At 46.4% G+C, this 72,089-nt stretch overlaps 2 protein-coding genes across 2 annotated transcripts; one reads left to right on the forward strand and one right to left on the reverse strand.

Moving 5' to 3' along the window:
* The first annotated feature begins 14,388 nt into the window (after positions 1–14,388).
* LOC134043852 (NADH-cytochrome b5 reductase 2-like) lies at positions 14,389–17,733 on the forward strand. The gene is given in 5 exon segments (XM_062492586.1): positions 14,389–14,437; positions 14,532–14,678; positions 15,274–15,346; positions 16,414–16,520; positions 17,506–17,733. Coding segments are annotated over 5 exon segments (570 nt in total). The 5' UTR covers positions 14,389–14,422.
* Positions 17,734–35,536: 17,803 nt separating this feature from the next.
* Positions 35,537–57,907, reverse strand: LOC134043853 (uncharacterized). The gene is made up of 9 exons (XM_062492587.1): positions 57,876–57,907; positions 57,268–57,384; positions 52,331–52,447; positions 52,147–52,223; positions 48,518–49,692; positions 48,195–48,337; positions 37,152–37,301; positions 36,401–36,456; positions 35,537–35,784 (listed from the first exon to the last, which is right to left on the reverse strand). Exons 1-9 carry the CDS (start codon positions 57,905–57,907, stop codon positions 35,537–35,539), a joined length of 2,115 nt encoding a protein of 704 aa, XP_062348571.1.
* Between the last annotated feature and the right edge of the window lie 14,182 nt (positions 57,908–72,089).

The raw sequence follows: 72,089 nt of genomic DNA on the forward strand, positions 1-72,089 counted from the left end.
AAGCTCTGCTGGTTTCTTGGCACAGCTGGCATTCAAGCGGCAGCTCTGCCTGGGCATAACCACACTCCCTGAGGCACTGGGAGGTTATGGCAGTGGGAATTGAGTAGGGAATTTGGGGCTATGGGACCACTGTCAGCTTTGCTAGTTCCCATCAGTTAGCCCCAAATCTGGGCACTGCACAAAGAACAATGTTCGTGCTCCCCTGTCAGCTCAAGCCCCTGGGCTGGGAAGTTTTGGGAGTCAAATGTATGGAATTATACAAGTCACAGCAACTGGCATCACCCACGGAGAGAATCCAAGTCCCAAACAATTCCTCCACAATCCACTCTGGGGGATAACAGCCTGTGCCTGCCAGGAGCTCTGACTCTGCTTTTCCTACCAGCTCCTGAGCAGTACCAGGGCCACCACGAGGGCTTCAAAATCCAGATAAACCCCAAATCTCACACAATGACTAATCCAAATAAAGAACTGCATTACTCAAAACTGTTATGAATTCTGTGACAGCACTGTAATGGACTGCCAGGATCCTCATTAATGCTCTTGTTTTCATTTGTTTTTTATATTTACAGAAGCTGCAAAATGAAAGAATAAAACTTATAAACAAGTCAGAGGACAAGCAGGGCTGCCTTTGGATCGCCCTTCACCTCTGCTCCCACTTTGTGCAAACACAACTTGTGCCAAGGACAGCGAACTCATTAGTGCCTCATCTTCTCCCTCCAAGAGATCCCCTCCCTCTTTCCCTGCAGGTGAACTCCGATCCATTCCTCACCTGCACTGCTCATCCAAGTGTCCATTCTGTGACCCCAGCGAGGTCCCTTTGACTTTCTCCTGCCCCTCTCCAGCCCCAGGCCACTCCTCTGCTCGCTCTCTCCCGTGGGCCTCATCCCGCACGGAGCCTCTCCTCCCTTCCTCGCCGGCTGCTGCCAGGGAAGGAGGACACGCAGAGTCCCGAGGGCTCAGCCCTGCCTGCTAGCCCTGGAGAGCCCTGGCTGCGCTCCCCAGGGCCCTCGCAGAAATTTCCCAGAGAAATTCTCTGCCGGGCTCCCTTCAACTCCCTCAGCAATCCCCTCAGAAATGCCTCCTCACTCTCCTGGACATCCCCTCGGCATTTTCCTACACAAACACCTCTCGTGCCCCATCTCAATGACCCCCGGGCTTTGCGGCTAAATCCACGGCACGACCCGTGCCCGCTGCTCGTGCTTCACTCCACCACAAGCAAGAGCAAATGTTGGCTGGGCTTTCAGAACTGGAAATGACTTGCAAGCAAAAGGAATCACCTTTTTTCCTTCTTTCTCCTGCTGGACTTGCCTCTGGGGATGCGTGCTGAGCTCTCGCTGCCGGGGACTGTCAGGCCTGAATGGCTGGGAGTTCGTCCTCTTCTCCCTGGGCAACCAGAAATTGGCATTCATTACACCACAGAAATGCTTTCTGAAACCTTTCCCCTCCCCTGCCCTTGGCTGCTACATCTTCTCTCTCTGCCTCGGAATTGACAGCTGTATCCCTGATGTCATTTCCCCTGCCTGACTTCTGCGCAGCTCCAAGCTGGGACAAACTGGGATAACTTAAAGGGGGACAGAGGTGAGACTTTGAGCTGGATTTTTCTCAAATTTCTAATTACACCAAAACCTCCTCCAATTCCGCAGTGAGAAGAGCACAAACTCACAGCCATTCCGGGCTGGCAGTCACTGAAGGAAATCTGACACAGTATCAATAAATAAGTAACCTTTCCTGGGAGCAGCCATCACCCCAGTCCTCCAGCCTCAGCAAGTTTCTGCAGTCAATGGACCCTATTTCTAAGGCTTAACCTAAATGTCTGTCAGCTCTTGTTAGAAAGATCCCGGACAATAAATCATATTACAGAATTTAAAAATTGCACAAAGAATAACAGACCCAGGCCAAACCCAACCACCCCCACCGCTGCTCCACCCCTCTCTTGGCAGAAACAGTCGTATCCTTTAGAAATCCTCTCCTTCCCTGCTACTCAGTCCTTCACTGCCCATCCCCAGAGAGGATTTACTCCATCTTGTGTTCCCCACAGCACCTCTCTCCCCAGCACAAATCCCACTTGGCACAGACACAGATGGAGCAGACCTAAGGCAGTGGATCCAGCAGCAGCTGCGATTCCGAGCTCCCCGTTCCCCGCACAGCTCATCCATCCAAGCACTCCTGGCAATCTCACCTCAGCCTGGACTCTGTCCTCAGAGGCAAACACAGCTTAGGTCAGCACCTCATTCCTCTAGCACCATAATTCTTACTGTCCACTGGTTATGAAAAATACCACAGTCACCCAAGAAACCTTTGCGAAGAAAAACCCCATGTTAAAGTCTGAGAAACTACTGCAGTTACTGCTTTCAGGATGACAAAACAACTCTAAGGCTTACATTTCTTTCAAAATGCAATTACCTTTAAGTTCACCAGATATTCACAGGCAGCACAACAAATGCCAAAACCTTCTTGGGCACGGGTACCTCCGCCAAGCTCTTCCATAATGATGAGTGGCTTATCATTACCATTTTGTATGATGTACGTTATCTAGAAAAATATTCAAAGGGTTATAACTCCTATAAATGTGTATTTTTAAAGAGGAATTTTTCATGTTATTCAGATGGAACATAATGCTGAATTTTTTAAAAAATAATCTCTTGAGATACAGCAATTTTACCTCTTCAGAGCTTTCAAACAGCTGTCAATTCTAAACAAGCCAAGACCCACACTACAGCACTCTTCCACTGAACGTATCACTTACCCTCAGGATGGTATCAGCTCGTGAGAGGAAACTGAGAGAGCTTAGGCTCCCACAAATGATAATGTAAAGTCTAAGCAAACCCAAACATGTTGAAAGTACTGTCCAACAAAGCACTGATTTTTACTCACGCTGGAACATATTTCTATCGAAGAGACCCCTGGTTTCCTGTGGTTTATCATAAAAGAGATGAAGGCTCAAGTTTGGACTGTTTTCCAAAGTACACTCTTTCGGTGGAAATACACCAGTACAATTTCTATTAGTTTAACAGTAACAATGGGCCTTGGACCTGGATAACTGTATTGCATCCCTCTTTCATTTCCTTCATGAATCTTGATGCATTTGTTTCCATACCATCATCCATACCTATTCTGGTGAAAAGCTGCTCTGCAATTCGAAAAGAACAAGACTTTGCTGGGACATAAGGACCTACAAAGCAAGTAAAATACAAGTTTGTCTCATCACTATGACATCTGCCCGAATACTGGGAACAAAAATTACTTTTCCTCTTGGCTTTTGTGCACAGCAGAGAATGCATCTTACTTGATAAAGTCTTTATGTTTTACCATTAATTTATAGTAGGATAATTGAAGAAGCTTATCACTGGAACTTGTAAGACATCATATGCCTGAAGCTGTTTGTGCATCTGAAGGCACGCAGAAAAAACAATCAGCTCTAGGATTGTTTCACATTTCTGTGGCCACTGATTTACTAATCCCAAAAAACATTAAGTTTCCCAAAACCAAGATTATGTTGCCTTTATCAGACTTCAAAGCATGGTGATTTTACCCAACAGGAAAGAACAGGAACCTTTTGCCAAAAAGTTCACACCCTGCTTTATTCGCATTAAACTCACGTCTTTGGGAGTAATTCCTCAACAACTTGCAGTTATCAGGGACTGAACCCAGAGATGCACGATGGATACATTTTATTCTCCACTGCTAAGTAGCTTCCTTGTACAGAGCTGGGTCTTTGACTTGTGCTACCAGACTTCAAAGAAAAAAGTAATGAGGAATTCCTGAATATAGGAATGGGTCTGTTGGACTTTACAACTACTTGATTTGCTTTTCTAACTTTAGTACTAGAACCTTGCAGTATTTGTTGCTACTTTTATTTGAAGTGGTTGATCATTTCTCTATTCATCGCACCTGTCTGGAAGCATGTTTCTCTATGTAATTTAGGGATGCTCAAGGTCACGTGTTCCTTTGGCATGACTCACACACGTGTCCATCTGACCAGCACGCTTACACGGGTGAGGACACTCACTACCAATGCAGCCTAAGGTGCTACACTGGGTTATGGTGCTCCAAAGAACTAGGGCATGCAACTCTGCTTCTCTGAAGGTAGGCTGGGAAGGCTTCAGGAGACACAAATGGGGCCCCAGAAGTTTCCAGGGGCAGATCAAAAACCTTACAGTTGCCTCTGTCAGCAACACAAGAGCTGGCAAATTACCTGTTAGCATTTTAGTTAGACATAATGTTACTCTGGAAGCTAAATCGTTCAACTTGATAAATATATTTAACCAGAAAAAAAAAAACTGTGCTGCAGAAGAGGATTAATCTCATCCACTCTAACTCACCAGCCTGTGCCATCATTTGGCAGAGAGCAATCTGTTTCAGGCAGGTCGATTTTCCACTCACGTTCGGTCCTGTAGTAATGACAAAACTGTTGCCCTCTGTCAGGTACGTGTTGTCAGACACAGGTTTTTCCAGAGCTATCTTTTCAAGAATGGGATGCCATCCCTGCTTGATTGCTAAAGCATCGCTAAGTTCTGGACCGACTAAATGAGAAAAAACGAAGTAAAACACTGAGGAGTTAGTGTAGGAACCTTTACATTAATAAACGAGTATGTCTTGAAATAAAGTTGATTCTTCTGGAGCAGAACTCTTGGGAAGAATTACCAGTTGCTTTCAGGTACAGATTCTGATTGCCATGCAAGCCGTCATGATTTATACTACAAAATATATGATTTGTGATACATATGATTTACACTACAAAAAAAAAACCCAAAAACTAAAACTCTTTTTAGAAATTAATGTTCCATGGTTTTGTTCCCTAGTAAGTAGGGCTGGACTCCAGTAATAAAAACGCAAAGAGCTGAAGCATTTTTATAAAGGACAAGGGCCGTGGACCTCTGTTACTTCTACAGTTGTACCCTGTATTTGCATGGTGAACAAGAAAGTAGCATTCCTTCTATTTTTGCTGTATCTTACCATCTTGATTATTTGGCAATGTACCGTGCCTACAAAGATCCACCGGATGCTGTAACTATCTCTATGGATTTCTGTCAGAATACAGTCCAAACACACAATCCTGGACAAGTGGCAGTAATTCAAACCCAACATTTAGGGCACGGCTCAGGCTGCAGCACAAAGTCAGTGCAGACAAATGATCCACGGGAACCGTGGGACTTTCTGCTCCTCCTGCGCTGACATTTATGGCTGAGCAGTTCAGAACAAGAGCTGAGCAGACAGGACTGGAGAATCAACACCAAGCAAAAAACCCTGTGCTTGGCAGTGGCGTGGCATCTCAGTCCAGGCTGTTGGTTTCTTTTCCCTTTCTTCACTGCAATTCACCTGGCACGGAGAGTTCTCAATCCATCCAGTGAGACACATTTCCCTAAACAGACCCTCCGCACAAATGGGAAGTACAGAAAAGCTCCCTGCCACATTCAGAAACCCTTCAACAAAGCACTTGGAAAAGCAAGGGTGGTGTGGGATTACCTAGAGTGCCAGGGGACTGAAGCAAAGGTGGAAAAGCCACACATGGCAAGCAGCTGCCACTGCTTCTCTCTCCGGCCACTACAGCAAGCCCAGCTTGCCCGGAATTTCTGATGCAAATTAAATATTGATTTTAAAAAAACCTAAAAAAATAATTTAAAAATTTACTTTCAACAGGATTCACGTAACGGTATTCTGATTTAATTTTTAGTTGAGGAGCTGTGTCTGTAGGTTGTCCTGGTATAATAAAAACAATATAAGAATTGTTCATTAAAATAAAAGGACTACCAGGAGTTCAATAAAATTACAGAAAATAGAACCGGATTTGAGAGGGCACAAGTCATGCACCTGTAGCCCACAAGAATGTCTTGATTCGATTAGTTTTAGCTGAGCTAGTTAACCATACTTAAGTATCCATTGTTCAATGTGTAAAAAGGATCTGCTGATAAGGCAGAGGTTCATAGGTCAAGATACGTCTGCCAGGAAGAGGAGTCTTCTTCATTCCAACGACCACCGGAGGGCAAAGTACGACCACCTAGCAACAGGCAGCGCCAGCGCAGACACAATTGCAAAAGGGACACGTATACCAGAAACAAGGGGTATAAAGCCCAAAGGACTGAGAGAGGAAAGTGCGCGCCGTTGGTGGAGCGCTAACTCCCGGCCGCCCAGCGCTGCTTTTGCTTGTTACCGCTTGCTTAATAAATTCCACTGGTTGATGTTCAATTGGCTCTGAGTCAGTGTGTGTGACAAACACTTATAACAAATTGGTGCCGTGACTCGGATAAGGGCAACCCGGTGGGAGACCTCCACCAGGGAGGCGCCCCGCTTTTAGCGGCCTTGGTGCTGCGTCCACCCTCCTGGACCCTTACCGACGAACCCTAAATTGGTAACAAGCAAAGGAAAACCGGTAACCCCATAATCTTTGTGCACGAAGCCCCGGGCGAAGACGCAGGAAGCGTAAGTATATTTGGGAATCCACTCGGTTGGGGTTGGGTATCCCAGGACACAGCAAATGAGACGCCCAAGGTGGGCGAAGTGAGTGCGGACCTCTGAGTAGTGCGGTTCCCAAATCCCACGAGGGACTGGGCCACAAAAAGAGGGAAACCTGTGTGTGAGTGTTTGTTGGTGTTCTGGAAGATGGGACAGGGGAAAAGCAAGCCCTCTGATCCCATGGGTAAGGGGACCCCAGTAAAGCTCCCCCAGATACCCCCTGACAGTCCGTTAGGGATGATGATTAAATATTGGAATGATTATCCTTCTAGGAAAGGGAAGGATAAGGTCAAAATTATCCATTATTGTATGGAGGTGTGGGGAGGGAAACAGATCCGTGGAGATAATCTGTTTTGGCCAGTATTCGGAAGTTCCGAAGACTGGATTTGCCAGGCGTTAAATATTTATGTAAACTCTAAAGAACCTTTTTGCCTGGAAAAAAAGCGAATATGCTGCCCTTTGGATAGTGGGAGAAACTAGGACTAGATTGTTTGCCCTAAACACTTGGGGAGGGAAAAAGAAATCTAAACGATCCGAGGAGGTCCCGACTGCTTCCCCCCCACCATACATATCTCCTCCTCTCCCAGTTCCCCCACCTCCCCAGGCACAAGTCCTAGGGTCAGATCATGAGGAAGAATCGGGGAACGAAAATTGGGGAACCACGAGTTAGGATCCGAAGATAACCGAAGGATCACTTGTAGTTAGTCTAGAAGGGATAGAAAAGTCCAACCCTGTATCCATTAAGAGAAGTGGGCCTGGGGATAATCCCTAATCCAAACGCTGGACAACAGGGATGGCCTGCCCAAATACCGGGCATAGACTACGTAAAAGTGCCCCTTAATTCTGGAGATGTTAGAGAATTCAAGAAGGCGATGGGACATTTGCTAGAAAATCCCCTTGGAGTGGTGGAAAGGGTTGATAAATTTCTGAGTCCCAATATATATACATGAGATAAAATGCAGTCTTATCATAGGAATTTTGTTCTCTTCTGAGGAAAGGAGAATGATCAGAACAGCAGAAATGAAGGTGTGGGACAGGGACCACCAGGGAGGTCCCCAAGCTAATGTGAAGTGGCCATTGCAACGCCCCAACTGGGATAAGCAAAATCCACAGCACTGAGCCCATATGGCAGATTTAAGAACTATCCTAGTCCAAGGAATCCAGGAATCTGTCCGTCAGGAACAAAATGTAAATAAAGCCTTCTGTAAAAGCCAAAAGAAGGATGAGGACCCTACTGAATGGATAGAGAGGCTCCGGAGGTCATTTCAACTATGTTCCGGGGTGAACCCCAATACTCCAGAAGGTCAAGTGTTGTTAAAAACCTAATTTGTAGCAAAATCTTGGCCTGGCATCAGGAAAAACTTAAAAAAAATAAAAATTGAAGATTGGCATGATCGTGGTTTAGACGAATTGTTGTGGGAAGCACAGAATGTGTATGTCTGGAGAGAGGAAGAAGGATATAAGAAGCAGGCTAGAGTAATGATGGCAGTAGTACGTGAGGGACAACGGGTAACAACTAATCGATTCTCCTCGAAGGGAGGCCCTCCCAGAACCAGAAATGTGCCTAGAGAAAAGGCGGGTACCCAGGTGACTTGTTATTATTGTAGAAAGAGAGGACATTTTTGGAGAGATTGTTGGAAAAGGATTGCGGATGAGAAAGAATTTAAGGAAGATTAGGGGGGTCAGGGGCTCTATTTGCTGGGGACCCAAGAAAGATCAGAGCCCCTGGTAAAACTGAAAGTAGGTCCCCCACAACAGGAAATTGAGTTTTTAATTGACACTGGAGCAGAAAGGTGAACAGTACAAAACCTCCCTTTAGGATGTAAAATATTAAAAAAAAAAAATAAAAAAAATTCAAAGTTGTGGGGGCGAAGGGAAAACCTTTTAGTGTACCTGTGATTAAAGATGTAGTTTGTGAAAGCAGTTTAAAATCAGGTTTAGGAACCTTCCTGTTGATACCTGAAGCAAATTACAGTCTTTTGGGAAGAGAAAGGTTTAATTAATTCCCAGGGAAAAGGATTAATTCATGAAAATTTAGTAAGGAAAATTTTACAAGCTCTAAAGTGGCCCACTGAAATAGCTGTGGTCCATGTAAAAGGGCACCAGACTGGAGTAAACAATCAAGTAAGGGGAAATAACCTAGTGAATCACGAGGCAAAGACCGCAGCCCTCAGAGTATTAAAAGAAAAGGCCACAGGGGCTAAGAAAAATTGCCCCTTTTTAAAAACAAAAAAACAAAAAAAACTAGTTATCTTACATGCTTTGCTGGGAAAAATTCCAAAATAAATTTAAAAAAATGTGTCTGTTTAAATCCCACTAAGACACGTTGTTATTATCACGGGCCAATTCAAATACTCATATTCACTGAGAGGGAAGAACAAAAATTGGATGAAATGGGGGTAGTGAAGAAGGGAAATAAACGAGAATTGCCAGACGGTCGCGAGGCTCTTCTAAAACCAGTAGCCCGAAGAATTTTAAAAGCCATTCACTCCAAAACTCACTGGGGTACATAAGCCTTGATAGATCAATTTGCTATTAAATATGTCTGTATTGGGATGTGTAACTTAGCCAAACAGGTCACACAACGATGTTTAACCTCTCAAAAGGTGAATAAGAAGCCATGGAGACAATGGGAAGCTGGGGGAAGGGAAGGGATTTAGCGTACAGACCTTTTTCACACATTCAAATTGACTTTACTGATTTGCCTAAGGTAGGGAGATACAAACATTTGTTAGTAATAATTGGTCATTTAGCCCATTTTGTAAAAGCTTTTCCTACCTCTAGAGCAACTACACAAACAGTGGCGAAAATGTTGCTAGAAGATATCATCCCTCGATATGGGTTAATAGAGGTGATAGATTTGGACAGGGGGCCACATTTTACAACTAAAATCACTAAAGAAATTGTTTCAGCCCTGGGGACAAAATGGAAGTATCACACTCCTTGGCACCCACAGAGTTCGGGGAAGGTAGAAAGAATAAATGGAGAAATAAAGAAACAACTAACCAAGCTGATGTATGAAACACAATTATCTTGGGTAAAATGTTTACCTTTAGCTTTGCTAAATATACGCACTCAACCCTGGACTGATGTAGGGATTTCCCCCTTTGAAATGCTTTACGGAATGCCGTATAATATGGATGCCCCAGCAGATCATCCCGAGATAAGTAATCAACAAATTAATCATTACACAATACAGCTGACACAAGCTCGTGATAAACTTAGAAAGGCTGGATTATTGGTACAAAGACCTCCTCTTGATTTAGCAATTCACAATATAAAAGTGGGTGATAAGGTTTTGGTTAAAACATGAAAAGAAAATACGTTAACTCCAACTTGGGAAGGTCCCTATGTTGTGTTACTCACTACAGAAACTGCCATCAGAACCGCGGAAAAAGGCTGGACTCATGCAAGCAGGATAAAAGGACCTATACACCCCTCCTCCGAGGAACCCTGGAAAGTAACCAGTGCTCCAGGAGATCTTAGAGTCACCCTAAAACGGACTTAAATGAACACTGTAAAAGTAGTTCGGGTAAAATGAGACAGTGAAATTAAGTATAACTACTTGATAACTGGATATTTCAAGATACATTGCTCGAACAAGGATTGTGGTTGTTATCCATTTGTATGTTTTGTTTGTAAAATTTGCCAAGAACGGTGGTGGGTCCATTGCTGGAGAGGAACTCCACCTAGCGGTGTTTGTAAGAATTGCTATCAACTAGAAAGGGAGCTTACTGAAAGGATTTTACGTGAAGGGGAAGAGAGTGGAATATTGCCCCAAGGATCTCGAATTTTGTGGAAGGTATTCACAAGGGGGGCTAGGCCAGAAAATTGTTGCTTCCATCCTAATGAACCAGTTCCTTTTATAGCTAAAATCATTAAGGGAAATTGTAGAAAAGCAGTACCTGGGGTCTGGTGTTCTTCACCGCAAGTGAAGGATAAGAACTGGGAATCCTATAAAAAGAGGCACCAAAAACGACATGGCCCTCCTGAAGAATATCCTTGCTGCCGAGAAGATGGTTCCCCTCGCGGCTCGAAGCAACCGAGTCGGCGAGCGAGGCAGAGGGATAAGCAAAGGTGGAGGAGAGAACTCACAGACTGGAACAATTCAGAAATGTTCCGAGAACTGCCTCAAGGATTTTAAATCCCAGAAAACACTCATAGACCCAGGTGAGGGGTGCAAAAATAAAAATTTCACATTAGGACACAAAGGAATTGGGAATAAAAATCCACCAGGACCATACCCTTCTTGGCAGGTTATGAAAATTTTAGCTGTAATATATATACAAATCAGCCAAGTAGATGCTTATGTGAACAAGCATCAACCTTTCAAATGGTCCCTAATTCAATGGAATGATCAACAGGTGTTACAATCAAAGGTTATAACTGGACCCCAAGTTTTACCAGTCAGCTATGTGACCTAGTACTCATAAGCCCTTGTCTAAATAAGTTAGGATTCTATTTTTGTCCTAGTTCAAATCCCGGAAAATCGTATTGTAATTATCCTTCAGAATATTTTTTGTGCCTATTAGGGATGTAAAACAGTCGCTTATGGTTTGACACCGGGTGGCAGCCAAGATAAATTTATCAGTGTAGGATGGGGCCCTCGGGGATGTACTCCTCCAAATATGGATTGGAGCAGAGGAATTGTCTCAGCAGGGAACTGCAATCATCTTTTTTTATCAACAGAACGCAACCAGAGGATGCAGGATGGTTAACAGGTAAAGCCTGGGGAGTGAGGTATAGGGAGCCAGGGTGAGACCGAGGAGGATTAATACTAATAAAGAAAGAAATAGCCCCAAATGACCTGGTAGGTGTAGGTCCTAACCCAGTGGTAAAGGAGCCCCCAAAACTGAAGCCTGACATTGAATCAACAGATAATACCACTAACAATTCAGAGGATAACACTTTTTCCACTGGCCTCCCCACTGATACCCCACTTCCTAGTAGCCCTTTGTGGAATTTGCTTTCTGCAACTTTTAGTGTGCTCAACGTAACCCAGCCTAACCTAACTGAGCATTGTTGGCTATGCTTTAGCATTAAACCACCGTTTTACGAAGCTATTGGCGTAATTTAAAAAGCTAAAAGAATAAATGCAAGTAACCCCAATCAATGTAACTGGAAAGAACCTAGCAGGCCGGGGGTTACTCTGGCCTCGGTAACAGGAAAAGGCCGATGTGGATGCAGCAACTTTGTGGGGTGATAACTAGTGCCAAGAAAAGAGAAGCCCCTGCCAAATGGTTAATACCTACAGAAAATGCAAAATGGATCTGCGATGTAGGAGGACTAACACCATGTATCTCTCTGGACATCTGTAATGAAACATCAGACTATTGTGTACAAGTTGTGGTGTCCCCAAAATTATAATATCACCCAGAGGAATATGTATATCAAGCCCAAAACACCCCAGAATATTTGCAAAAAAAAAAAAAAAAAAAAAAAGAGCCCTTTACAGCCCTAACTGTGGCCACACTTATGTTGGTGGGTACTGCGAGAGCTGGTACAGGAATAGCTTCCCTAGTGAGACAAACAACAGAGTTTAATACATTAAGGATAGTTGTAGATGAAGATTTAGCTAGAATAGAACAATCAATCATGGCCTTAGAAAAATCTGTTCCATCTTTATCTGAGGTAGTATTACAAAACCGAAGGGGGCTAGATTTAATCTTCCTTCAGCAAGGAGGATTGTGCGCAGCACTTAAAGAAGAATGTTGCATTTATGCAGATCATACCGGGCTTGTTAGAGATACAATGGCTAAACTGAGAGAAGGGCTAGAGCAAAGAAGGTGAGAAAGAGAAGCTCAACAGTTCTGGTATGAAACTTAGTTCAACAGTTCTCCTTGGCTTACTACTCTGTTATCTACAGTTGCAGGTCCTTTGTTATTTCTGGTGTTTGGATTAACTTTCGGACCCTGTATCTTTAATAAGCTCATAGAAATTGTCAAAGGGCGATTAGAGGCTGCTCACTTGATGTTAATTAAAGCTAAATACGAACACATCTTAAATGATGAGGAGGTGGAAGAAGAACTTGCACTGAGCTATCAGGAATTAAAAAGATTTAATGAACAAATTATGAAAGAAGAAAAGGAGGGATTATAATAAAAACAACATAAGAATTGTTCATTAAAATAAAAGGACTACCAGGAGTTCAATAAAATAACAGAAAATAGAACCGGATTTGAGAGGGCACAAGTCATGCACCCGTAGCCCACAAGAATGTCTTGATTCGATTAGTTTTAGCTGAGCTAGTTAACCATACTTAAGTATCCATTGTTCAATGTGTAAAAAGGATCTGCTGATAAGGCAGAGGTTCATAGGTCAAGATACGTCTGCCAGGAAGAGGAGTCTTCTTCATTCCAACGACCACCGGAGGGCAAAGTACGACCACCTAGCAACAGGCAGCGCCAGCGCAGACACAATTGCAAAAGGGACACGTATACCAGAAACAAGGGGTATAAAACCCAAAGGACTGAGAGAGGAAAGCGTGTGCCGTTGGTGGAGCGCTAACTCCCGGCCGCCCAGCGCTGCTTTTGCTTGTTACCGCTTGCTTAATAAATTCCACTGGTTGATGTACAATTGGCTCTGAGTCAGTGTGTGTGACAAACACTTATAACACTGGTTAGCTCTGGAATGGTGTCCTGAGGGTGTCCTGCTCTCTCTCTTCTCCTCTGTCTGTGGAGATAACACATTTCATGTCTTTCCTGACTCTCCTCCCACTAGCAGGTCTGCCCAAAAGGACATGGCAACCCCATTCTCATTGGATCCTCTCTGTTTTCTTTTGCCCTCACTTTGTTTCCCTTGCACTTTTCGAGACGTGGCACAAGGGCAGATTTACTCCTCATTTAGGAATCCGTTCCTTGCCGTGCCTTGCATGCACAGAAACACTGTCTTCTTCATCTGAAGTGACCAATTCGACTTTGCTCCCCTTCTTTTTCTTTGCAGCAAGAATTGCTAAGCATGGCAGTGTTGGATCCCAGAAGTGTGGAATTTTTGAGCTTTCTGTGCTTTCTGGCACTGAGTCCCTGGAGAACACTGGTTTTGACCTGAGGCCTTGGGGAAGGCTTCCAAATTTGAGTGATGGAGTTAAAAATTCATGGGTATGTAGTTAAACAGAAGTGTGTAATTTCACATGGTGAAGGGTTTTAAATTTGAAGGGTTTATAATATAGGTATGAGACAAGATGAAGAATTTTAGGTGTTGTCTCTTTGTCTTCTTCCTTCTTCATAATTTCAGGTAGTATTTTCTGGTTGGATAGTGCTGCACTGCAGGTCACAAGAGTTTGGTTATTGGGTCGAAAGTGTAAATAAAATAGGTGTTAGTTCTGTATTGGGCTGTTCAGCTTTGAAAACCCCTGTAACTAGCTAGATTCAGGGCCTCAATTTTGCTCACTTTTAGTTGGTAGCTAAAAGCGTTGCAGAACTCTCTTACTTAAATCTTACTTTAAGTTAAAGATTTAATAAGCAACCAAACCTGAACATGAGAAAATTTGTCTCCTTCGTGTTTTTAATCCTGACTCTGAGCAAAGACATAAGAAAATAAAGACAAGGCACTAGTTAAGTGGTGCAGTTACCACAATCACAGGGCCCAGGGAGGCGGTGGGGACCCTGTCCCTGGAGGAAAGCAAAGGCTGGACATGGAATTCAGTGCCACGGGCTGGTGACTAGGTGCGCTGTCCTGTCACAGGCTGGCCTCGGTGACCTCAGAGGTATTTCCCAACCCCATCGATTCTGTCAAATCAACAATTTGGCTCCCAGGGCAGCCTGACCCGCCCAGGCTGAGGTGGGAGCGAGGATCACCCGAAGCGCCCCGGCCCAGGAGAAACCGGGAAAAGGATCCCAGCCCTGGATCCCGAGGAGGAGCCGGGAGGAGGGACCGGGAGGAGGATCCCAGAGGTGGATCCCGAGGAGGAGTCAGGAGGAGGATCCTGAGGAGGAAGAGTGAGGCGGGCGCTGCGGGCGGCAAGATCGTCATGGAGGCGTTTGCGGTGAGGGACTGGGGCTGTGGTAAGGGACTGGGCCGTGCCTTCACGGGTCGCCGTGCCCTCACGGGCCGCCGTGCCCTTCTCCTTCTCTTCACAGGGAGCGCCTATGGCCATCGCCGTGGCCGTGGTCGCGGCGTCCGCCCTGCTGCTGCTGCTGCTGCGAGGGCCGGCCCGGAGGCCGAGCGGCCTCGTCACCCTGCAGGACCCGCTGGCCAAGTACCCGCTGCGGCTGCTGGACAAGGAGGTGCCCGGGGCTCTGGGGACTTAGGGCTTCGGGGAGGCCGCTGGCCTGCGGGGCTCTTGGCAGTGGGATCGAAACCCCAGAGGCCTCCAAGGATGGCTGTCACCCCGCAGCCACCCCGTGATGCTCCCGGGGTAGAGCAGGGTGTGTAAAAGCGTTTGTGCGAACTGTCGTTTCCTGATGTTTCGCATGCTGAAGTGCTGCTGGCCGTGTTTCTCCTACGGTTCCTGCCCTGGGTGCACCCTGGGTGAGAAGCAAGCGCTGGGCTTCTGCACGCCTTGTGTTCCCTGATCTTTGGCCACAACAATGTGCTCTTCTGGCCCTGCGCACACAATTTCCTGATTTTATCTTTTAAAGATGCTGCAGGGGTTGTGCAGGCAAGCACAGGACACTCCTTGTGAAAGTAAAGAGGAGAAAACTGCTTTCTGAAACTCCTGGTTGTTTCAACTTAATTTTTCAAAGCCTTTTCTGTGTCCTTTCCCAGAATTTGTCTTGCATGCTAACAAAGAGCAGGCTTGCTAAAGCATATTGTGTTGAATAAAGTTTGAAATTCAAAGTAGTGGTGATGCTGACCTTGTTCTAACTTTGTTTTTTTTAGGAAATCAGTCACGATACAAAGAAATTTAGATTCGGGCTACCCTCAACAAATCATGTATTAGGATTACCTGTAGGTAAGTGCTGTAAACACTTAATTACTTATATTTCTGGTTTCTCATAGTTCTTGGACTTCTGACTGTGAATTGAAGGCTCAGAAAAGCAAGGAATTAAAAGCTGCATCTGAATGCTGCTGTCTTGGAGAGAACTATCAGGTTTTCCAGAGGGCTGTATTTCTGATCTTTTGTGCGTGCTTTGCACGGTTGCATGGTGTAGGTTAGGAAAGGAGCAGTGAAACTGGACTGAGCCTGATGGAATTTGTCTCCAGTTGGGATATAAGCAAGAGTGGTGTCTGTCAAAGCTTTTTCATATTTCTTACTTGCATTCTACTTCCATCTGGTCCACTCAGTCTATTGGCAGTTGCCCTCCTGATTTTGGCAAGTTCAGTCACACTTGTAGTGGATAAAGGAGACAACTCTGCTGCCTGGGAAGATGCTGAAATATTCAGACCCTTTTCCATGCATGCACTTACCTTTGAGTTACACACATTTCCATGCAACTTTTTCTGGAGTTCTGTAGCATGAATTTCAGCCCAGGATTTGCCTTATTTCCTGTACTCTGGAATGCTGATAGCACTGAACCTTGGACCTTGAATCAGTGATAATCTGTGCAGGGGAAAGCCTCTGTGTCTGATCTGCAGATGTGGCTCTGTTTGTTCTTCACTGTTTGGCAGCTCCCTGTGCTGTATGCCAGATGTCAGGGACACCCCATTCCATGTGGGCATGTCCTTGCACTCTGCTTGTCTCTCTCCAAACTCTTTTCTGGCTTGTGTGGGGAAGAGCAGTGGAATTAGCTAGACAAATGGTAAACCAACTGAGATGTGCTCTGCAATGCTTGTGTTTATCCATATTCATTCTTAAGAATTTAGGAACAAGATCCTTAAACTATATTACCTCCTGGGAAATTCCTGCTGTGTGCTGAAAAAAGAGAAGAAACTGAATGTTTCATAGAGCATTTATATGGCAAGGATTTTCTCTGTCATTGCATATGTAGCAGGTTACAATACCTGCCTTTCCCTCTTGTCCTCCAGGGATGAAAAACGTAATCAGATTGAAATCAGAAAAACATAATTCTTTCTCCCCAGGCCAGCATGTTTACCTTTCTGCAAAAATTGATGGGAGTCTGGTGATTTGAGCCTATACCCCCATTTCCAGTGATGAGACAAAAGGATATGTTGATTTAATAATAAAGGTAAATTTTGTCTTCCTTTAATATAGATAGGTTGCTAACTGGAAGGAGGGTAACTATTTAATTTTAATGAGATGGTTTGCTTTGATCTAGTCATCAAATTTCATCGTCTTTCATTCAAATGTCATTAAATTTCATTTTCTTCGGATCTCATCTTTTTCAAACAGGGTGACTACATGGCAAGCAACTCATTCCACATTGCCCTTGAATAGTAAGTTGTATCCTGTGCATCTGCTGTGTGGCACTGAGGGATGGCAGAGGAGGAGTAGAGGGAGAAGAGAACCACCTCCCTGGCCATATTTCAGGAATTTCCCTAGTATCTTTTATTTGGCAGTGCATGAATACTGATCTCTCTCCCTCTAGATGCCTATGCTGCTGCTAATGCTTCCTGCCAAGACCTCTAAGCAGAAAACAAGTCAAACAAGGGAAATCCTTTAAGCTAGGGGATCCTAGGACTTCTGGATCTCCTAATCCTTTTCTGTGATAGAGTTTGTCCTTAGGCATAAGTCTAGACTTTTTTATTATTATTTTTTTTTTGCATGCTCTGTTTGTGTTGCAAGGGTGGTGAATGGTAATGAACTGCTTAATCCTTCTTACGTACCTTGAAAGCTGAAAAAGCTGTTGTGTGGCTGAGTGGGAAAGTTTTAGAAGGAAAACATGCAGCAATGCTTCCTTTTTTAGAAGGAGCGGCTACAGAAATGGGATGACATACATAAAGCGATAGTGAAGTAAGGGCAGCAGCACATAATCTGCCTTCCACCCATCCCTGTTTTCCTGGCTGTTTGCAGGGAGCACAGGAACATGTGTCCAACAGCGCATTTTATTGATTTTGTCTGCTTCCTGTTGCAAGACTCAAGAGATAATTGAGAACAAAGAATTGCCTCGATTTGGTGCTGAATGTCAGGCCTTCAGGACTGTGTTCCACAGTTTCTGATACTGTCTGCAGGAAAGTTAGTGGTTCATAATGTGTAAATGATTGTTCTTACAGGTCTACCACAAAAATGTGAACCCCAAGTTTCCAGAGGGTGGGAAGATGTCCCAGTATCTAGATAACATGAAGATTGGAGATACCATTGATTTCAGAGGGCCGAATGGACTGCTGGTCTATAAGGGGACAGGTACTGTGACACAGGTGGGAGAGCAAAAGGGAGGTACTGGTTATTTTCAGAGGTGCTTTATAAAACTTGACAGCTGTAGAGAATCTTTTTTTTTTTAATGATAAATAGGAAAAAAAGCACCTTTTCTAGACTTGACCATGAGCCTATCAGAGTTGATATGATGGGAAAGAGTACTTTGTGTAAGGAATAAATGATGAATGTCTCACTCCTGGGACTATAAATCTGAAAAAAAATGCTATTGCACTGTATGACTGAGAAGTCTGTACTGGAAATAAAATACCTCATCTATACATATGGAGGGAGGTGCTCCAGATGCTTCTTAAGCAAGGGAGATTGTGGCTTAAAATGCCATCTGAGAATCTCAGTGCTGTTACTGAATTACCAGCTGAGAGCAAGCTCCCTTTCATAATCAAACAGGTCTGGGTTGACTGTGAGGAAATAAGCTCAGAGAAGTAATCCTCAGAGGCAAACACGGGCTGATGGGGCACGGCTCTGGCACCCCATTTCCTCTGGCTCCTGCTGACCTGGAAAGCCACAGGAAAACGCAGTCCCCCGGACCTCGCGTCCCTGGATACCAGCAGAGCTGCAGTTTCACCCAGATCCCATATTCCCATGGCACTTCATCCCAGCAGGGATGAAAAGGTGAACCCTGCACGGGCAGGACCAGGAGCCCTCCAGTGCAGACCCCTGGTGCTGAAACCTCTTGGCTCTGGCTCCTCAAACACCACAGCTTTTGGCAAAGATGGGAGGAGTGGAACCATTTCTCTGGTCCTGGAAGAGAAGAAGAAGAAAAGAAAATGAAGTCCCCTGCAGAAGTCAAAGGATCCCAGTTTTCACACTTCTGCTCTGGATTGCTCACTGTGGGGCTTGATCCAAGACAGGTGACACCAATTCAAATATAAAAGTGCCCTTCACCAGCATTTTTGTTCCTAACCCTTTCAGACAGTAAAGGGATGCTCGATTTTCTTATTGCATTCTTTGCTCCATTTTAACAGAACCATTTTCATGCCAGACCCCACTTGTCAGTTACTCAATCCTCCTTTACCCCTGGACTTTTCACAAAGGGACACCCGGGGTGTCCCTTTTTTCACACAAGAAATCCCAAAGAGAAACCCCTCCAAAACCTGACAGAGAAAGGTTTCAAGGCACTCCAGAACACAGACACAGCTGTTCAGGCCTTCTCAGGCCACACCAATCCTGTCCCATCCACCTGAGCTGTGCAGGTGAGCTGTGCAAAGGCTCCCCTTCCTCCCAGGCAATCACTGTCTAAGGATGTCCACAGATGTCCCTCCTGGGCAGCACCTGGAAACAACGTGGGAAAGGCAAAATGAGAATGTTTTCTGTCAGAAAATGAGGAACAAGAATAATCATCATCATCAGAACTTCTGGACAAATTTAGCAACATCACTTTCATATGGTAAATACATGCCATGCCCATCCTTCCAGCCCAGGTGAAAACAGGAAGGAGAACGACAGGAAAAGCACAGTCCCTACTTTGGATGTCTTTCCTAAAGACTCTCTGCACTGTATGCTCTTTGTGTTCATTAAATGAATGGATTGCTGCTAAAAAAAATCTTGGCCCATATTTTCTCAGCCACAGGCAGGACAGGGTGGGCTGCAGCTGCAGAGCCAGGGAGATGCAGGACCTTGGCACGCCAGGGATAAGGGCAGGGGAAGCAGGGGAGGTGCAGGGGAGAGCTGCACAAGTCAAGGAACAGGCATTTTCTTGTCTACATTCATCAGGGCTGGGAACGTGGAAAACACGTGGTGCTGCATGCATCCAGGACACAGTGCCCACGGTTTGGTTGTTTTCCCTCTGCTCTCATAAGCCCTGCCTTCAGCCCCTCTCCAGGGGAGCAGAGAATTCCTCCAGGGTAAGGGTGAGTCCGGGACCACACCCCAGGGATGGGTCAGGTAAAGCAGGGGAGTTGTTTACGGGAACTGACCGCAAAAATCAAACCCAACAAACACTGAAATGGACTCTGTGGAGCAGCAGCACCAAGTGTTGGCAGCAGGCAGAGGCATGAGGTGCACGCAGGACCAACAAGTACCACCTCATCTGGTTCTTCTGCTTACGTGTATTGCAGTCGTGAATCACTTCACACCTGCTCTTCTGAAAAGGCCATTCATTTTCACAGGCATAAACCTGCCCTCCAAAATGACATCTGCAAAGTGGGCACTTGACTTTGGCTTCCTGTACGAAAGGTGCAACCTTACAGAGCCAACCTGCCTGTGGCCTGGCCAGGGATTTTAGACACAAAAATTCCAGATGGTCGAGGATTTCTCCCAGACCAAAGCTGCCCCTTTCTCCAAACCTGGCTGCCATCCGAGTGACAAACGTGCCCTCCAAAATGACATCTGAAAAGTGGGCACTTGACTTGGTCTTGCTGTGCCAAAGTGCCACCTTTCAAAGCCAACTTACCTAACTTCCCTGCGGCCGGTCCTGGACTTTCACCTACAAAAATTCCAGATGGTTGAGGATTTCTCCCAGAACAAGGCTGCCCCTTCCTATAAACCTGGCTGCCATCCAAGTGCCAAAAGTGCCCTCCAAAAAGACATCTGCAAACTGGGCTCTTGACTTTGGCTTACTGGGCAAAAGTGCCACCTATGAGACCCAACTTGCCTGTGTCCTGTCTGGGGATTATACACACAAAAATTCCAGATGGTTGAGGATTTCTCCCAGACCAAAGCTGCCCTTTCCAAATCTGGCTGCCATCCAAGTGCCAAACGTGCCCTCCAAAATGACATCTGCCATGTTGGCTCTGGACTTTGCCTTCCTGTGCAAAAGTGCCATCTTTCAAAGCAAACTTACCTAACTTCCCTGTGGCCGGTCCTGGACTTTTGCCTACAAAAATTCCAGATGGTTGAGGATATCTCCCAGACCAAGGCTTCCCCTTCCTCCAAACCTGGCTGCCATCCGAGTGCCAAAAATGCCCTCCAAAATGACATTTGCAAAGTGGGCACTTGACTTTGGCTTCCTGGGCAAAATTGCCACATTTCAGAGCCAACTTGTCTGTGCCTGTCCAGGGATTTTACATACAAAAATTCCAGATGGCGAAGGATTTCTCCCAGACCAAGGCTGCCCCCCCCTCGAAACCTGGCTGCCAACTGAGTGCCAAACATGCCCTCCAAAATGACACCTGCAAAGTAGGCTCTGCACTTTGGCTTCCTGGGCAAACGTGCTACATATTTGAGCCAACTTGTGTGTGCCGTGTCTAGGGATTTATCCTAAAAGTATTCCAGATGGTCGAATATTTCTCCCATACCAAGGTTGCCCCTTTCTCCAAACCTGGCTGCAATCCGAGTGCCAAACGTGCCCTACAAAATGACATCTGGAAAGTGGGCACTTGACTTTGCCTTCCTGGCCAAAGTGTCACCTTTCGAAGCCAACTTGCCTGTGTCCTGACCGGGGATTTTACACACAGAAATTCCAGATGGTCGAGGATTTCTCCCAGACCAAAGCTGCCCCTTCCTCCAAACCTGGTTGCAATCTGAGTGCCAAACATGCCCTCCAAAATGACATCTGCAAAGGGGGCTCTGGACTTTGGGTTCCTGGGCAAACGTGCTACATATTTGAGCCAACTTGTCTACGACCTGTCCGGGGATTTTACAGAAAAGTATTCCAGATGGTCGAGGATTTCTCCCAGACCAAGGCTGCCCCTTCCTCCAAACCTGGCTTCCATCCAAGTGCCAAATGTGCCCTTCAAAATGACATCCGCCAAGTGGGCTCTTGACTTTGGCTTACTATGCAACAGGGCCACGTTTCAGTGCCAACGTGCCTAACTTGCCTGCGGCCCTTCCTCAAATTTTGCCTGCAAAAATTCCGGATGGTTGAGGATTTCTCCCAGACCAAAGCTGCTCCTTCCTCCAAATCTGGCTGCCATCCAAGTGACAAACGTGCCCTCCAAAATGACATCTGCCATGTTGGCTCTGGACGTTACCTTCCTGTGCAAAAGTGCCACCTTTCAAAGCCAACTTATCTAACATCCCTGCGGCCGGTCCTGGACTTTTGCCTACAAAAATTCCAGATGGTTGAGGATTTCTCCCAGACCAAAGCTGCCCTTTCCTACATACTTGGCTACCATCCAAGTGCCAAATGTGCCCTTCAAAATGACATCTGCCAAGTGGGCACTTGACTTTGCCTTACTATGCAACAGGGCCACGTATCAGAGGCAACTTACCTAACTTGCCTGCGGCCCTACCTTGGATTTTGCCTACAAAAGTTCCAGATGGTCAAGGATTCCTCCCAGACCAAAGCTGCCCCTTCCTCCAAAACTGGCTGCCATCCAAGTGCCAAACGTGCCCTCCAAAATGATATCTGCCATGTTGGCTCTGGACTTTGCCTTCCTGTGCAAAAGTGCCATCTTTCAAAGCCAACTTACCTAACTTGCCTGCGGCCCTTCCTCGGATTTTGCCTGCAAATATTCCAGATGGTTGAGGATATCTCCCAGACCAAAGCTGCCCCTTCCTCCAAACCTGGCTGCCATCCAAGTGCCAAAAGTGCCCTCCAAAATGACATTTGCAAAGTGGGCACTTGACTTTGCCTTCCTGGGCGAAAATGCCACCTATGAGACCCAACTTGCCTGTGCTCTGTCCATTGGTTTTATCTACATAAAATCCAGATGGTCAAGGATTTCTCCCAGACCAAAGCTGCTCCTTCCTCCAAATGTGGCTGCCATCCGAGTGCCAAACATGCCCTCCAAAATGACATCTGCCATATTGGCTCTGGACTTTGCCTTCCTGTGCAAAAGTGCCATCTTTCAAAGCCATCTTGCCTGTGGGCTGTCCGGGGATTTTACATACAAAAATTCCAGATGGTTGAGGATTTCTCCCAGACCAAGGCTTCCCCTTCCTCCAAACCTGACTGCCATTTGAGTGCCAAACGAGCCCTCCAAAATGACATCTGGAAAGTGGGCACTTGACTTTGCTTTCCTGTGCAAAAGTGCCACCTTTCAGAGCCAACTAGCTTGTGGCCCTTCCGGAGATTTTAGCTACAAAAATTCCAGATGGTTGAGGATATCTCCCAGACCAAGGCTGTCCCTTCCTCCAAACCTGGAAGCCAACCTAGTGACAAATGCGCCATCCAAAATGACATCTGCAATGTGGGCTCTGGACAAATGATTCATGGTGACATCAAGTGGCCTAAAAGGGCATGGGATGCATTGTGAACACCACAGAGGTTAAGAGAAGCAAGGAACCATTGTGACCCAGTGGAGGCTATCAATCTAATGATCCATTGTGAAACCAATGGGCCTAAAAGGGCCCGGGATGAATTGTGACACCATGGGGCCCAATAGAAACAAGGAACTATTATGACACCATGGAGACCAACAATCAAATGATTCATTGTGACATCAAGTGGCCTAAAAGGGCATGGGATGCATTGTGACACAAGAGGGGTTAAGAGAAGCAAGGAACCATTGTGACCCAATGGAGGCTAACAATCTAATGATCCATTGTGACACCAATGGGCCTAAAATGGCCACGGATGAATTGTGACAGCATGGGGCCCAAAAGAAGGAAGGAACTATTATGACACCATGGAGGCCAAGAATCAAATGATTCATTATGACATCAAGTGGCCTAAATGGGCATGGGATGCATTGTGACACTACAGAGGTTAAGAGAAACAAGAAAGCACTGTGACCCAATGCAGGCTAACAATCTAATGTTCCCTTGTGACACCAGGGGACCCAAAAGGCCCAGGGATGAATTGTGAAAGCATGGGGCCCAATAGAAGCAAGGAACCATTATGACACCATGGAGGCCAAGAATCAAATGATTCATTGTGACATCAAGTGGCCTATAAGGGCATGGGATGCATTGTGACACCACAGGGGCTAAGAGAAACAAGGAACCATTGTGACCCAATGGAGGCTAACAATCTAATGATCCATTGTGACACAAATGGCCCTAAAAGGGCCAGGGATGAATTGTGGAAGCATGGGGCGCAATAAATTATGGAAACATTATGACACCATAGAGGCAAAGAATCAGATGATTCATTGTAACACCAAGTGGCCTAAAAGGGCATGGGATGCATTGTGACACCACAGGGGCTAAGAGAAGCAAGGAACCATTGTGACCCAATGCAGGCTGATAATCTAATGATCCCTTGTGACACCAGAGATCGTAAACGGGCCAGGGATGAATTGTGAAAGCATGGGGCCCAATAGAAGCAAGGATCTATTATGCCACCATGGAGGCCAAGAATCAAATGATTCATTGTGATATGAAGTGGCCTAAAAGCACATGGGATACGTTGTTACGCCACAGGGGTTAAGAGAAGCAAGGAACCATGGTGACCCAATGGAGGCTAACACTCTAATGATCCCTTGTGACACCAGGGGGCCCAAAAGTGCCAGGGATGAATTGTGAAAGCATGTGGCTGTTGGGGATTGGTTTCTTTCCCTTTACCCTCTGTGGAATTTTCCCCATTGTCATGCTAAGATACGTGTTGACTGGGCCCTGGTGACAAGGGGGAGGGGACGGGAGGGAAGAGGGGAACCCCACGAGATTCAAACAGCCAGAAGAGGAAGCGGAAGGCTGGGCCTCGGCCCATTTCCCCCGTGGAGTTCGGACGAGAAGGACGATCGCTGCCTCTCCTCCATCTCCGCCATCCCAGCATCGGGAAACCACCATCGGACCCTGCCTGGCTGTCTTCTCGCTGTGAGCTACCACCATCCAGCACTCTACTGAGCACCGGGACCGACACCGTGAGCGGAGGGCTCTCCCCATCTCTCTCTCCCCCTGGGACAGCGCTGCCATCACCCCCAGCCCTCCTGCAGCTCTGCGGGACCCGCCCGCCTCCAGCACCGGGAACTGCAGCTCAGGGAAAAGGTGCCTGCAGCCAAAAAACTCTGGGACTGAGTTACTGTTCTGTTTGTGGGTAATTTCATAGCTGTTGTTGTTCTTGTTTGTCTTGTTCGATATACTTGTAAAGAACTGTTATTCCTACCCCCATATCTTTGCCTGAGAGCTCTCTTAATTCCAAAATTATAATAATCGGAAGAATCACAATTCTTTTTTTTAAGTCCAAGGGGAATCTTCTGCTTTCCTTGGCAAACACCTGTCCTTCAAACCAGGACAGATTTTGGCCACCCAACGTGGGGCCCGAGGGCATTGAGAGAAAAGGGTGAAAAAGGAATAACAGTTCTTGAGTTACCTCAGTTTTGTGTTAGGTGGCATCATGTTGTCCAGCTTACCGTGGTTTGGGCTCCATGTGGCCACAGCACTATCTCTCCCATTTGCAATCCCTTACTTGAACATGGGTCCTATAACTCAGGCTGCTGTAACGATTATCCAGTTCCTTTTGTGGGCTGATAACGTGAGAAATTCATGGATTTTTAACTTCCTCTGGAAGGTGGGCACATGGATTCAGAGCTATCACACTCTAACTGTATGTTTTTGGGGCTACTTTAATAATGGTACATACTGTGAGGATATGACACCAGGGAAAATTTTGTCCCAACCCCTTACACAGTTTTTTGGGTCTGCTCCACCAGCTTTTGAGGGGTTCAAATCTCTTCTAAGCAGTAATGATATCATACAGTGGCTGACATTGCTAATAGGCCTTGTAAACTTGTTCTATTTAACATTCCGAGATGAGGGGAGATTGACTTGGATGACAACCCTGATACGTCCCCCAAGGAATAGGGATCCTGCCCCAGAGCCTGGCCCTGCCCCAGAGCCTGGCTCTGCCCCAGAGACTAAGGATTCTGCCCCAGAGCCTGCCCCTGCCCCTGCCCCAGAGCCTAAGGATTCTGTCCCAGAGACTAAGGATTCTGTCCCAGAGCCTGCCCCTGCCCCTGTCCCAGAGACTAAGGATTCTGCCCCAGAGGTTAAGGATGTTGCCCCTGAGCCTGATTCTGCCCCAGAGCTCACCTCAGAAAGGAACCATCCAGAGTGGGTGGGGTTTCTAGTGAAGGAGATGGGCCAAATGCTGAAGGAGTACCTTTCCCCACCTCTTGAGAAACTCTCCCTCTGCCTTAAAGAGGGAGAACCTGATGGTGCAGCAGTGGAACCCACAAATGTTACATCTCTCCAGGCTCCAGCTGAACTGCAAGGGCACTCACAGCCAGCAGCAGTTGCCCCCGTGGAAACTAGAAAGTCTAAGGTGAAAACAAAGCACCTAGAAATAATGATCAGAAAGCAGGGCCCTCACAACCAGCAGGGGAGCCAGAGGTTGAGATCGTCACAGAGTCCCTGTCATGCGAGAGTCTCCGTAATCTGCGTAAAGATGTTGTACGAAGGGGCCGTGAGGCTTTTACAACGTGGTTACTGCGGGTCTGGGACCTTATGGGTACAGGTGTGCAGCTGGATGGTACTGAGGCAAGGAATTTGGGACCCCTAACCCAGGACTCAGGTGTGGATCACATATTCGTAAGGGAACGAGGCCCCCTTTCCCTCTGGGAGCAGCTTTTAATGAGTGTAAGAGAGAGGTTTGTCCATAGAGAGAGAATGCAGGAGAACCACCATAGAATGCACTGGAAGACCGCTGAGGAGGGGATCCAACAGCTGAGAGAAGTGGCAGTACTGGAGATACTCTTTGGGAGGGGTGGACAACATGACAATGACCCCGACAAGGTCAGGTTCACAGGGCAGATGTTGTGGAATCTGGCACACCTGGGGCCATCTCAATACACCACATTCATTGCAGCCATTAATGCTGACACCAACCACGAGACAGTGGGTTCTGTTGCCAATAGGCTCAGGAATTTTGAGAGTATAATGAATGGCCCAATGCAGGCTCAGGTCTCTGCTGTGATTAGGGAACTCAGAGAGGAGATGAGAGAGATGAGGGAGGAGATGAAGAAGGTCAGTACAGCACCAGTGCGAGTCACAGATCCCAGAGTTAGAGCCCAACGCCCCCCAGCTAGGGATAGAGGAAACACCCCACGAGCTGACCTGTGGTTCTTTCAGTGTGACCATGGGGAAGACATGAGGAGGTGGGATGGGAAACCCACTTCTGCCCTGGCAGCGCGGGTGCGTCAACTCAGGGAGGGAAACACTAACCAAAGGAGCTCCACTAAAGTGAAGGTAGCCTCAACTTCCCATAACCAAGATGCAGGGTACTACAAAAGGGAAGATAATTTGTTAGATCCCCTTGAGGGAACCTCCAACATGTATGCCCAGGAAGGAAATTATAACCAGTGCTAGAGGGGCCCTGCCTCTAGCCAGGGAGAGGCATGGGAAAACCGGGTCTTTTGGACGGTGTGGATCCAATGGCCTGGCACATCAGAGCCACAAAAACATAGGGCATTAGTTGATACTGGTTCACAGGTCACCCTAATACCATCAGAACATGTTGGGGAAGAGCCTGTTTCTATTGCTGGGGTGACAGGGGGATCACAGGAATTGACTTTGCTGGAGGCTGAGGTGAGCCTGACTGGGAAGGAGTGGCAGAAGCATCCAATTGTGACTGGCCCAGAGGCACCGTGTATTCTAGGCATAGACTTCCTGAGGAATGGCTATTACAAAGACCCAAAGGGACTCAGATGGGCTTTTGGAATAGCTGCTATAGAGGCAGAAAACATTAAGCAATTGAACACCTTGCTTGGACTGTCGGAGAACCCATCTGTAGTGGGACTCCTGAAGGTGAAGGAGCAGCAAGTGCCAATTGCCACCTCGAGAGTGCACCACAGGCAGTACAGGACAAATCGAGATGCCGTGATCCCCATCCACAAGATGATCTGTGAGCTGGAGGGCCAAGGGGTGGTCAGCAAAACCCACTCACCCTTCAACAGCCCCATCTGGCCTGTGCGCAAGTCTGATGGAGAATGGAGATTGACTGTGGACTATCGTGTATTGAATGAAGTGACTCCACCGCTGAGCGCTGCCGTGCCGGACATGTTGGAACTCCAGTACGAGCTGGAGTCCAAGGCAGCAAAGTGGTACGCCACCATTGACATTGCCAATGCGTTTTTCTCCATTCCTCTGGCAGCAGAGTGCAGGCCTCAGTTTGCTTCCACCTGGAGGGGCGTGCAGTACACCTGGAACCGACTGCCCCAGGGGTGGAAACACAGCCCCACCATCTGCCATGGACTGATCCAGGCTGCACTGGAAAAGGGTGAAGCTCCAGAACATCTGCAATACATTGATGACATCATTGTGTGGGGGAACACGGCAATGGAAGTATTTGAGAAAGGAGAGAAGATCATCCAGATTCTGCTGGGAGCCGGTTTCGCCATCAAGAGGAGCAAAGTCAAAGGTCCTGCCCGAGAGATCCAGTTCCTGGGAGTAAAGTGGCAAGACGGGCGGCGCCAAATCCCCACTGAGGTCATCAATAAGATCACCGCGATGTCTCCACCAACCAACAAGAAGGAAACACAAGCTTTCGTAGGTGCCATAGGCTTTTGGAGAATGCACATTCCTGAATACAGCCAGATCGTGAGCCCTCTCTACCTGGTCACCCGGAAGAAGAACGAATTCCACTGGGGCCCTGAGCAGCAGCAAGCCTTTGCCCAGATCAAGCAGGAGATCGCTCATGCTGTAGCCCTCGGCCCAGTCAGGACAGGACCAGAGGTGAAGAATGTGCTCTACTCTGCAGCCGGGAACAAGGGCTTGTCCTGGAGCCTTTGGCAGAAGGTACCTGGTGAGACCCGAGGCCGACCTCTGGGATTCTGGAGCCGAAGTTACAGAGGGTCTGAAGCCAACTACACCCCAACAGAGAAGGAGATCTTGGCCGCTTATGAAGGAGTTCAAGCTGCCTCAGAAGTGATTGGCACAGAAGCACAGCTCCTCCTGGCACCCCGACTACCAGTGCTGGGGTGGATGTTTAAGGGAAGGTCCCCTCTACCCACCACGCCACCGATGCCACATGGAGCAAGTGGATTGCCCTCATCACACAGCGCGCCCGTGTCGGAAACCCAAATCGCCCTGGGATTTTGGAAATAATTACAAACTGGCCAGAAGGTGAAAATTTTGGTCTTGCCGATGAAGAGGAGCAAGAACAAGTGACCCGGGCTGATGAAGCCCCGCCATACAACCAACTGCCAGCAGATGAAACTCGCTACGCTCTTTTCACTGACGGTTCCTGTCGCATCGTGGGGATGAACCGGAAGTGGAAAGCAGCCGTATGGAGCCCCACACGACAGGTTGCACAAGCTACTGAAGGAGAAGGTGGATCAAGTCAACTTGCTGAACTCAAAGCCGTTCAGCTGGCCCTGGACATTGCTGAAAGAGAAAAGTGGCCAAAGCTTTACCTTTACACTGATTCATGGATGGTAGCCAATGCTCTGTGGGGCTGGCTGGAAAGATGGAAAAAAGCTAACTGTCAACGTAGGGGAAAACCAATCTGGGCTGCTGATGAGTGGAAAGACATTGCCAGTCGGGTAGAGAAGCTACCCATAAAGGTCCGTCATGTAGATGCCCATGTCCCCAAGAGTCGGGCTAATGAGGAGCACCAACACAATGAGCAAGTAGATCAGGCTGCAAGGATAGAGGTGTCACAGATAGACTTAGACTGGCAACACAAGGTAGAGTTGTTTCTGGCTCGATGGGCCCACGATGCCTCAGGTCACCAAGGCAGAGATGCTACCTATAAGTGGGCACGAGACCGAGGGGTGGATCTCACCATGGACAGTATTTCCCAGGTTGTCCATGACTGTGAGACATGTGCTGCCATCAAGCAAGCCAAGCGAGTGAAGCCCCTCTGGTATGGGGGGCGGTGGTCCAAATATAAGTATGGGGAGGCCTGGCAGATTGACTACATCACACTGCCTCAGACACGCCAAGGCAAGCGCTACGTGCTGACCATGGTGGAAGCCACCACTGGATGGTTGGAGACCTACCCTGTGCCTCATGCCACTGCCCGCAACACCATCCTGGGCCTGGAAAAACAAGTCCTTTGGAGACATGGTACCCCTGAGAGAATTGAGTCAGACAATGGGACTCATTTCAAGAACAGCCTCATAAACACCTGGGCCAGAGAACACGGCATCGAGTGGGTGTACCACATTCCTTATCACGCACCAGCGGCTGGGAAAGTGGAACGGTGCAATGGGCTGCTTAAAACCACCTTGAAGGCACTGGGTGGAGGGACTTCCAAAAACTGGGAGATTAATCTACCAAAGGCCACATGGTTAGTGAACACCCGAGGTTCCACTAATCGAGCAGGCCCTGCCCAGTCTGAGCCCTTGAGAACACCAGATGGGGACAAGGTTCCAGTGGTGCACATGAGAGGTATGCTAGGAAAAACTGTTTGGGTGACCCCTGCCTACAGCAAAGACAATCCAATTCATGGGGTGGTTTTTGCTCAAGGGCCAGGGTGTACCTGGTGGATCATGCAAAGGGATGGAAAGACCAGATGCATACCCCAAGGAGACCTTGTTTTAGGGTGAACTACCTACAATACTGTGCCTGTATCTGTAACTATATGGATGTCTATAATTTGAAGATTTTGATTTGGCATGATGGTAGGGGAAAATTCGGGGTGGATAATGTTGGGGTTTGGTTTATTTCCCTTTACCCTCTGTGGAATTTTCCCCATTGTCATGCTAAGATACCTGTTGACTGGGCCCTGGTGACAAGGGGGAGGGGACGGGAGGGAAGAGGTGAACCCCGCGAGATTCAAACAGCCAGAAGAGGAAGCGGAAGGCTGGGCCTCGGCCCATTTCCCCCGTGGAGTTCGGACGAGAAGGACGATCGCTGCCTCTCCTCCATCTCCGCCGTCCCAGCGTCGGGAAACCAACATCGGACCCTGCCCGGCTGTCTTCTCGCTGTGAACTACCACCATCCAGCACTCTGCTGAGCACCAGAACCAATACCGTGAGCGGAGGGCTCTCTCTCCATCTCTCTCTCCCCCTGGGACAGCGCTGCCATCACCCCCAGCCCTCCTGCAGCTCTGCGGGACCCGCCCGCCTCCAGCACCGGGAACTGCAGCTCAGGGAAAAGGTGCCTGCAGCCAAAAAACACTGGGACTGAGTTACTGCTCTGTTTGTGGGTAATTTCATAGCTGTTGTTGTTCTTGTTTGTCTTATTAGATATACTAGTAAAGAACTGTTATTCCTACCCCCATATCTTTACCTGAGAGCTCTCTTAATTCCAAAATTATAATAATCGGAAGAATCACAATTTTTTTTTTCAGTCCAAGGAGAAGCTTCTGCTTTCCTTGGCAAACACCTGTCTTTCAAACCAAGACAGTGGCCCAATAGAAACATGGAAAAATTATGACAACATAGAAGCCAAGAATCAAATGGTTCATTGTGACATCAAGCGGCCTAAAAGGGCATGGGATGCATTCTGACAACACAGGGGCTAAGAGAAGCAAGGAACCATTGTGACCCAATGCAGGCTAACAATGTAATGATCCATTGTGACACCAATGGGCCTAAAAGGGCCAGGGATGAATTGTGGAAGCATGGGGCACAATAAAAACATGGAAGCATTATGGCACCATAGAGGCCAAGAATCAAATGATTCATTGTAACACCAAGTAGCCTAAAAGGGCATGGGATGCATTGTGACACCACAGAGGTTAAGAGAAGCAAGGAACCATTGTGACCCAATGCAGGCTAAAAATCTAATGATCCATTGTGACACCAATGTGCCTAAAAGGGCCAGAAATGGATTGTTACCGTATGGGGCCCAAGAAAAACATGGAAACATTATGACACCATAGCGGCCAAGAATCAAATGATTCGTTGTAAGACCAAGTGGTCTAAAAGGGCATGGGATGCATTGTGACACCACAGAGGTTATGAGAAGCAAGGAACCATTGTGACCCAATGGAGGGTAACAATCTAATGATCCCTTGTGGCACCAAAGGGCCTAAAAAGTCCAGGAATGGATTGTTACAGCATGGGGCCGAATAAAAACATGGAACAATAATGACATCCTGGAGGCCAAGAATTAAATGATTCATTGTGACATCAAGTGGCCCAAAAGGGCATGGGAGGCACTGTGACACCACAGAGGTTAAGAGAAGCAAGGAACCATTGTGACCCAATGGAGGCTAACAATCTAATGATCCCTTGTGACACCAATGGGCCCAAAAGGACCACGGATGAACTGTTACAGCATGGGGCCCAATAGAAGCAAGGAACTATTATGCCGCCATGGAGACCAAGAATCAAATGATTCATTGTGACACCAAGTGGCCTAAAAGGGCATGGGATGCATTGTGACACCACAGAGGTTAAGAGAAGCAAGGAACCATTGTGACCCAATGCAGGCTAACAATCTAATGATCCCTTGTGGCACCAGGGGGCCTAAAAGGGCCAGGGATGGATTTTTACAGTACCGGGACCAATAGAAGCAAGGATGTATTATGCCACCATGGAGGCCAAGAATCAAATGATTCATTGTGACATCAAGTGGCCTAAAAGGGCATGGGATGCATTGTGACAGCACAGAGGTTAAGAGAGGCAAGGAACCATTGTTACCCAATGCAGGCTAACAATCTAATGATCCCTTGTGGCACCAGGGGGCGCAAAAGGACCACGGATGAACTGTGACATCATGGGGCCCTATAGAAGAAAGGAACCATTATGACACCATGAAGGCCAAGAATCAAATGATTCATTGTGACATCAAGTGGCCTAAAAGGGCATGGGATGCATTGTGACACCACAGATGTTAAGAGAAGCAAGGAACCATTGTGACCCAATGGAGGCTAATAATCGAATGATCCATTGTGACACCAGGGGGCGTAAAAGGGCCGGGGATGGATAGTTACAGCATGGGGCCCGATAAAATCATGGAAACATTATGACACCATAGAGGCCAAGAATCAAATGATTCATTGTGTCAACAAGTGGCCTAAAAGAGCATGGAATGCATTGTGACACCACAGGGGTTAAGAGAAGCAACTAGCTATTATGACACAGTGCAGGCTAACAATCTAATGATCCCTTGTGACACCAGGCGGCCTATAAGTTCCAGGGATGAATTGTGACAGAATGGGGCCCAATAAAACAAGGAAATATTATGACACTGCTGCCCGATCCCAAAGAGTAAAACAGAAATCAACAAAGTTGTTTTGTGCGGTGCTTTATTCAGGGCCCGGGGACCTGAGGACTAGCGTCCAAAGTCAAAGTCCCAACCCGTTACTGAATCTTACACAGTTTTATACCCTTTTACAAATCTTGCTTCACCATGGCTACATGCTATGGTCCACATACTTTACATCAAAGGCAGCATTCATTTTCGAGATAACATTTCTAAAGGTTATAACTCTTGCACGCCTGCCTAAGTTAAGACAATAAGATACCTTTCTAATGGTTATAAATCCTACATGCTTGTCTAAACTAAAACTATAGATTAATCCCGCACCTGTTTATTGTACTTCATCAGTAAGTTCTTTACTGTTCCTACAAACGAACACTTGGTCCTTCTTTGCTCCACTGGCCCTTAACTCATTATTCTGTAGTTCAGCACATTCCCAGGCTTAGTTCCCAGGGCCTACCTTATACTAGCTACAAACTGCAGCCTTAGCATTACTACCACTAGCTATTAAATCTATATGTATATGCTAACAACTCCCCCCTTTTGAGCATCCTTCAATCTTCTGCAAGGATGCTCAACTTCTTCCCTCCATTCTTCATGTAACCATCTCTAAGCATGAAGGAGGCGGTGTATTCCCAGCCGGTTGTCCCTTCCTGGTCATAGCCTTCATTATTCTCCGTGTATGAATTCCTTCTCTGGTGATTACTCCTAGAAGACATCTGTAAACTCCATACACAACTCCAATTAATATTAACCATATTATTGCATATTGAACAATTGAGGATATCCAACCAGAGACCTGGATCCCTAAAGAGCTGAATATTGCTCCAATCCAATTATGTTCCGCATCTTTTGCTATTTCCCTAGTTTTAGATTCAATATTCTCCAATTGATCTATATCTTTTTCTACTTCCTTTGTCACATTTGGGATATGAATACAGCAATGATCTGTTTTCCCATGCAGATATCCACAAACTCCATGCTCTCTTAGTAACAGCATATCTAGTGCCATCCGGTTTTGCAATGTCATCCGAGTAGTTGCCTGTAATTGTGAATTTAAATCTTTAAATCCCTTCTTGGTGGCTGCTGCTAATCTTTCGGTCTGTCCCAGGAGTCTATACAACATTTCCCTATTTCGATATGTGGAGATAGGTGCAAATAAAGATTCTAGTGCCCATCCGAATTTTACTCCCCCTGACGGTTCATGCCACTCATTTTCTTCAATAATTTCATCTCCTATGTCTCTCCTTTGCCTGGCCTGTATTTCTTGTTTATTAAGTTTAGATTGTTTCCAGAATGGACATAAGGTAGGAACTCCTAAAGTTATTTGAGTTACCATCCCATCGATCGGCATATGAGTGGTCCATTTCCCATGTCCCATTACCCAGACTAAGTTACCAGGGCTTCTGATAGTGGTAGTTTTGCAATCTACTTATTTGTTACCGGCCATCTCTCCCCTAATTGTATGATTGTACTGTCTACATTCACATCCCCACTTGAGTAACACTCTTACTGGTACCAAACCTATTTCTGCTTCAGGAGTATCACAAGTAATAACTCGTGAACAATTCCATACCTCTGTTGTCCCAGTTGATGTCCTCTGAGCTGTCTCTGTTGTTAATACTCTAGTATAGGTCTGGTTCTTATTTCCTATCCATTGAATGCACCAATTCACGGTTCCCAGGTAACTATATGTTTCTAAAAAACTTGGTCCCCAAATTGCTCCCCAATCATCTTCTAAAGACTGTGATTGCGTAATGTTTTGACATACTTCTTCATTTCTCGTGCGTTTTACCTGCATCCAAACCTTATTACAGGGTTCCTTTGTTGGTCCTTCCACAATGCATTTGTTCATTTTACTAACCCACGCATAGTAGCCTGGCATTTGCTGGCAATCTTTTTCCAACATATTCCTAATCAATTGGCATCCTTCCTTCTTTTCTACATACTCCTTTGGTATCAATTTACAACTCCAAGTAAAATCCACAAATGCCCTGGGTAAAGATTTTACTGGGATGATTCCCCACGGTATCGGCTCCCCGGCTGCCTGTGGTAAAGGTAAACAGGCTGTAATCGAGGAAACATTCTGCACTTTGCCAAAGTCCCGAATTAATCCTACTATCAAATTTTCCTGTTCCTGACTGCGGGGAAATGTTACATCTATGGCTCGAGTTCTTCTGTGAGTTCCTCTGATGCTATTAAGATAAACTGCAGTTATTGCATGTCCCCGCCCACTATAGACCCCACGTTGGCCAGTGATTCCATCTCTCAGATGCGACCAAGCCCTGACGTTTCGTATTCCAAAGTCACCCATTTCTCCACATGAGACTATACACAAGTATCTACTTCCGAATTTCCCAATCTTCAGATCAGTAATATTTAACCATCCTCCTCCCACGGTTCCTTCGGACCACCAGCTAACTCCTTCGCTGATTTGATTCCACATTCCCTGAGAATTTTCCCTCCACCACTTAACTTGTATCCCATATTCACACTCGTTTTCCAATCGGAAAGTACAATTCATTCGCAAAGGAGGACTGTCCCACATGTCTACATAGGTTGAGGTTGGAATGACCTCAACATCCCCCTTCTTGGTACCATCTCCTAATAATGACATTACCTGTAATTTCAAGTCACCGTAGTCGAAACTATCTCTGATCCAGACTCCACATAAATACTTGTCTTCAAATCCCGATGTTACATTTGTCAATTGTAGGGTAGTGTTTCCCATTTGTGTTTTCATATCCCAAGTTGTGACAATACCTGTGTCTACCCAATCCATATCCTTTTTCCATCTTACATTGACTTCTTCGGATCCAGCTCCCTGGTCATTGGTGAATGAACAAGTCAGATTTACATTCATTCCTTCAACCGCCATAGTCACCGGCTCTAGAACAGTAATAACAACAGATTCATGAGTTAAAGTTACTTGACATGACATGATCAGTCCAATAATTAAGATGTAGGCCTTGGGTCGGTGGGTTTGGCTCGAATAACCATCTTGGTGGAAGACAGTGGCTGCACTTCCCAATGAGTAAGGACTTTCTTGATCCGGGTGTAGTGGATCCAGTTGTTGATGCCCTCGACTTTTGCCACCGTGAAGGTTGTCATAATCACCTGACGTGGACCCTCCCATGATTCCTTCAAGGGGTCCGCGCTCCAGTTCTTTACATACACCCGATCTCCTGGTTGGATGTCATGGACTGGATTTTCCAGCGGCAGAGGGCGGTTCCACTGCAAAGCACCTCTCAAGGCTGTAAGAGTCTTGTTAAGAGATAGAACATAGTTAAAGAGCATTTGGTCCCCAACCACGTGAGGATCACCTTTTAACGTTGTTGCATGATATGGTCTGCCATATAGTATTTCATATGGACTTGCTCCTACTCTTTCCTTGGGTTTAATCCTGATTCTTAACAAAGCCAATGGTAATGCTTGCGGCCATTGAATCTTAGCTTCTTGACAGATTTTCTTAATCTGACCTTTCAATGTCTGATTCATTCTTTCTACCTGCCCACTTGATTGAGGTCTCCATGGGGTATGTAAATTCCATTTAACATCGAGCACTCGTGCTATGTTTTGTACTATTCCGGCCACAAAATGTGGTCCCCTATCTGATGAAATTCCCAGGGGTACTCCAAACCTAGGAATAATTTCCCTTAATAAAGTTTTGACCACCTCCTTAGCCTGGTTAGTTCTGCATGGAAAAGCCTTGGGCCATCCCGAAAAGGTACATACATATGCCAGAAGGTATCTGTACCCTTGAGCCCTGGGCAACTCTGAAAAGTCAACCTGCCAATAATCACCTGGCTCTGGTCCTACCTGTAATTTTCCTAATTGAATCTGCTTCCTTACTACGGGATTGTTCTTTATACAGACTGGGCACATTGCATTAACTCATTTAGCTAAAGTCAACATCTGGTTAGAAATGATTTCTTTCTTTAAAAATTTAACCAATACCTCTGCCCCCCAGTGGCATTTGTTGTGCTCTGCTTCTAAAATTATTTTCATGATCTTGACAGGTACTAATACTTGCCCTATGTCGGTCACATACCACCCTAACGCGTTCTTCTGGGCATTCACAAGTCTGGCCAGTCTTTCATCTTCTAAGGAGTAATTGGGCTTCTGCTCTAGGTGAGGAGTGACTGGGCTTACCTTTGTCGGAATCAATGCCAATTGTGTCCAAACCTCACGTGCCACTTTCCGAGCAGTAGCATCTGCTAGATTATTTCCTTGGAAGATTTTTCCTTCTTCCTTCTGATGTCCTCTCACATGCATTACTGCTACTGCAGCTGGTTTATGCACAGCATCCAAAAGAGATAGGATTTCGTTTCGATGTTTTATAGATGTCCCTTGAGAACTTAACAGTCCTCTTTCTTTCCATAATGCTCCATGGACATGCAGAACTCCAAATGCATATTTAGAGTCAGTCCATATATTTACCTTCTTTCCTTGACTCAAAACCAAGGCGCGAATCAAAGCCACAATCTCTGCTTTCTGCGCTGATGTTCCCGGGGTGAGGGCTTTAGCTTCCACGACCTGGAGGAGCGTTACCACCGCATAACCCGCATACCTGGTCCCATTCTCGACGAAACTGGATCCATCTGTAAACAGTTCCCAGTCCGGAGACTCCAATGGCACGTCTTTCAGGTCAGTGCGGCTAGCGAAGACTTGTTCAATGACTTCCACACAGTCGTGGGTCAATTCGCCTTCTTCCTGCTCACTGCGGAGAAATTCTGCTGGATTGATATGGTTAGTTACTTTTAGCTCAACATCATCTTGTTCCCTTAATATTGCTTGATATTGCAACATTCTACTGCAGGACAACCAATGCCCCCCTTTTTGTTCCAGAACTGTTATCACCATGTGAGGCACAAACACTTCTATTTTCTTACCCAAAGTCAATTTTCTTGATTCCTGAATCAATAGTACAGTAGCTGCCACGGCTCGCAAACAGGACGGCCATCCAGAGCTGACTGCATCTAGTTGTTTCGAAAAATAGCCGACCGGACGCTTCCATGATCCCAGCTTTTGTGTGAGTACTCCTAAAGCCAGTCTCTGTCTCTCATTTACATATAATTGAAAGTCCTTGGTTAAATTGGGTAGTCCCAATGCCGGGGCTTCTTTTAGTGCATGCTTTAGCCCTTGGAATGCATTCTGCTGTGGATTGTCCCACCGTAACCGTGTCTCTTTTAGTGCCTCATATAAGGGTTTGGCCAGGAGTCCGAAATTTGGGATCCACAGCCGGCACCATCCTACCATTCCTAGAAAGGATCTTATTTCCTGATGATTTTGGGGAATAGGTATGGTGCAGATGGCTTCAATTCTATTTGCCCCTAATCGCCTTAGTCCTTGTGTTATTTCACAGCCCAAATATAACACACTTGTCCGGATGAGCTGGGCCTTTTCTTTCGAGACCCGATATCCAGCCTGGCCTAGCATGTTCAATAAGCCTATAGTTAAATTTAGGCAAATGTCCCTTTCTTCTGTGGCCAAGAAAATGTCATCTACACATTGTAGTATTACATGAGAAAAGGGAGATTGTTTTACCTGTGTTGTTTTCCATTCTTCCAATTCCTTGGCTAACTGGTTCCCAAATATTGTGGGGGAATTCTTGAATCCTTGCGGAAGTCGTGTCCAAGTAAGCTGTTTCTTCTGACCAGAGTCAGGGTCTTCCCACTCGAATGCAAAATATTTCCTACTTTCAAATGCCAGAGGGATGCAGAAGAAAGCGTCTTTTAAATCAATTACTGTAAACCATTGAAATCTTTCAGACACAGATGTTAACAAAGTATAGGGGTTTGCCACCACTGGGTGGATATCCTTGGTTATATTATTTATAGCTCTCAGATCCTGAACTAGCCTATATTTACCATTAGGTTTTTGTACTGGAAAAATTGGGGTATTAAATTCTGATTCACATTCTTGCAAAATACCTTGGATTAAGAACTGAGCAATCATGGGGGCTACTCCTTTCCTAGCTTCTAACTTAATCGGATATTGTCTAATCCTTACCAGTTGGACTCCCTCCTTTAGCTCGACCACTACTGGTTGAGCTGCCTTAGATTTATCTGGAGTGCCGGTTTCCCAAACCCAAGGTACCACTGCCTGTTCAACCTCTTCGGGAATTGGGGTGGGTTCTACCTCCTTAATCACAAATAGTCTAGATATCTCTTTATCAGGAATTTCTAATTTCACTCGTCCTCCTTCAAATAATATTCTCACGTTTAGGAGGGATAACAGATCTCTTCCAAGCAGTGACTCTGGGCAATTAGGCATATACAGGAATTGATGGACAAATTCTTTTCCCCCTGTTGAGGGTTAGTTCTTTTTTTTTTTTTTTTTTTCCCTCTGTGGAATTTTCCCCATTGTCATGCTAAGATACCTGTTGACTGGGCCCGGGTGACAAGGAGGAGGGGACGGGAGGGAAGAAGCAAGCCCCGCGAGATTCAAACAGCCAGAAGAGGAAGCGGAAGGCTGGGCCTCGGCCCATTACCCCCGCGGAGTTTGGACGAGAAGGACGATCGCCGCCTGCCCTCCATCCCAGCGTCGGGAAACCACCATCGGACCCTGCCCGGCTGTCTTCTCGCTGTGAACTACCACCATCCAGCACTCTACTGAGCACCGGGACCGACACCGTGAGCGGAGAGCTCTCTCTCTCCATCTCTCTCTCCCCCTGGGACAGCTCTGCCATCACCCCCAGCCCTCCTGCGGCTCTGCGGGACCCGCCCGCCTCCAGCACCGGGAACTGCAGCTCAGGGAAAAGGTGCCTGCAGCCAAAAAACTCTGGGACTGAGTTACTGTTCTGTTTGTGGGTAATTTCATAGCTGTTGTTGTTCTTGTTTGTCTTGTTAGATATACTAGTAAAGAACTGTTATTCCTACCCCCATATCTTTACCTGAGAGCTCTCTTAATTCCAAAATTATAATAATCGGAAGAATCACATTTTCTTTCAGTCCAAGGGGAATCTTCTGCTTTCCTTGGCAAACACCTGTCCTTCAAACCAGGACAGATTTTGGCCACCCAACGTGGGGCCCGAGGGCATTGAGAGAAAAGGGTGAAAAAGGAATAACAGTTCTTGAGTTACCTCAGATTTGTGTTAGGTGGCATCATGTTGTCCAGCTTACCGTGGTTTGGGCTCCATGTGGCCACAGCACTATCTCTCCCATTTGCAATCCCTTACTTGAACATGGGTCCTATAACTCAGGCTGCTGTAACGATTATCCAGTTCCTTTTGTGGGCTGATAACGTGAGAAATTCATGGATTTTTAACTTCCTCTGGAAGGTGGGCACATGGATTCAGAGCTATCACACTCTAACTATATGTTTTTGGGGCTACTTTAATAATGGTACATACTGTGAGGATATGACACCAGGGAAAATTTTGTCCCAACCCCTTACACAGTTTTTTGGGTCTGCTCCACCAGCTTTTGAGGGGTTCAAATCTCTTCTAAGCAGTAATGATATCATACAGTGGCTGACATTGCTAATAGGCCTTGTAAACCTGTTCTATTTAACATTCCGAGATGAGGGGAGATTGACTTGGATGACAACCCTGATACGTCCCCCAAGGAATAGGGATCCTGCCCCAGAGCCTGGCCCTGCCCCAGAGCCTGGCTCTGCCCCAGAGACTAAGGACTCTGCCCCAGAGCCTGCCCCTGCCCCTGCCCCTGCCCCAGAGCCTAAGGATTCTGTCCCAGAGACTAAGGATTCTGTCCCAGAGCCTGCCCCTGCCCCTGTCCCAGAGACTAAGGATTCTGCCCCAGAGACTAAGGATTCTGCCCCAGAGGTTAAGGATGTTGCCCCTGAGCCTGATTCTGCCCCAGAGCTCACCTCAGAAAGGAACCATCCAGAGTGGGTGGGGTTTCTAGTGAAGGAGATGGGCCAAATGCTGAAGGAGTACCTTTCCCCACCTCTTGAGAAACTCTCCCTCTGCCTTAAAGAGGGAGAACCTGATGGTGCAGCAGTGGAACCCACAAATGTTACATCTCTCCAGGCTCCAGCTGAACTGCAAGGGCACTCACAGCCAGCAGCAGTTGCCCCCGTGGAAACTAGAAAGTCTAAGGTGAAAACAAAGCACCTAGAAATAATGATCAGAAAGCAGGGCCCTCACAACCATCAGGGGAGCCAGAGGTTGAGATCGTCACAGAGTCCCTGTCATACGAGAGTCTCCGTAATCTGCGTAAAGATGTTGTACGAAGGGGCCGTGAGGCTTTTACAACGTGGTTACTGCGGGTCTGGGACCTTGTGGGTACAGGTGTGCAGCTGGATGGTACTGAGGCAAGGAATTTGGGACCCCTAACCCAGGACTCAGGTGTGGATCACATATTCGTAAGGGAACGAGGCCCCCTTTCCCTCTGGGAGCGGCTTTTAATGAGTGTAAGAGAGAGGTTTGTCCATAGAGAGAGAATGCAGGAGCACCACCATAGAATGCGCTGGAAGACCGCTGAGGAGGGGATCCAACAGCTGAGAGAAGTAGCAATACTGGAGGTACTCTTTGGGAGGGGTGGACAACATGACAATGACCCCGACAAGGTCAGGTTCACAGGGCAGATGTTGTGGAATCTGGCACACCTGGGGCCATCTCAATACACCACATTCATTGCAGCCATTAATGCTGACACCAACCACGAGACAGTGGGTTCTGTTGCCGATAAGCTCAGAAATTTTGAGAGTATAATGAATGGCCCAATGCAGGCTCAGGTCTCTGCCGTGATTAGGGAACTCAGAGAGGAGTTCAAGGCGGAGATAAGAGGGGTGAGGGAGGAGATGAGGAAGGTCAATGCAGCACCAGTGCGAGTCACAGATCCCAGAGTTAGAGCCCAACGCCCCCCAGCTAAGGAGAGAGGATACACCCCACAAGCTGACCTGTGGTTCTTTCTGTGTGACCATGGGGAAGACATGAGGAGGTGGGATGGGAAACCCACTTCTGCCCTGGCAGCGCGGGTGCGTCAACTCAGGGAGGGGAACACTAACCAAAAGAGCTCCACTAAAGTGAAGGTAGCCTCAACTTCCCATAACCAAGATGCAGGGTACTACAAAAGGGAAGATAATTTGTTAGATCCCCTTGAGGGAACCTCCAACATGTATGCCCAGGAAGGAAATTATAACCAGTGCTAGAGGGGCCCTGCCTCTAGCCAGGGAGAGGCACGGGAAAACCGGGTCTTTTGGACGGTGTGGATCCGATGGCCTGGCACATCAGAGCCACAAAAACATAGGGCATTAGTTGACACTGGTTCACAGGTCACCCTAATACCATCAGAACATGTTGGGGAAGAGCCTGTTTCTATTGCTGGGGTGACAGGGGGATCACAGGAATTGACTTTGCTGGAGGCTGAGGTGAGCCTGACTGGGAAGGAGTGGCAGGAGCATCCAATTGTGACTGGCCCAGAGGCACCGTGTATTCTAGGCATAGACTTCCTGAGGAATGGCTATTACAAAGACCCAAAGGGACTCAGGTGGGCTTTTGGAATAGCTGCTATAGAGGCAGAAAATATTAAGCAATTGAACACCTTGCTTGGACTGTCGGAGAACCCATCTGTAGTGGGACTCCTGAAGGTGAAGGAGCAGCAAGTGCCAATTGCCACCTCGAGAGTGCACCACAGGCAGTACAGGACAAATCGAGATGCCGTGATCCCCATCCACAAGATGATCCGTGAGCTGGAGGGCCAAGGGGTGGTCAGCAAAACCCACTCACCCTTCAACAGCCCCATCTGGCCTGTGCGCAAGTCTGATGGAGAATGGAGATTGACTGTGGACTATCGTGCATTGAATGAAGTGACTCCACCGCTGAGCGCTGCCGTGCCGGACATGTTGGAACTCCAGTACGAGCTGGAGTCCAAGGCAGCAAAGTGGTACGCCACCATTGACATTGCCAATGCATTTTTCTCCATTCCTCTGGCAGCAGAGTGCAGGCCTCAGTTTGCTTCCACCTGGAGGGGCGTGCAGTACACCTGGAACCGACTGCCCCAGGGGTGGAAACACAGCCCCACCATCTGCCATGGACTGATCCAGGCTGCACTGGAAAAGGGTGAAGCTCCAGAACATCTGCAATACATTGATGACATCATTGTGTGGGGGAACACGGCAATGGAAATATTTGAGAAAGGAGAGAAGATCATCCAGATTCTGCTGGGAGCCGGTTTCGCCATCAAGAGGAGCAAAGTCAAAGGTCCTGCCCGAGAGATCCAGTTCCTGGGAGTAAAGTGGCAAGACGGGCGGCGCCAAATCCCCACTGAGGTCATCAATAAGATCACCGCGATGTCTCCACCAACCAACAAGAAGGAAACACAAGCTTTCGTAGGTGCCATAGGCTTTTGGAGAATGCACATTCCTGAGTACAGCCAGATCGTGAGCCCTCTCTACCTGGTCACCCGGAAGAAGAACGAATTCCACTGGGGCCCTGAGCAGCAGCAAGCCTTTGCCCAGATCAAGCAGGAGATCGCTCATGCTGTAGCCCTCGGCCCAGTCAGGACAGGACCAGAGGTGAAGAATGTGCTCTACTCTGCAGCCGGGAACAAGGGCTTGTCCTGGAGCCTTTGGCAGAAGGTACCTGGTGAGACCCGAGGCCGACCTCTGGGATTCTGGAGCCGAAGTTACAGAGGGTCTGAAGCCAACTACACCCCAACAGAGAAGGAGATCTTGGCCGCTTATGAAGGAGTTCAAGCTGCCTCAGAAGTGATTGGCACAGAAGCACAGCTCCTCCTGGCACCCCGACTACCAGTGCTGGGGTGGATGTTTAAAGGGAAGGTCCCCTCTACCCACCACGCCACCGATGCCACATGGAGCAAGTGGATTGCCCTCATCACACAGCGCGCCCGTGTCGGAAACCCAAATCGCCCTGGGATTTTGGAAATAATTACAAACTGGCCAGAAGGTGAAAATTTTGGTCTTGCCGATGAAGAGGAGCAAGAACAAGTGACCCGGGCTGATGAAGCCCCGCCATACAACCAACTGCCAGCAGATGAAACTCGCTACGCTCTTTTCACTGACGGTTCCTGTCGCATCGTGGGGATGAACCGGAAGTGGAAAGCAGCTGCTGCCCGATCCCAAAGAGTAAAACACAAATCAACAAAGTTGTTTTGTGCGGTGCTTTATTCAGGGCCCGGGGACCTGAGGACTAGCGTCCAAAGTCAAAGTCCCAACCCCTTAGTGAATCTTACACAGTTTTATACCCTTTTACAAATCTTGCTTCACCATGGCTACATGCTATGGTCCACATACTTCACATCAAAGGCAGCAGTCATTTTCGAGATAACATTTCTAAAGGTTATAACTCTTGCACGCCTGCCTAAGTTAAGACAATAAGATACCTTTCTAACGGTTATAAATCCTACATGCTTGTCTAAACTAGAACTATAGATTAATCCCACACCTGTTTATTGTACTTCATCAGTAAATTCCCTACTGTTCCTATAAATAACCAGTTGGTCCTTCTTCGCCCCACTGGCCCTTAACTCATTATTCTGTAGCTCAGCACATTCCCTGGCTTAGTTCCCAGGGCCTACCTTGCACTAGCTACAAACTGCAGCCTTAGCATTACTACCACTAACTATTAAATCTATATGTATATGCTAACAACTCCCCCTTTTGAGCATCCTTCAATCTTCTGCAAGGATGCTCAACTTCTTCCCTCCATTCTTCATGTAACCGTCTCTAAGCACGAAGGAGGCGGTGTGTTCCCAGCCGGTTGTCCGTTCCTGGTCATAGCCTTCATTATTCTCCGGGTATGAATTCCTTCTCTGGTGATTACTCCTAGAAGACATCTGTAAACTCCATACACAACTCCAATTAATATCAACAATATTATTGCATATTGAACAATTGAGGATATCCAACCAGAGACCTGGATCCCTAGAGAGCTGAATATTGCTCCAATCCAGTTATATTCCGCATCTTTTGCTATTTCCCTAGTTTTAGATTCAATATTCTCCAATTGATCTATATCTTTTTCTACTTCCTTTGTCACATTTGGGATATGAATACAGCAATGATCTGTCTTCCCATGCAGATATCCACAAACTCCATGCTCTCTTAGTAACAGCATATCTAATGCCATCCGGTTTTGCAATGTCATCCGAGTGGTTGCCTGTAATTGTGAATTTAAATCTTTAAATCCCTTCTTGGTGGCTGCTGCTAATCTTTCGGTCTGTCCCAGGAGTCTATACAACATTTCCCTATTTCGATATGTGGAGATAGGTGCAAATAAAGATTCTAGTGCCCATCCGAATTTTACTCCCCCTGACGGTTCATGCCACTCATTTTCTTCAATAATTTCATCTCCTATGTCTCTCCTTTGCCTGGCCTGTATTTCTTGTTTATTAAGTTTAGATTGTTTCCAGAATGGACATAAGGTAGGAACTCCTAAAGTTATTTGAGTTACCATCCCATCGATCGGTATATGAGTGGTCCATTTCCCATGTCCCATTACCCAGACCAAGTTACCAGGGCTTCTGATAGTGGTAGTTTTGCAATCTACTTGTTTGTTACCGGCCATCTCTCCCCTAATTGTATGATTGTACCCTCTACATTCACATCCCCACTTGAGTAACACTCTTATTGGTACCAAACCTATTTCTGCTTCAGGAGTATCACAAGTAATAACTCGTGAACAATTCCATACCTCTGTTGTCCCAGTTGATGTCCTCTGAGCTGTCTCTGTTGTTAATACTCTAGTATAGGTCTGGTTCTTATTTCCTATCCATTCAATGCACCAATTCACAGTTCCTAGGTAACTATATGTCTCTAATAAACTTGGTCCCCAAATTGCTCCCCAATCGTCTTCTAAAGACTGTGATTGCGTAATGTTTTGACATACTTCTTCATTTCTTGTGCGTTTTACCTGCATCCAAACCTTATTACAGGGTTCCCTTATTGGTCCTTCCACAATGCATTTGTTCATTTTACTAACCCACGCATAGTAGCCTGGCATTTGCTGGCAATCTTTTTCCAACATATTCCTAATTAATTGGCATCCTTCCATCTTTTCTACATACTCCTTTGGTATCAATTTACAACTCCAAGTAAAATCCACGAATGCCCTGGGTAAAGTTTTTACTGGGATGATTCCCCACGGTATCGGCTCCCCGGCTGCCTGTGGTAAAGGTAAACAAGCTGTAATCGAGGAAACATTCTGCACTTTACCAAAGTCCCGAATTAATCCTACTATCAAATTTTCCTGTTCCTGACTGCGGGGAAATGTTACATCTATGGCTCGAGTTCTTCTGTGAGTTCCTCTGATGCTATTAAGATAAACTGCAGTTATTGCATGTCCCTGCCCACTATAGACCCCACGTTGGCCAGTGATTCCACCTCTCAAATGCGACCAAGCCCTGACGTTTCGTATTCCAAAGTCACCCATTTCTCCACATGAGACTATACACAAGTATCTACTTCCGAATTTCCCAATCTTCAGATCAGTAATATTTAACCATCCTCCTCCCACGGTTCCTTCGGACCACCAGCTAACTCCTTCGCTGATTTGATTCCACATTCCCTGAGAATTTTCCCTCCACCACTTAACTTGTATCCCATATTCACACTCATTTTTCAATCGGAAAGTACAATTCATTCACAAAGGAGGACTGTCCCACATGTCTACATAGGTTGAGGTTGGAATGACCTCAACATCCCCCTTCTTGGTACCATCCCCTAATAATGACATTACCCGTAATTTCAAGTTACCGTAGTCGAAACTATCTCTGATCCAGACTCCACATAAATACTTGTCTTCAGATCCCGAAGTTACATTTATCAATTGTAGGGTAGTGTTTCCCATTTGTGTTTTCATATCCCAAGTTGTGACAATACCTGTGTCTACCCAATCCATATCCTTTTTCCATCTTACATTGACTTCTTCGGATCCAGCTCCCTGGTCATTGGTGAATGAACAAGTCAGATTTACATTCATTCCTTCAACCGCCATAGTCACCGGCTCTAGAACAGTAATCACAACAGATTCATGAGTTAAAGTTACTTGACATGACATGATCAGTCCAATGATTAAGATGTAGGCCTTGGGTCGGTGGGTTTGGCTCGAATAACCATCTTGGTGGAAGACAGTGGCTGCACTTCCCAATGAGTAGGGACTTTCTTGATCCTGGTGTAGTGGATCCAGTTGTTGATGCCCTCGACTTTTGCCACCGTGAAGGTTGTCATAATCACCTGACGTGGACCCTCCCATGATTCCTTCAAGGGGTCCGTGCTCCAGTTCTTTACATACACCCGATCTCCTGGTTGGATGTCATGGACTGGATTTTCCAGCGGCAGAGGGCGGTTCCACTGCAAAGCACCTCTCAAAGCTGTAAGAGTCTTGTTAAGAGATAGAACATAGTTAAAGAGCATTTGGTCCCCAACCACGTGAGGATCACCTTTTAATGTTGTTGCATGATATGGTCTGCCATATAGTATTTCATATGGACTTACTCCTACCTTTTCCCTGGGTTTAATCCTGATTCTTAACAAAGCCAATGGTAATGCTTGCGGCCATTGAATCTTAGCTTCTTGACAGATTTTCTTAATCTGACCTTTCAATGTCTGATTCATTCTTTCTACCTGCCCACTTGATTGAGGTCTCCATGGGGTATGTAAATTCCATTTAACATCGAGCACTCGTGCTATGTTTTGTACTATTCCGGCCACAAAATGTGGTCCCCTATCTGATGAAATTCCCAGGGGTACTCCAAACCTAGGAATAATTTCCCTTAATAAGGTTTTGACCACCTCCTTAGCCTGGTTAGTTCTGCACGGAAAAGCCTCGGGCCATCCCGAAAAAGTACATACATATACCAGAAGGTATCTGTACCCTTGAGCCCTGGGCAACTCTGAAAAGTCAACTTGCCAATAATCACCTGTGTCTGGTCCTACCTGTAATTTTCCTAATTGAATCTGCTTCCTTACTACAGGATTGTTCTTTATACAGACTGGGCACATTGCATTAACTCGTTTAGCTAAAGTCAACATCTGGTTAGAAATGATTTCTTTCTTTAAAAATTTAACCAATACCTCTGCCCCCCAGTGGCATTTGTTGTGTTCTGCTTCTAAAATTATTTTCATGATCTTGACAGGTACTAATACTTGCCCTATGTCGGTCACATACCACCCTAACGCGTTCTTCTGGGCATTCACAAGTCTGGCCAGTCTTTCATCTTCTAAGGAGTAATTGGGCTTCTGCTCTAGGTGAGGAGTGACTGGGCTTACCTTTGTCGGAATCAATGCCAATTGTGTCCAAACCTCACGTGCCACTTTCCGAGCAGTAGCATCTGCTAGATTATTTCCTTGGAAGATTTTTCCTTCTTCCTTCTGATGTCCTCTCACATGCATTACTGCTACTGCAGCTGGTTTATGCACAGCATCCAAAAGAGATAGGATTTCGTTTCGATGTTTTATAGATGTCCCTTGAGAACTTAACAGTCCTCTTTCTTTCCATAATGCTCCATGGACATGCAGAACTCCAAATGCATATTTAGAGTCAGTCCATATATTTACCTTCTTTCCTTGACTCAAAACCAAGGCGCGAATCAAAGCCACAATCTCTGCTTTCTGCGCTGATGTTCCCGGGGTGAGGGCTTTAGCTTCCACGACCTGGAGGAGCGTTACCACCGCATAACCCGCATACCTGGTCCCATTCTCGACGAAACTGGATCCATCTGTAAACAGTTCCCAGTCCGGAGACTCCAATGGCACGTCTTTCAGGTCAGTGCGGCTAGCGAAGACTTGTTCAATGACTTCCACACAGTCGTGGGTCAATTCGCCTTCTTCCTGCTCACTGCGGAGAAATTCTGCTGGATTGATATGGTTAGTTACTTTTAGCTCAACATCATCTTGTTCCCTTAATATTGCTTGATATTGCAACATTCTACTGCAGGACAACCAATGCCCCCCTTTTTGTTCCAGAACTGTTATCACCATGTGAGGCACAAACACTTCTATTTTCTTACCCAAAGTCAATTTTCTTGATTCCTGAATCAATAGTACAGTAGCTGCCACGGCTCGCAAACAGGACGGCCATCCAGAGCTGACTGCATCTAGTTGTTTCGAAAAATAGCCGACCGGACGCTTCCATGATCCCAACTTTTGCGTGAGTACTCCTAAAGCCAGTCTCTGTCTCTCATTTACATATAATTGAAAGTCCTTAGTTAAATCAGGTAGTCCCAATGCCGGGGCTTCTTTTAGTGCATGCTTTAGCCCTTGGAATGCATTCTGCTGTGGATTGTCCCACCGTAACCGTGTCTCTTTTAGTGCCTCATATAAGGGTTTGGCCAGGAGTCCGAAATTTGGGATCCACAGCCGGCACCATCCTACCATTCCTAGAAAGGATCTTAGTTCCTGATGATTTTGGGGAATAGGTATGGTGCAGATGGCTTCAATTCTATTTGCTCCTAATCGCCTTACTCCTTGTGTTATTTCACAGCCCAAATATAACACACTTGTCCGGATGAGTTGGGCCTTTTCTTTCGAGACCCGATATCCAGCCTGGCCTAGCATGTTCAATAAGCTTATAGTTAAATTTAGGCAAATGTCCCTTTCTTCTGTGGCCAGGAAAATGTCATCTACATATTGAAGTATTACATGAGAAAAGGGAGATTCTTTTACCTGTGTTGTTTTCCATTCCTCCAATTCCTTGGCTAACTGGTTCCCAAATATTGTGGGGGAATTCTTGAATCCTTGCGGAAGTCGTGTCCAAGTAAGCTGTTTCTTCCGGCCAGAGTCAGGGTCTTCCCACTCGAATGCAAAATATTTCCTACTTTCAAATGCCAGAGGGATGCAGAAGAAAGCGTCTTTTAAATCAATTACTGTAAACCATTGAAATCTTTCAGACACAGATGTTAACAAAGTATAGGGGTTTGCCACCACTGGGTGCATATCCTTGGTTATATTATTTATAGCTCTCAGATCCTGAACTAACCTATATTTACCATTAGGTTTTTGTACTGGAAAAATTGGGGTATTAAATTCTGACTCACATTCTTGCAAAATACCTTGGATTAAGAATTGAGCAATCATGGGGGCTACTCCTTTCCTAGCTTCTAACTTAATCGGATATTGTCTAATCCTTACCGGTTGGACTCCCTCTTTTAGCTCAACCACTACTGGTTGAGCTGCCTTAGACTTACCTGGAGTGCCGGTTTCCCAAACCCAAGGTACCACTGCCTGTTCAACCTCTTCAGGAATTGGGGTGGGCTCTACCTCCTTAATCACAAATAGTCTAGATATTTCTTTATCATGAATTTCTAATTTCACTCGTCCTCCTTCAAATAATATTCTCACATTTAGAAGAGATAACAGATCTCTTCCAAACAGTGACTCTGGGCAATTAGGCATATACAGGAATTGATGATCAAATTCTTTTCCTCCGAATTTTATGTCTAACGGCTGCAAAAATGTCCTCTCTTCTACTTGCCCAGTTGCCCCTATTACTTGAATTTTTGCATCACTTAATAACCCTAATTTTGTATTCAAAAGCGAATGTGTTGCTCCCGTATCAACTCTAAATTCTCGTTCTTGTCCCCCTACCTCCAATACTACCTTCAGATCCTGATCTAGTCAGCTCTGATTTTGATAGTTGCCTAACACAAATGCTTGAGCGACATCTACCGGCCCCGTGGTAGCTCCTGCGTTTCCCATAGGATTTACATTCCCCACATTACCCATTCCCCATTTGACTGGACATTCATTTTTCCAGTGACCTAACTGTCTGCAGAAAGCGCATTGATTAGGACCCAATTTTCCTTGCCCCCCGAAGGGATTTCCCAATCCTCCCATTGCTCCCCTTCCCAAATTCTGCTGAATTATGCCCCTTCCTCGACCCATACCACCCCGGCCCCGTCCTCGTCCCCTTGGGCTTCCTCCTGTAGCGTGTTGCAATACTGCTAAAATATTTGCCTGATGTCTCTTTGCTGTCTCTTTTTCTCTATTATTATATACCTTCCATGCCACTTCTAGCATTTTCTCTAGGTTCCGAGTGTCCTCCCCTTCTAACTTTTGCAGCTTTTTCCTAATATCATCCTGAGATTGCCCCATAAAAATCAAAGCCAACTGTAATTTCCCTGCCTCCCCATCAACCTCTAAATTAGTAAATCTGCGTGCAGTTTCCTTCAGCCGCTCCAGGAATGCTGACGGGGACTCACTTTTATCCTGTCTTATGGAATACAGTTTTGACCAATTCATTGTTTTTGGCATCCCCGTTCTAATCCCTTCTATTATTAATTCTTGATAAACTTGAAGTCTTTTCCAACCCCGACTGGTGTTAGGATCCCACCCGGGGTCGTCTCTCGGGACCAAGTCATTTAGAGTTCCATCCGTCATTTGTACCCTCAACATTTCCCTAGCTCGTTCTGTCATTGCCCGTAACACCATCTCTTTCTCGGTTGAATCCATCAAGGTATCTAGTAACACCTGTAAATCATTCCAATCAGGATTTTGTGTTTTTATTATCATTTTTACCACTCGAGCAACCTTGTCCGGATCCTCCCGGTATGACCCTGCTGCTTGTTTCCAAATTATCAGATCCCCAGGTGAGAACGGGACTTTAATAAACACCTTCTCACCCTGAGGTCCCATAGCTTCCCTTAAAGGGGCTATCAGTTGGGGTTTTTCCCTATTTTTCCTCCCTTGTCTAGTTCTTTCTGCAATAGGGGTTCTCGGTATATTACGGGTATGACCGGGAGATGGCTCCCCAGGACAAGGTATTATCGATTCCTGGGAGCCCTTCCCCATTTCTGGGGTTTGTATTATTTCTCTTTCTTCTTTATCACTATCTTCTTCTTCCGAAGCTAATTCTGCAGGAGGGGCACTAGGAGCTACAAGCAAAGATAGGTCCTCTTCCTGGCTTGTCAGTTTTGTCAAACAACCATTACACCTATTCCTTTGCCTACAACCTTGACAATTTTGTTCCTCTACCTGTAATACCATAATACCACATTCTTTCTGCCATTCGGGTTTGCCTTTTAGGGTATAAAACAAATCCAAATAAGGAATCTCATCCCATTTTTCATTTTCCTGTAAAAACTGCATTAACGGGGATATCACACCAGGGTCAATAGACCCATTAAGGGGCCACCCCGAACTTCCAGTTTCATATTGTGGCCACCAATGATTACAATAATCAATCATCCTTTCCCTTTTTAACTCTTGATGGAACCCTTCTCTTTTCCAACGCCCCAACAAACATCCTAACGGAGTATTTTCCGGAACCTTTTCATTAGATTGAACCAAAGCTTTAAACGTTTTAAATGGCATCATAATAACACAATCACACAATACTATCTCACAAACACACTTCCAACAGTCACGGCTACAACAGATATTGATTATCAAATTATTAACCAATAAACCAACGGATACTGATTATCGAATTATTAACCAACAAACCAACAGACACTGATTATCAAATCATCAACCAACAAACTAACAGACACTGATTATCAAATTATCAACCAACAAACCAACAGACAGTGATTATCAAATTACTAACCAATAAACCAACAGACACTAATTATCAAATTATTTAACCAACAAACCAACAGACAGTGATTATCAAATTATTAACCAATAAACCAATAACCAACCAAACTTGCCACTTCTCGACGCCGCGAGGGGCAAGTGCCGATCCTGCGCAGCTTTCGCCGCGTCTAACGGTCGGCGCCTAGGCTTTACCAACCAGAGACGTCTTCTGCCCAACCCTGCGAGGATCGCCGCCTCGACTTATCAGGCAGGCACCTAAACCAAATAATAAAGCACCTTCGGGCTTACCTGTTACAGTTGTCCGTCAGGCGCGGGGTCGGGCGCGGGTCGATGACTCCCCAGGAATCACCTGGTGCCGGCGTGGAGTGGATCAGCTCGCGAACCGCCCCAGCCACCTCCGGAGTCCTGCCGCGGTCGCCAAAAACTGCTGCCCGATCCCAAAGAGTAAAACACAAATCAACAAAGTTGTTTTGTGCGGTGCTTTATTCAGGGCCCGGGGACCTGAGGACTAGCGTCCAAAGTCAAAGTCCCAACCCCTTAGTGAATCTTACACAGTTTTATACCCTTTTACAAATCTTGCTTCACCATGGCTACATGCTATGGTCCACATACTTCACATCAAAGGCAGCAGTCATTTTCGAGATAACATTTCTAAAGGTTATAACTCTTGCACGCCTGCCTAAGTTAAGACAATAAGATAGCTTTCTAATGGTTATAAATCCTACATGCTTGTCTAAACTAGAACTATAGATTAATCCCACACCTGTTTATTGTACTTCATCAGTAAATTCCCTACTGTTCCTATAAATAACCAGTTGGTCCTTCTTCGCCCCACTGGCCCTTAACTCATTATTCTGTAGCTCAGCACATTCCCTGGCTTAGTTCCCAGGGCCTACCTTGCACTAGCTACAAACTGCAGCCTTAGCATTACTACCACTAACTATTAAATGTATATGTATATGCTAACACAGCCGTATGGAGCCCCACACGACAGGTTGCACAAGCTACTGAAGGAGAAGGTGGATCAAGTCAACTTGCTGAACTCAAAGCCGTTCAGCTGGCCCTGGACATTGCTGAAAGAGAAAAGTGGCCAAAGCTTTACCTTTACACTGATTCATGGATGGTAGCCAATGCTCTGTGGGGCTGGCTGGAAAGATGGAAAAAAGCTAACTGTCAACATAGGGGAAAACCAATCTGGGCTGCTGATGAGTGGAAAGACATTGCCAGTCGGGTAGAGAAGCTACCCATAAAGGTCTGTCATGTAGATGCCCATGTCCCCAAGAGTCGGGCTAATGAGGAGCACCAACACAATGAGCAAGTAGATCAGGCTGCAAGGATAGAGGTGTCACAGATAGACTTAGACTGGCAACACAAGGTAGAGTTGTTTCTGGCTCGATGGGCCCACGATGCTTCAGGTCATCAAGGTAGAGATGCTACCTATAAGTGGGCACGAGACCGAGGGGTGGATCTCACCATGGACAGTATTTCCCAGGTTGTCCATGACTGTGAGACGTGTGCTGCCATCAAGCAAGCCAAGCGAGTGAAGCCCCTCTGGTATGGGGGGCGGTGGTCCAAATATAAGTATGGGGAGGCCTGGCAGATTGACTACATCACACTGCCTCAGACACGCCAAGGCAAGCGCTACGTGCTGACCATGGTGGAAGCCACCACTGGATGGTTGGAGACCTACCCTGTGCCTCATGCCACTGCCCGCAACACCATCCTGGGCCTGGAAAAACAAGTCCTTTGGAGACATGGTACCCCTGAGAGAATTGAGTCAGACAATGGGACTCATTTCAAGAACAGCCTCATAAACACCTGGGCCAGAGAACACGGCATCGAGTGGGTGTACCACATTCCTTATCACGCACCAGCGGCTGGGAAAGTGGAACGGTGCAATGGGCTGCTTAAAACCACCTTGAAGGCACTGGGTTGGGGGACTTTCAAAAACTGGGAGATTAATCTACCAAAGGCCACATGGTTAGTGAACACCCGAGGTTCCACTAATCGAGCAGGCCCTGCCCAGTCTGAGCCCTTGAGAACACCAGATGGGGACAAGGTTCCAGTGGTGCACATGAGAGGTATGCTAGGAAAAACTGTTTGGGTGAACCCTGCCTCCAGCAAAGACAATCCAATTCGGGGGGTGGTTTTTGCTCAAGGGCCAGGGTGTACCTGGTGGATCATGCAAAGGGATGGAAAGACCAGATGCATACCCCAAGGAGACCTTGTTTTAGGGTGAACTACCTACAATACTGTTCCTGTATCTGTAACTGTATGGATGTCTATAATTTGAAGATTTTGATTTGGCATGATGGTAGGGGGAAATTCGGGGTGGATAATGTTGAGGGTTAGTTCTTTTTTTTTTTTTTTTTTTTTTTTTCCCCTCTGTGGAATTTTCCCCATTGTCATGCTAAGATACCTGTTGACTGGGCCCTGGTGACAAGGGGGAGGGGACGGGAGGGAAGAAGCAAGCCCCGCGAGATTCAAACAGCCAGAAGAGGAAGCGGAAGGCTGGGCCTCGGCCCATTTCCCCCGCGGAGTTCGGACGAGAAGGACGATCGCCGCCGGTGTCTCATCCCAGCGTCGGGAAACCACCATCGGACCCTGCCCGGCTGTCTTCTCGCTGTGAACTACCACCATCCAGCACTCTGCTGATCACCGGCACCCACACCGTGAGCGGAGAGCTCTCTCTCCATCTCTCTCTCCCCCCGGGACAGCTCTGCCATCACCCCCAGCCCTCCTGCGGCTCTGCGGGAGCTGCCCGCCTCCAGCACCGGGAACTGCAGCTCAGGGAAAAGGTGCCTGCAGCCAAAAAACTCTGGGACTGAATTACTGTTCTGTTTGTGGGTAATTTCATAGCTGTTGTTGTTCTTGTTTGTCTTGTTAGATATACTTGTAAAGAACTGTTATTCCTACCCCCATATCTTTGCCTGAGAGCTCTCTTAATTCCAAAATTATAATAATCGGAAGAATCACAATTCTTTTTTTTAAGTCCAAGGGGAAGCTTCTGCTTTCCTTGGCAAACACCTGTCCTTCAAACCAGGACACCCCCGAATTTTATGTCTAACGGCTGCAAAAATGTCCTCTCTTCTACTTGCCAGGTTGCCCCTATTACTTGAATTTTTGCATCACTTAATAACCCTAATTTTGTATTCAAAAGCGAATGTGTTGCTCCCGTATCCACTCTAAATTCTCGTTCTTGTCCCCCTACCTCCAATACTACCTTCAGATCCTGATCTAGTCAGCTCTGATTTTGATAGTTGCCTAACACAAATGCTTGAGCGACATCTACCGGCCCCGTGGTAGCTCCTGCGTTTCCCATAGGATTTACATTTCCACATTACCCATTCCCCATTTGACTAGACATTCATTTTTCCAGTGCCCTAACTGTCTGCAGAAAGCGCATTGATTAGGACCCAATTTTCCTTGCCCCCCGAAGGGATTTCCCAATCCTCCCATTGCTCCCCTTCCCAAATTCTGCTGAATTATGCCCCTTCCTCGACCCATACCACCCCAGCCCCGTCCTAGTCCTCTTGGTCTTCCTCCCGTAGCGTGTTGCAATACTGCTAAAATATTTGCCTGATGTCTCTTTGCTGTCTCTTTTTCTCTATTATTATATACCTCCCATGCCACTTCTAGCATTTTCTCTAGGTTCCGAGTGTCCTCCCCTTCTAACTTTTGCAGCTTTTTCCTAATATCATCCTGAGATTGCCCCATAAAAATCAAAGCCAACTGTAATTTCCCTGCCTCCCCGTCAACCTCTAAATTAGTAAATCTGCGTGCAGTTTCCTTCAGCCGTTCCAGGAATGCTGACGGGGACTCACTTTTATCCTGTCTTATGGAATACAATTTTGACCAATTCATTGTTTTTGGCATCCCCGTTCTAATCCCTTCTATTATTAATTCTTGATAAACTTGAAGTCTTTTCCAACCCCAATTGGTGTTAGGATCCCACCCGGGGTCGTCTCTCGGGACCAAGTCATTTAGAGTTCCATCCGTCATTTGTACCCTCAACATTTCCCTAGCTCGTTCTGTCATTGCCCGTAACACCATCTCTTTCTCGGTTGAATCCATCAAGGTATCTAGTAACACCTGTAAATCATTCCAATCAGGATTTTGTGTTTTTATTATCATTTTTACCACTCGAGCAACCTTGTCCGGATCCTCCCGGTATGACCCTGCTGCTTGTTTCCAAATTATCAGATCCCCAGGTGAGAACGGGACTTTAATAAACACCTTCTCACCCTGAGGTCCCATAGCTTCCCTTAAAGGGGCTATCAGTTGGGGTTTTTCCCTATTTTTCCTCCCTTGTCTAGTTCTTTCTTCAATAGGGGTTCTCGGTATATTACGGGTATGACCAGGAGATGGCTCCCCAGGACAAGGTATTATCGATTCCTGGGAGCCCTTCCCCATTTCTGGGGTTTGTATTATTTCTCTTTCTTCTTTATCACTATCTTCTTCTTCCGAAGCTAATTCTGCAGGAGGGGCACTAGGAGCTACGAGCAAAGATAGGTCCTCTTCCTGGCTTGTCAGTTTTGTCAAGCAACCATTACACCTATTCCTTTGCCTACAACCTTGACAATTTTGTTCCTCTACCTGTAATACCATAATACCACATTCTTTCTGCCATTCGGGTTTGCCTTTTAGGGTATAAAACAAATCCAAATAAGGACTCTCATCCCATTTTTCATTTTCCCGTAAAAACTGCATTAATAGGGATATCACACCAGGGTCAATAGACCCATTGAGGGGCCACCCCGAACTTCCAGTTTCATATTGTGGCCACCAATGATTACAATAGTCAATCATCCTTTCCCTTTTTAACTCTTGATGGAACCCTTCTCTTTTCCAACGCCCCAACAAACATCCTAACGGAGTATTTTCCGGAACTTTTTCATTAGATTGAACCAAAGCTTTAAACGTTTTAAATGGCATCATAATAACACAATCACACAATACTATCTCACAAACACACTTCCAACAGTCACAGCTACAACAGATACTGATTATCAAATTATTAACCAATAAAACAATAACCAACCAAACTTGCCACTTCTCGACGCCGCGAGGGGCAAGTGCCGATCCTGTGCAGCTTTCACCGCGTCTAACGGTCGGCGCCTAGGCTTTACCAACCAGAGACGTCTTCTGCCCAACCCTGCGAGGATCGCCGCCTCGACTTATCAGGCAGGCACCCAAACCAGATAATAAAGCACCTTCGGGCTTACGTGTTACAGTTGTCCGTCAGGCGCGGGGTCGGGCGAGGGTCGATGACTCCCCAGGAATCACCTGGTGCCGGCGTGGAGTGGATCAGCTCGCGAACCGCCCCAGCCACCTCCGGAGTCCTGCCGCGGTCGCCAAAAACTGCTGCCCGATCCCAAAGAGTAAAACACAAATCAACAAAGTTGTTTTGTGCGGTGCTTTATTCAGGGCCCGGGGACCTGAGGACTACCGTCCAAAGTCAAAGTCCCAACCCGTTACTGAATCTTACACAGTTTTATACCCTTTTACAAATCTTGCTTCACCATGGCTACATGCTATGGTCCACATACTTCACATCAAAGGCAGCATTCATTTTCGAGATAACATTTCTAAAGGTTATAACTCTTGCACGCCTGCCTAAGTTAAGACAATAAGATACCTTTCTAATGGTTATAAATCCTACATGCTTGTCTAAACTAAAACTATAGATTAATCCCGCACCTGTTTATTGTACTTCATCAGTAAGATCCTTACTGCTCCTACAAACGAACACTTGGTCCTTCTTTGCTCAACTGGCCCTTAACTCATTATTCTGTAGTTCAGCACATTCCCAGGCTCAGTTCCCAGGGCCTACCTTATACTAGCTGCAAACTGCAGCCTTAGCATTGCAACCACTAGCTATTAAATCTATATGTATACGCTAACAACACCATGGAGGCCAAGAATCAAATGATTCATTGTGAAATGAAGTGGCCTAAAAGGGCATGGGATGCATTGTGACACCACAGAGGTTAAGAGAAGCAAGGAACCATTGTGACCCAATGGAGGCTAACAATCTAATGATACATTGTGACACCAGGGGGACAAAAGGGCCAGGTATGGATTGTTAGAGCATAGGGCCCAATAGAATCAAGGAACTATTATGCCAATATGGAGGCAAAGAATCAAATGATTCATTGTGACATCAAGTGTCCTAAAAGGGCATGGGTTGCGTTGTGACACCACGGAGGTTTTGAGATGCAAGGAACCATTGTGCCCCAATGCAGGTTAACAATCTAATGATCCCTTGTGACACCAATGGGCCCAAAAGGGCCAGAGATGGATTGTTAGAGCATAGGGCCCAATAGAATCAAGGAACTATTATGCCACCATGGAGGCCAAGAATCAAATGATTCATTGTGACTTCAAGTGGCCCAAAAGGTCATGGGAGGCATTGTGACACCACAGCGGCTAAGAAATGCAAAGAACCATTGTGACCCAATGGAGGCTAACAATCTAATTATCCCTTGTCACACAAGGTGTTGTAAAAGGGCCAGGGATGAATTGTTACAGCATGGGGCCAAATAAAAACATGGAACAATAATGACACCCTGGAGGCCAAGAATCAAATGATTCATTGTGACATCATGTAGCCCAAAAGGGCATGGGAGGCATTGTGACAGCACAGCGGCTAAGAGAAGCAAGGAACCATTGTGACCCAATGGAGGCTAACAATTTAAAGATCCCTTGTGACACCAATGGGCCTAAAAGTGCCAGGGATTAATTGTTACAGCACGGGGACCAATAGATGCAAGGATTTATTATGCCACCATGGAGGCCAAGAATCAAATAATTCATTGTGACATCATGTGGCCTAAAAGGGCATGGGATGCATTGTGACAGCACAGGGGTTAAGAGAAGCAAGGATCCATTGTGACCCAATGGAGGCCAATAATCCCAGGATCACTTTTGACCCCAGGGGGCGTAAAAGGGCCAGGAAAGAATTGTGACAGCATGGGGCCCAATAGATACAAGGAACTATTATGACACCATGGAGGCCAAGAATCAAATGATTCACTGTGACATCAAGTGGCCTAAAAGGGCATTGGATGCATTTTGACGCCACAGGGGTTAACAGAAGCAAGGAACCATTGTGACCCAATGCAGGCTAACATTCTAATGATCCCTTGTGACGCCAATGGGCCTAAAAGGTCCAGGGATAAATTGTTACAGCATGGGGGCCAATAGAAGCTAAGAAGTATAAGGACACCATGGACACCAACCATCAAATGATTCATTGTGACATCATGTGGCCTAAAAGGGCATGGGATGCATTGTGACAGCACAGGGGTTAAGAGAAGCAAGGAACCATTGTGACCCAATGCAGGCTAACAATCTTATGATCCCTTGTGACACCAATGGGCCTAAAAGGGACAGAGATGTATTGTTACAGCATGGGGCACAATAGAAGCAAGGATCTATTATGCCACCATGGAGGCCAAGAATCAAATGATTCATTGTGACATGAAGTTGCCTAAATGGGCATGGGATGCATTGTGACAGCACAGGGGTTAAGAGAAGCAAGGAACCATTGTGACCCAAAGGAGGCTAACAATCTAATGATCCATTGTGCCACCAGGGGGCCCAAAAGGGCCAGTGATGGATTTTTACAGCATGGGGCCCAATAGAAGCAAAGAACTATAAGGACACCATGGACACCAACCATCAAATGATTCATTGTGACATCAAGTGGCCCAAAAGGGCATGGGATGCATTGTGACACCACGGAGGTTAAGAGAAGCAAGGAACCATTGTGACCCAATGCAGGCTAACAATCTAATGATCCCTTTTGACACCAATGGGCCCAAAAGTGCCAGAGATGTATTGTTATAGCATGGGGCACAATAGAAGCAAGGAACTATTATGCCACCATGGAGGCCAAGAATCAAATGATTCATTGTGACATCAAGTGGCCTAAAAGGGAATGGGATGCATTGTGACACCACGGAGGTTAAGAGAAGCAAGGAACCATTGTGACCCAATGCAGGCTAACAATCTAATGATCCCTTCTGACACTAGGGGGCCCAAAAGGGCCAGGGATTAATTGTGAAAGCATGGGTCCCAAAGGAAGCAAGGAAGTATTAGACACCATGGAGGCCAAGAATCAAATGTTTCATTGTGGCATGAAGTGGACTAAAAGGGCATGGAATGCATTGCGTCACCATAGAGTTTATGAGATGCAAGGAACCATTGTGACCCAATGCAGGCTAACAATCTAATGATCCCTTGTGACACCAGGGGGCCCAAAAGGGGCAGGGATGAATTCTGACAGCACCGGGACCAATAGAAACAAGGATCTATTATGCCGCCATGGAGGCCAAGAATCAAATGATTCATTGTGACATCAAGTGGCCTAAAAGGCCATGGGATGCATTGTGACACCACAGGGGTTAAGAGAAGTAAGGAAACATTGTGACCCAATGCAGGCTAACAATCTAATGATCCATTGTGACACCAGGGGTTGTAATAGGGCCAGGGATGAACTGTGAAAGCATGGGGCACAATAAAAACATGGAAATATTATGACACCACAGAGGCCAAGAATCAAATGATCCCTTGTGACACCAATGGGCCTAAAAGCGGCAGGGATGTATTGTGAAAGCATGGGGCCCAATTAAACCTGGTACAATTATGCCACCATGGAGGCCAAGAATCAAATGATTCATTGTGACACCAAGTGGCCTAAAAGGGCATGGGATGCATTGTGACAGCACAGGGGTTAAGAGAAGCAAGGAACCATTGTGACTCAATGCAGGCTAACAATCTAATGATCCCTTGTGGCACCAGGGGCCGTAAAAAGTGCCAGGGATGGATTGTTACAGCACGGGGACCAATAGAAGCAAGGATCTATTATGCCACCATGGAGGCCAAGAATCAAATGATTCATTATGACATCAAGTGGCCTAAAAGGGCATGGGATGCATTGTGACACCACAGAGGTTAAGAGAATCAAGGAACCAATGTGACCCAAGGGAGGCTAACAATCTAATGATCCCTTGTCACACAAAGGGTTGTAAAAGGGCCAGGGATGAATTGTTACTGTATGGGGCCCAATAAAAACATGGAAACATTATGACACCATAGAGGCCAAGACTCAAATGATTCATTGTAACACCAAGTGGCCTAAAAGGGCATGGGATGCATTGTGACAGCACAGGGGTTAAGAGAAGCAACGATCCATTGTTACGCAGAGGAGGCAAACAATCTAATGATCCCTTGTGACACCTGGGGGCCCAAAAGTGCCAGGGATGAATTGTGAAAGCATGGGGCCCAATTAAACCTGGTACAATTACGCCACCATGGAGGCCAAGAATCAAATGATTCATTGTGACATCAAGTGGCCTAAAAGGGCATGGGATGCATTGTGACAGCACAGGGGTTAAGAGAAGCAAGGATCCATTGTGACCCAAGGGAGGCTCAAAATCCCAGGATCCCTTTTGACACCAGGGCGCGCAAAAGGACCACGGATGAACTGTGACAGCATGGGGACCTATAGAAGCAAGGAACCATTATGACACCATGAAGGCAAAGAATCAAATGGTTCATTGTAAGACCAAGTGGCCTAAAAGGTCTTGGAATGAATTGTGACACCACAGAGGTTAAGAGAAGCAAGGATCCATTGTGACCCAAGGGAGGCTCAAAATCCCAGGATCCCTTTTGACAACAGGGGGCGTAAAAGGCCCAGGAATGAATTGTGACAGCATGGGGCCCAGTAGAAACAAGGAACTATTATGACACCATGGAGGCCAAGAATCAAATGATTCATTGTGACATCAAGTGGCCTAAAAGGGCATGGGATGCATTGTGACACCACAGGGGTTAAGAGAAGCAAGGAACCATTGTGACCCAATGCAGGCTAACAATCTCAGAATCCCTTTTGACATCAGGTGGCCCAAAAGGACCACGGATGAACTCTGACAGCATGGGGACCTATAGAAACATGGAACCATTATGACACCATGAAGGCCAAGAATCAAATGGGTCATTGTAAGACCAAGTGGCCTAAAAGGTCTTGGAATGCATTGTGACACTACAGTGGTTAAGAGAAGCAAGGAACCATTGTGACCCAATGCAGGCTAACAATCTAATGATCCATTGTGACACCAGGGGTTGTAATAGGGCCAGGGATGAATTGTTACAGCATGGGACACAATAAATACATGGAAATATTATGACACCACAGAGGCCAAGAATCAAATTATTCATTCTAAAACCAAGTGACATAAAAGGGCTGGGAATGCATTGTGACACCACAGAGGTTAAGAGAAGCAAGGAACCATTGTGACCCAATGCAGGCTAACAATCTAATGATCCGTTGTGGCACCAGGGGGTATAAAAAGGGCCAGGGATGGATTGTTACAGCATGGGGACCAATAGAAGCAAGGATCTATTATGCCACCATGGAGGCCAAGAATCAAATGATTCATTGTGACATCAAGTGGCCTAAAACGGCATGGAATGCATTGTGACAGCACAGGGGTTAAGAGAAGCGAGGATCCATTGTGACCCAATGGAGGCTAATAATCCCAGGATCCCATTTGACACCATGGGGCGTAAAAGGGCCAGGGATGAATTGTGACAGCATGGGGCACAATAGAAACAAGGAAGCATTATGACACCATGGAGGCCAAGAATCAAATGATTCATTGTGACATCAAGTGGCCTAAAAGGGCATGGGATGCATTGTGACACCACAGAGGTTAAGAGAAGCAAGGAACCATTGTGACCCAATGCAGGCTAACAATCTAATGATCCCTTGTGACACCAATGGGCCTAAAAGGGGCAGGGATGTATTGTGAAAGCATGGGGCCCAATTAAACCTGGTACAATTACGCCACCATGGAGGCCAAGAATCAAATAATTCATTGTGACATCATGTGGCCTAAAAGGGCATGGGATACATTGTGACAGCACAGGGGTTAAGAGAAGCAAGGTAGCATTGTGACCCAATGCAGGCTAACAATCTAATGATCCCTTGTGACACCAATGGGCCTAAAAGTGCCAGGGATGGATTGTTACAGCACGGGGACCAATAGAAGCAAGGATCTATTATGCGACCATGGAGGCCAAGAATCAAATAATTCATTGTGACATCAAGTGGCCTAAAAGGGCATGGGATGCATTGTGACAGCACAGGGGAACAGAGAAGCAAGGAAGCATTGTGACCCAATGAAGGCTAACAATCTAATGATCCCTTGTGACACCAATGGTCCTAAAAGGGGCAGGGATGTATTGTGAAAGCATGGGGCTCAATTAAAACCTGGTACAATTACGCCACCATGAAGGCCAAGAATCAAATGATTCATTGTGACATCAAGTGGCCTAAAAGGGCATGGGATGCATTGTGACAGCACAGGGGTTAAGAGAAGCAAGGAACCATTGTGACCCAATGCAGGCTAACAATCTAATCATCCCTTGTGGCACCAGGGGGTATAAAAAGGCCAGGGATGGATTGTTACAGCACGGGTACCAATAGAAGCAAGGATCTATTATGCCACCATGGAGGCCAAGAAACAAATAATTCATTGTGACATCAAGTGGCCTAAAAGGGCATGGGATGCATTGTGACAGCACAGGGGTTAAGAGAAGCAAGGATCAATTGTGACCCAAGGGAGGCTCAAAATCCCAGGATCCCATTTGACACCAGGGGGCGAAAAAGGGCCACGGATGAATTGTGAAAGCATGGGGCCCAATAGAAACAAGGAACCATTATGACACCATGGAGGCCAAGAATCAAATGATTCATTGTGACATCAAGTGGCCTAAAAGGGCATGGGATGCATTGTGACACCACAGAGGTTAAGAGAAGCAAGGAACCATTGTGACCCAATGCAGGCTAAGAATCTAATGATCCCTTGTGACACCATTGGGCCTAAAAGGGCCAGGGATGAATTGTTACAGCACGGGCACCAATAGAAGCAAGGATCTATTATGCCGCCATGGAGGCCAAGAATCAAATAATTCACTGTGACATCAAGTGGCCTAAAAGGGCATGGGATGCATTGTGACACCACAGAGGTTAAGAGAAGAAAGGATCCATTGTGACCCAATGCAGGCTAACAATCTAATGATCCCTTGTGACACCAATGGGCCTAAAAGGGCCAGGGATGAATTGTGAAAGCATGGGGCCCAAGTAAAACCTGGTACAATTATGCCACCATGGAGGCCAAGAATGAAATGATACATTGTGACATCAAGTGGCCTAAGAGGGCATGGGATGCATTGTGACACCACAGGGGTTAAGAGAAGCAAGGAACCATTGTGACCCAATGCAGGCTAACAATCTAATGATCCCTTGTGACACCAATGGGCCTAAAAGGGACAGGGATTAATTGTGAAAGCATGGGGCCAAAGTAAAACCTGGTACAATTATGCCACCATGGAGGCCAAGAATGAAATGATACATTGTGACATCTAGTGGCCTAAGAGGGCATGGAATGCATTGTGACACCACAGGGGTTAAGAGAAGCAAGGAACCATTGTGACCCAAAGGAGGCTAATAATCCCAGGATCCCATTTGACACCAGGGGGCGCAAAAGGACCACGGATGAACTCTGACAGCATGGGGACCTATAGAAGCAAGGAACCATTATGACAGCATGGAGGCCAGCAATCCAATGGTTCATTGTAAGACCACGGGGCCTAAAAGGGCTTGGAATGCATTGAGACACCACAGAGGTTAAGAGAAGCAAGGAACCATTGTGACCCAATGCAGGCTAACAATCTAATGATCCCTTGTGGCACCAGGGTTATAAAAAGGGGCAGGGATGGATTGTTACAGCACGGGGACCAATAGAAGCAAGGATCTATTATGCCACCGTGGAGGCCAAGAATCAAATGATTCATTGTGACATCAAGTGGCCTAAAAGGGCATGGGATGCATTGTGACAGCACAGGGGTTAAGAGAAGCAAGGATCCATTGTGACCCAATGGAGGCTAATAATCCCAGGATCCCATTTGACACCAGGGGGCGTAAAAGGGAGAGGGATGAATTGTGAGAGCATGGGGCCCAATAGAAACAAGGAACCATTATGACACCATGGAGGCCAGGAATCAAATAGTTCATTGTAAGACCACGGGGCCTAAAAGGGCTTGGAATGCATTTTGACACCACAGAGGTTAAGAGAAGCAAGGAACCATTGTGACCCAATGCAGGCTAACAATCTAATGATCCCTTGTGACACCAATGGGCCTAAAAGGGGCAGGGATGAATTGTGAAAGCATGGGTCCCAAGTAAAACCTGGTACAATTAAGCCACCATGAAGGCCAAGAATCAAATGATTCATTGTGACATCAAGTGGCCTAAAAGGGCATGGGATGCATTGTGACACCACAGAGGTTAAGAGAAGCAAAGAACCATTGTGAACCAATGCAGGCTAACAATCTAATGATCCCTTGTGACACCAATGGGCCTAAAAGGGGAAGGGATGAATTGTGAAAGCATGGGGCCCAAGTAAAACCTGGTACAATTATGCCACCATGGAGGCCAAGAATCAAATAATTCATTGTGACATCAAGTGGCCTAAAAGGGCATGGGATGCATTGTGACACCACAGAGGTTAATAGAAGCAAGGAAGCATTGTGACCCAATGCAGGCTAACAATCTAATGATCCCTTTTGACACCAATGGGCCTAAAATGGGCAGGGATGTATTGTGAAAGCATGGGGCCCAATTAAAACCTGGTACAATTACTCCACCATGGAGGCCAAGAATCAAATGATTCATTGTGACATCAAGTGGCCTAAAAGGGCATGGGATGCATTGTGACACCACAGAGGTTAAGAGAAGCAAGGAACCATTGTGACCCAATGCATGCTAACCATCTAATGATCCCTTGTGACACCAATGGGCCTAAAAGGGCCAGGGATGAATTGTTACAGCACGGGGACGAATAGAAGCAAGGATCTATTATGCCACCATGGAGGCCAAGAATCAAATAATTCATTGTGACATCATGTGGCCTAAAAGGGCATGGGATGCATTGTGACAGCACAGGGGATAAGAGAAGCAAGGAAGCATTGTGACCCAATGGAGGCTAATAATCACAGGATCCCATTTGACACCAGGGGGCGTAAAAGGGCCAGGGATGAATTGTGACAGCATGGGGCCCAATAGAAAGAAGGAACCATTATGCCACCATGGAGGCCAAGAATCAAATGATTCATTGTGACATCAAGTGGCCTAAAAGGGCATGGGATGCATTGTGACACCACAGAGGTTAAGAGAAGCAAGGAACCATTGTGACCCAAAGCAGGCTAACAATCTAATGATCCCTTGTGGCACCAGGGGGTATAAAAAGGGCCAGGGATGGATTGTTACAGCACGGGGACCAATAGAATCAAGGAACCATTATGACACCATGGAGGCCAAGAATCAAATGATTCATTGTGACATCAAGTGGCCTAAAAGGGCATGGGATGCATTGTGACAGCACAGGGGTTAAGAGAAGCAAGGATCCATTGTGACCCAATGCAGGCTAACAATCTAATGATCCCTTGTGACACCAATGGGCCTAAAAGGGGCAGGGATGTATTGTGAAAGCATGGGGCCCAATTAAAACCTGGTACAATTATGCCACCATGGAGGCCAAGAATCAAATGATTCATTGTGACATCAAGTGGCCTAAAAGGGCATGGGATGCATTGTGGCACCACAGAGGTTAAGAGAAGCAAGGAACCATTGTGACCCAATGCAGGCTAACAATCTAATGATCCCTTGTGGCACCAGGGGGTATAAAAAGGGCCAGGGATGTATTGTGAAAGCACGGGGACCAATATAAGCAAGGATCTATTATGCCACCATGGAGGCCAAGAATCAAATAATTCATTGTGACGTCATGCGGCCTAAAAGGGCATGGGATGCATTGTGACACCACAGGGGTTAAGAGAAGCAAGGAACCATTGTGACCCAATGCAGGCTAACAATCTAATGATCCCTTGTGACACCAATGGGCCTAAAAGGGCCAGGGATGAATTGTTACAGCACGGGGACGAATAGAAGCAAGGATCTATTATGCCACCATGGAGGCCAAGAATCAAATAATTCATTGTGACGTCATGCGGCCTAAAAGGGCATGGGATGCATTGTGACACCACAGGGGTTAAGAGAAGCAAGGAACCATTGTGACCCAATGCAGGCTAACAATCTAATGATCCCATTTGACACCAGGGGGCGTAAAAGGGAGAGGGATGAATTGTGACAGCATGGGGCCCAATAGAAACAAGGAACCATTATGACACCATGGAGGCCAAGAATCAAATAATTCATTGTGACATCATGTGGCCTAAAAGGGCATGGGATGCATTGTGACAGCACAGGGGTTAAGAGAAGCAAGGATCCATTGTGACCCAATGGAGGCTAACAATCCCAGGATCCCATTTGACACCAGGGGGCGAAAAAGGGCCACGGATGAATTGTGAAAGCATGGGGCCCAATAGAAACAAGGAACCATTATGCCACCATGGAGGCCAAGAATCAAATGATTCATTGTGACATCAAGTGGCCTAAAAGGGCATGGGATGCATTGTGACACCACAGGGGTTAAGAGAAGCAAGGATCCATTGTGACCCAATGGAGGCTAATAATCCCAGGATCCCATTTGACACCAGGGGGCGTAAAAGGGCCAGGGATGAATTGTGACAGCCAGGGGCCCAATAGAAACAAGGAACCATTATGACACCATGGAGGCCAAGAATCAAATGATTCATTGTGACATCAAGTGGCCTAAAAGGGCATGGGATGCATTGTGACACCACAGGTGTTAAGAGAAGCAAGGAACCATTGTGAGCCAATGCAGTCGAACAATCTAAGAATCCCTTTTGACACCAGGTGGAGCATAAGGACCACGGATGTACTCTGACAGCATGGGGACCTATAGAAGCAAGGAACCATTATGACACCATGAAGGCCAAGAATCAAATGGTTCATTGTAAGACCACGTGGCCTAAAAGGGCTTGGAATGCATTGTGACTCCACAGAGGTTAAGAGAAGCAAGGAACCATTGTGACCCAATGCAGGCTAACAATCTAGTGATCCCTTGTGACACCAATGGGCCTAAAATGGGCAGGGATGTATTGTGAAAGCATGGGGCCCAATTAAAACCTGGTACAATTACGCCACCATGGAGGCCAAGAATCAAATGATTCATTGTGACATCATGTGGCCTAAATGTGCATGGGATGCATTGTGACAGCACAGGGGTTAAGAGAGGCAAGGATCCATTGTGACCCTATGGAGGCTAACAATCTAAAGATCCCTTTTGACAACAGGGGCCGAAAAAGGGCCAGGGATGAATTGTGACAGCATGGGGCCCAATAGAAACAAAGAACCATTATGACACCATGGAGACCAGGAATCAAATGATTCATTGTGACATCAAGTGGCCTAAAAGGGCATGGGATGCATTGTGACACCACAGGGGTTAAGAGAAGCAAGGAACCATTGTGACCCAATGGAGGCTAACAATCTAATGATCCCTTGTGACACCAATGGGCCTAAAAGGGCCAGGGATGAATTGTAACAGCACGGGGACCAATAGAAGCAAGGATCTATTATGCCACCATGGATGCCAAGAATCAAATGATTCATTGTGACATAAAGTGGCCTAAAAGGGCACGGGATGCATTGTGAGAGCACAGGGGTTAAGAGAAGCAAGGATCCATTGTGACCCAATGGAGGCTAATAATCCCAGTATCCCATTTGACACCAGGGGGCGTAAAAGGGCCAGGGATGAATTGTGACAGCATGGGGCCCAATAGAAACAAGGAACCATTATGACACCATGGAGGCCAAGAATCAAATGATTCATTGTGACATCAAGTGGCCTAAAAGGGCATGGGATGCATTGTGACACCACAGAGGTTAAGAGAAGCAAAGAACCATTGTGACCCAATGCAGGCTAACAATCTAATGATCCCTTGTGACACCAATGGGCCTAAAAGGGGAAGGGATGAATTGTGAAAGGATGGGGCCCAAGTAAAACCTGGTACAATTATGCCACCATGGAGGCCAAGAATCAAATAATTCATTGTGACATCAAGTGGCCTAAAAGGGCATGGGATGCATTGTGACACCACAGGGGTTAAGAGAAGCAAGGATCCATTGTGACCCAATGCAGGCTAACAATCTAATGATCCCATTTGACACCAATGGGAGTAAAAGGGCCAGGGATGAATTGTGACAGCATGGGGCCCAATAGAAACAAGGAACCATTATGACACCATGGAGGCCAAGAATCAAATGATTCATTGTGACATCAAGTGGCCTAAAAGGGCATGGGATGCATTGTGACACCACAGAGGTTAAGAGAAGCAAGGAACCATTGTGACCCAATGGAGGCTAACAATCTAATGATCCATTGTGGCACCAGGGAGTATAAAAAGGGCCAGGGATGGATTGTTACAGCACGGGGACCAATAGAATCAAGGACCTATTATGCCACCATGGAGGCCAAGAATCAAATAATTCATTGTGACATCATGTGGCCTAAAAGGGCATGGGATGCATTGTGACAGCACAGGGGTTAAGAGAAGCAAGGATCCATTGTGACCCTATGGAGGCTAACAATCTAATGATCCCATTTGACACCAGGGGGCGAAAAAGTGCCAGGGATGAATTGTGAAAGCTTGGGGACCAATAGAAACAAGGAACCATTATGACACCATGGAAGACAAGAATCAAATGATTCATTGTGACATCAAGTGGCCTAAAAGGGCATGGGATGCATTGTGACACCACAGGGGTTAAGAGAAGCAAGGAACCATTGTGACCCAATGCAGGCTAACAATCTAATGATCCCTTGTGACACCAATGGTCCTAAAAGGGGCAGCCCTGTATTGTGAAAGCATGGGGCCCAATTAAAATCTGGTACAATTACGCCACCATGGAGGCCAAGAATCAAATGATTCATTGTGACATCAAGTGGCCTAAAAGGGCATGGGATGCATTGTGACACCACAGAGGTTAAGAGAAGCAAGGAACCATTGTGACCCAATGGAGGCTAACAATCTAATGATCCCTTGTGACACCAATGGGCCTAAAAGGGCCAGGGATGAATTGTAACAGCACGGGGACCAATAGAAGCAAGGATCTATTATGCCACCATGGATGCCAAGAATCAAATGATTCATTGTGACATCATGTGGCCTAAAAGGGCACGGGATGCATTGTGACAGCACAGGGGTTAAGAGAAGCAAGGATCCATTGTGACCCAATGGAGGCTAATAATCCCAGGATCCCATTTGACACCAGGGGGCGTAAAAGGGCCAGGGATGAATTGTGACAGCATGGGGCCCAATAGAAACAAGGAACCATTATGACACCATGGAGGCCAAGAATCAAATGATTCATTGTGACATCAAGTGGCCTAAAAGGGCATGGGATGCATTGTGACAGCACAGGGGTTAAGAGAAGCAAGGCACCATTGTGACCCAATGCAGGCTAACAATCTAATGATCCCTTGTGACACCAGGTGGAGCAAAAGGACCACGGATGTACTCTGACAGCATGGGGACCTATAGAAGCAAGGAACCATTATGACACCATGAAGGCCAAGAATCAAATGGTTCATTGTAAGACCACGTGGCCTAAAAGGGCTTGGAATGCATTGTGACTCCACAGAGGTTAAGAGAAGCAAGGAACCATTGTGACCCAATGCAGGCTAACAATCTAGTGATCCCTTGTGACACCAATGGGCCTAAAAGGGGCAGGGATGTATTGTGAAAGCATGGGTCCCAAGTAAAACCTGGTACAATTATGCCACCATGAAGGCCAAGAATCAAATGATTCATTGTGACATCATGGGGCCTAAAAGGGCATGGGATGCATTGTGACAACACAGAGGTTAAGAGAAGCAAGGATCCATTGTGACCCAATGCAGGCTAACAATCTAATGATCCCTTTTGACACCAATGGGCCTAAAATGGGCAGGGATGTATTGTGAAAGCATGGGGCGATTAAAACCTGGTACAATTACGCCACCATGGAGGCCAAGAATCAAATGATTCATTGTGACATCAAGTGGCCTAAAAGGGCATGGGATGCATTGTGACACCACAGAGGTTAAGAGAAGCAAGGATCCATTGTGACCCAATGCAGGCTAACAATCTAAAGATCCCTTTTGACACCAATGGGCCTAAAATGGGCAGGGATGTATTGTGAAAGCATGGGGCCCAATTAAAACCTGGTACAATTACGCCACCGTGGAGGCCAAGAATCAAATGATTCATTGTGACATCATGTGCCCTAAATGTGCATGGGTTGCATTGTGACAGCACCGGGGTTAAGAGAGGCAAGGATCCATTGTGACCCAATGGAGGCTAACAATCTAAAGATCCCTTTTGACACCAGGGGCCGTAAAAGGGCCAGGGATGAATTGTGACCTCATGGGGCCCAATAGAAACAAGGAACCATTATGACACCATGGAGACCAAGAATCAAATAATTCATTGTGACATCATGTGGCCTAAAAGGGCATGGGATGCATTGTGACACCACAGAGGTTAAGAGAAGCAAGGATCCATTGTGACCCAATGCAGGCTAACAATCTAATGATCCCTTGTGACACCAATGGGCCTAAAAGGGCCAGGGATGAATTGTAACAGCACGGGGACCAATAGAAGCAAGGATCTATTATGCCACCATGGAGGCCAAGAATCAAATGATTCATTGTGACATAAAGTGGCCTAAAAGGGCACGGGATGCATTGTGAGAGCACAGGGGTTAAGAGAAGCAAGGATCCATTGTGACCCAATGGAGGCTAATAATCCCAGGATCCCATTTGACACCAGGGGGCGTAAAAGGGCCAGGGATGAATTGTGACAGCATGGGGCCCAATAGAAACAAGGAACCATTATGACACCATGGAGGCCAAGAATCAAATGATTCATTGTGACATCAAGTGGCTTAAAAGGGCATGGGATGCATTGTGACACCACAGAGGTTAAGAGAAGCAAAGAACCATTGTGACCCAATGCAGGCTAACAATCTAATGATCCCTTGTGACACCAATGGGCCTAAAAGGGGAAGGGA

The sequence above is a fragment of the Cinclus cinclus genome, chromosome 4, assembly GCF_963662255.1.
Source record: "Cinclus cinclus chromosome 4, bCinCin1.1, whole genome shotgun sequence".
NCBI lineage: Eukaryota > Metazoa > Chordata > Aves > Passeriformes > Cinclidae > Cinclus > Cinclus cinclus.

Bases quoted from the DNA above. Each gene is read 5' to 3' on its own strand.
- LOC134043853 (XM_062492587.1), bottom strand. From the start codon at position 57,907: ATGCTAAGGCTGCAGTTTGCAGCTAGTATAAG. The intron at 52,448-57,267 runs GTAAGCCCGAAG...CGACCGCGGCAG, and splicing joins CTGACGGACAACTGTAACAC to GACTCCGGAGGTGGCTGGGG. The intron at 49,693-52,146 runs GTTGGTTATTGG...CCGGCACTCCAG, and splicing joins GTCGAGAAGTGGCAAGTTTG to GTAAGTCTAAGGCAGCTCAA.